The 72,089-nt window shown below is 46.2% G+C and overlaps 1 protein-coding gene across 1 annotated transcript; it reads right to left on the bottom strand.

Moving 5' to 3' along the window:
- Positions 1-16,563: 16,563 nt before the first annotated feature.
- Positions 16,564-67,195, bottom strand: RP2 (RP2 activator of ARL3 GTPase). Its single transcript, XM_069757853.1, has 5 exons — positions 66,939-67,195; positions 23,753-24,418; positions 23,136-23,250; positions 21,691-21,776; positions 16,564-17,368 (listed from the first exon to the last, which is right to left on the bottom strand). The coding sequence occupies exons 1-5, from the start codon at positions 67,062-67,064 to the stop codon at positions 17,285-17,287; spliced, it is 1,077 nt and encodes a 358-aa protein (XP_069613954.1). The 5' UTR covers positions 67,065-67,195; the 3' UTR covers positions 16,564-17,284.
- Positions 67,196-72,089: the final 4,894 nt, after the last annotated feature.

Here is a 72,089-nt window from a genome sequence, read left to right as displayed (position 1 = left end):
AAAAAGAAGCTGGAAGGGTCAAACGAAAAGACACAGGATTAAGAACCTCAGAAATCCTATATGGACCAATGAAACGAGGCTTAAACTTAGGAGAGGAAACTTTCATAGGAATATAACGAGACGACAACCAAACCAAATCCCCAACACGAAGTCGGGGACCCACACAGCGCCTGCGGTTAGCGAAACGTTCAGCCTTCTCCTGGGACAATGTCAAATTGTCCACTACATGAGTCCAAATCTGCTGCAACCTATCCACCACAGTATCCACACCAGGACAGTCTGAAGACTCAACCTGCCCTGAAGAGAAACGAGGATGGAAACCAGAATTGCAGAAAAACGGCGAAACCAAAGTAGCCGAGCTGGCCCGATTATTAAGGGCGAACTCAGCCAAAGGCAAAAAGGACACCCAATCATCCTGATCAGCAGAAACAAAACTTCTCAGATATGTTTCCAAGGTCTGATTGGTTTGTTCAGTTTGACCATTTGTCTGAGGATGGAAAGCCGAGGAAAAAGACAAATCAATGCCCATCCTAGCACAAAAGGCTCGCCAAAACCTCGAAACAAACTGGGAACCTCTGTCAGAAACGATGTTCTCCGGAATGCCATGTAAACGAACCACATGTTGGAAAAACAATGGCACCAAATCAGAGGAGGAAGGCAATTTAGACAAGGGCACCAAATGGACCATCTTAGAGAAGCGATCACAAACCACCCAAATGACCGACATCTTTTGAGAGACGGGGAGATCCGAAATAAAATCCATAGAGATATGTGTCCAGGGCCTCTTCGGGACCGGCAAGGGCAAAAGCAACCCACTGGCACGAGAACAGCAGGGCTTAGCCCGAGCACAAATCCCACAGGACTGCACAAACGAACGCACATCCCGCGACAGAGACGGCCACCAAAAGGATCTAGCCACCAAATCTCTGGTACCAAAGATTCCAGGATGACCAGCCAACACCGAACAATGAACCTCAGAGATAACTCTACTCGTCCATTTATCAGGGACAAACAGTTTCTCCGCTGGGCAACGGTCAGGTCTATTAGCCTGAAATTTTTGCAGCACCCGCCGCAAATCAGGGGAGATGGCAGACAAAATTACCCCCTCTTTAAGAATACCCGCCGGCTCAGGCAAACCCGGAGAGTCGGGCACAAAACTCCTAGAAAAGGGCATCCGCCTTCACATTCTTAGAGCCCGGAAGGTACGAAACCACAAAGTCAAAACGGGAGAAAAACAGCGACCAACGAGCCTGTCTAGGATTCAACCGTTTGGCAGACTCGAGATAAGTCAAGTTCTTGTGATCAGTCAAGACCACCACGCGATGCTTAGCTCCTTCAAGCCAATGACGCCACTCCTCGAATGCCCACTTCATGGCCAGCAACTCTCGATTGCCAACATCATAGTTACGCTCAGCAGGTGAAAACTTCCTGGAAAAGAAGGCACATGGTTTCATCACCGAGCCATCAGAACTTCTTTGCGACAAAACAGCCCCTGCTCCAATCTCAGAAGCATCAACCTCGACCTGGAACGGGAGCGAAACATCTGGCTGGCACAACACAGGGGCAGAAGAAAAACAACGCTTCAACTCCTGAAAAGATTCCACAGCAGCAGAAGACCAATTGACCACATCAGCACCCTTCTTAGTTAAATCAGTCAACGGTTTACCAATACTAGAAAAATTATTGATGAAGCGACGATAAAAATTAGCAAAGCCAAGGAACTTTTGCAGACTCTTCAGAGATGTTGGCTGAGTCCACTCATAAATGGCGTGAACTTTAACAGGGTCCGAGATAGTAGAAGGGGAAAAAATGAAACACAAAAATTAAACCTTCTGAACACCAAAGAGACACTTTGACCCCTTCACAAACAAAGAATTAGCACGCAGGACCTGGAACACCATTCTAACCTGCTTCACGTGAGACTCCCAATCATCCGAGAAGACCAAAATATCATCCAAGTATACAATCAGGAATTTATCCAGGTACTCTCGGAAGATGTCATGCATAAAGGACTGAAATACTGATGAAGCATTGGAAAGCCCGAATGGCATAACCAGGTACTCAAAATGGCCCTCGGGCGTATTAAATGCTGCTTTCCATTCATCGCCCTGTTTAATACGCACAAGATTATACGCACCACGAAGATCTATCTTGGTGAACCAACTAGCCCCCTTAATCCGAGCAAACAAATCAGACAGCAGCGGCAAGGGGTACTGAAATTTGACTGTGATTTTATTTAGAAGGCGGTAATCAATACAAGGTCTCAGCGAACCATCCTTTTTGGCCACAAAAAAGAACCCTGCTCCCAATGGTGACGACGACGGGCGAATATGACCCTTCTCCAAGGATTCCTTTACGTAACTCCACATAGCGGCGTGCTCAGGCACAGAAATTAAACAGTCGACCTTTAGGGAACTTACTACCAGGAATCAAATTGATAGCACAATCGCAATCCCTATGCGGAGGTAGGGCACTGGACTTGGGCTCATCAAATACATCCCGGTAATCCGACAAGAACTCTGGGACCTCAGAAGGGGTGGATGACGAAACAGACAGAAATGGAACATCACCATGCACCCCCTGACAACCCCAGCTAGACACAGACATAGATTTCCAATCCAATACTGGGTTATGGACTTGTAGCCATGGCAACCCCAACACGACCACATCATGCAGATTATGCAACACCAAAAAGCGAATATCCTCCTGGTGCGCAGGAGCCATGCACATGGTCAGCTGGGTCCAGTACTGAGGCTTATTCTTGGCCAAAGGCGTAGCATCAATTCCTCTCAGTGGAATAGGATACTGCAAGGGCTCCAAGAAAAACCCACAGCGCCTAGCAAACTCCAAGTCCATCAAATTCAGGGCAGCGCCTGAATCCACAAATGCCATGACAGAATAGGACGACAAAGAGCAGATCAAAGTAACGGACAAAAGAAATTTCGACTGTACCGTACCAATGGTGGCAGACCTAGCGAACCGCTTAGTGCGCTTAGGACAATCGGAAATAGCATGAGTGGAATCACCACAGTAAAAACACAGCCCATTCCGACGTCTGTGTTCTTGCCGTTCAGCTCTGGTCAAAGTCCTATCACATTGCATAGGCTCAGGTTTATGTTCAGATAATACCGCCAAATGGTGCACAGTTTGACGCTCACGTAAGCGTCGATCGATCTGAATGGCCAAAGACATAGACTCATTCAGACCAGCAGGCATAGGAAATCCCACCATAACATCCTTAAGGGCTTCAAAGAGACCCTTTCTGAAAATTGCTGCCAGCGCACATTCATTCCATTGAGTGAGCACAGACCACTTCCTAAACTTCTGACAATATATCTCTACCTCATGCTGACCCTGACACAGAGCCAGCAAATTTTTGGGTTTGAGTTGGCGACTCTAGGTTCAGCACCTGTTCACACTGAGTCTATGTTAGAATGTGCAGGTCAGGTTTTTGAAATGTATTCTCTAGCCTTCTGATCGTGCACTCCGCCTCCTAGCTTCAGGTGTTTTAATTACAGCAGGTCCAATACCCCTCCACAGAGAGAGAGAATTTTAGTCTAAGAAGAGGTTTCACATGTACCCATTCAGATGGAGACGTTTATTCTCAGCGAGGTAAGGCAAGCGTAGGACCTGGTATAAGAGAGATGCCGTAAAGAGGCTACCAGGTACACATAAAATTGGCCATTTTTATGCGCTAAAAGCTCATTTTTCATATTTCTAGTGCAGTAATGCAGTTCAAATTTCGTGTTTTCAAGTTTGCATGTTTTAGCGCTGCAGTGTGCTGCCTTATTTACTTAACTATATACGAGTTGGCGACTCTAGGTTCAGCACTGTCAGGAATCCCCTGACCGCTGGCCCCAATTGTCACGATTCGGGGTGACTTTAGGCCAACAGACAACTATCACATGTGCAGGGGGGCTTATCTTAGTTATCCCTCCACTGCTAGCAATGTGATGAGAAAACACACACAAGGCTATTGACCTCTTAGTTTACAGCAGGGGCTTATGCTAGGTATCCCACTGCTTTCAATATACCACAAACTGCAGAGATTTATGTATATCCCACTTACAGTTCCACTTAACACTTGCAGCTCTCTGGCGCCCCCCTTACTCTCAGGTCAGATTAGGTACTGCACCCTGGGTAATTAGTCGCCAGAAAGGCTGCCTGCTATGTACTGGCTATTAGGCACGCTGCAGCGACGCGATAACTACTCCCACTCAGGCAGGAACAATAATTATCAATGCCGCAGTCGCTACAGCATCACTCAACAGTCTGCACACGGTATCGCCGCCACCAGCTTCGATTAAACGGGTCCGAAGCTAACCCAACACAACAGTAACAGTAGCGTATTTCCCTTCAGAAAACTTAGGGTACGGTTTAGAACAGGAGAACGAACTAATATTAAATATTATATCCCATAAAAAATTAGGCAGTGCTTTATCAAAAATATTTTTAAAGATATTATAAATGAGACAATTGCAAATATGTACACGGGTAATTATAACATAAAGGGAATAAAGGAGAAAAGATAACACTCACATGTTCACCGCATGGCAGGCCCCCAGGCTAGGGCAGTTTTCCATACGTCCCAGCTCATGGGATGTACTCAGCTCTTCCAGGAAAAAAAGGACAAGAAAAAGCTGGGGATGTGTGCAGACAGTTATAGCTTAAGCCGGTAACATCCCAGAAAGGGGTTGGATCACCTCGTCCCTCCTACCTCTTCAGTTAACTCATTTTTTCTAATCTATATCTAATTTCGATAACTCCGCTACAAAACATGTTATAGTCCTAACAAATCCATCATTCATCTCGGATTAACGTGAGCATTCTAATGAGATCAAATATGTCCTATCTGGGATACATATTTACAGAGAAATCCCTACTTCTTTACCAGATGGAGTTAGAAGCCCGTGTTTTGCGGGATGGGTAGATACACCGAGTGAGAATAAGAATATATATTTTTGTATTTCTAGCTTAAATCGTTTGCCTAATATCTAACAAAAACTAAACAAAGAATCTTTCATGGATCCTCAAAGTTTCTACTTCACTTATAGCTGAACAAGATCTTACACAGGAAATGCCGGTCGTAAATACTTTTGGCTCTCCTAACCCCCACACTCTCTGAGAAGGAAAGCCAGGAATTTGCAGCTACAAACTGTTGCAGTATCACTCCAAGAAGGGGGGCTTAGCCCACGCAGGCTAGCAAGAGAACTACTTATGATATTTCATACTATATCGTGACACCTCCCCCTTTTGGTGTGCGCTAGGGAGGCAGTACCCCACGGTATGCCTCCATGGGCACCTCAGTAGGTTCACCCTGGCGGGAGAGTCCATCTGCATTCCCATGCTCTTTGCCCGTTTTGTGTTCAATGGTGAAGTCAAACTGCTGAAGGGCAAGGCTCCAGCGTAGCAACCTGCCGTTGGTTCCACACATGGCGTTTAGCCTGCGCAGAGGGTCGTGGTCGGTCACCACAGTGAAGGGGCGACCGTACAAGTAGGGCTGCAAGCGCTGCAGGGCCCAGACTATGGCCAGGCACTCCTTCTCGATGGTGGAGTAGGCCACTTCCCTCGGCAAAAGCTTCCGGCTCAGGTATAACACGGGGTGCTCTTGGTCCTCCGAGTCAACCTGGCTGAGCACAGCACCAAGGCCAAACTCGCTGGCGTCGGTCTGCACCAAGAACGGTCGACTGCTTTCAACACAGGGGCATTGCACAGTGCGGTTTTCAACGCCTGGAAGGCCCCTTCACAGCCATCTGTCCAGTTGACGATGTGGGGTAGCTTCTTCCTGGTGAGGTCCGTCAAAGGTTTTGCCAGGCTACTATAGTGCTGTACGAAGCGCCTATAGTACCCTGCAGTGCCCAAGAAGGACATCACCTGTTTCTTGGTCACGGGAGTGGGCCAGTTCACTATCACTCCCACTTTGTCAGGCTCTGGCTTTAGGGTGCCTCCGCCTACCCGGTGTCCCAGGTAGTGAACCTCACTCATGCCCATCTGGCACTTTCCCGGCTTGATAGTCAGTCCTGCTTTGTGAATTCGCCTGAGCACCTCCTTGAGATGCTGCAGGTGTTCCTTCCAGGAGGGACTGAAGATGGCAATGTCATCCAAGTACGCCACGGCGTACTTCTCCTGTCCCTGAAGCAGGAGGTTGACCATCCGCTGGAAAGTGGCAGGGGCATACTTCATGCCGAAGGGCATGACCGTGGACTCGTACAGTCCAAAGGGTGTGATAAAGGCGGACTTCTCCTGTGCCTCGGGGCTCAGGGGAATCTGCCAGTATCCTCTACTCAGATCCATTTTTAGAACAAAAATCACAACAAATCTAGCAAAGTAACCAGACTGAGAGGGGCAAAGGCCCTGCTCTCTCCGTACGTACATGGATGAAACCAAAATAATCATAAGTGTACTACTCCTAAAGCATGTAACAAACTAGAGAACATGGAGTACAAAAAGCACCAACTGATTGTAAAAGTAAAACAATCATTTTATTAATACATTAAAAACATACAAAAGCAGCCCAATCTGAGGGCAAAATACCATAAAGAGGAAAAATAATATACATATATCTAGGGAACCTACTAATACAGCAGACTCTATGGACCAATACTACAATATATGTACGGGTGGGTACAGTTAATCCTGAGTATAGTGAGAAGGGGGGAGAGATACACTCTATATAGGTCTAACATCCAGACTCCATGTGTAACTATATACGGATGCTACCTTAATTACAAAGTCCCCATATTCACCACACCTCTAGATCGGATGCCATCACTCACCCATAATAACAAGTGTCCTAGGTCCTCCTGCTGACCCTTTGACGCGCGTTTCGCACGAGTGCTTCTTCAAGAAGGGGAGTAGCGTGTGTTGTGTCCCCTGAGTTTATATAGCACTACCATAAATTGCCAGAAGCTGCGGCGCATGCGCCCTGAGGAGCGCAAAGCGGAAGTGTCCATCCAAATCTGTGACCGTCAATACGGTGTGCGCCTGCGGCGAAATCTCGCCGGATGACGTCACAGAGCAGGCGCACATCGCATCAGGAGAAGACCACTGGGATGAATCAGCAATGCGCTGATCAAGATGCGCATGCGCACTATGGCATACCTAACTGTAAGGAACCCGGCATCGGCCATGTTTGTGAGGTGAGGAGTGCTACGTACCACGGATGTAGGGAAGAAAGGGGAAGTGGTGAATAAGTAACGCCCACAGAGAGGGGCGGATTCAGCCCACTTACGTTGTTGAACGGGGATGCACAGGTCTAAATGTACTCCCCGCACACCGGCATAATGAATGGATACTAAATTACTCACAACCGCGCCTGCGCACCATGGCATCCATAATGTTGGAGACCATGGTAGCAGCCATGTTTGGGGGTGCAAATATGCTAAAAGATAAAAAGCAAACGTGGGCATAAAAAATAAATAATGTTGTGTAAGTGAAATCCCTCACTAACAGAAAACGTGCGCTATCAGCTAGATGCTGTGAAAAAGACGTCCACAGGTCTATCACAAAACTCCCTACTCAGCAGGTGATATTCTTGGTGTATTAGGTGAAATTCAGTAGGAATCTTAATATATACTGAATATGCTTTAATGTTAACTAAAACCCTATCATAAAGTGAGAGGGGAAAATTCACCTTAGTGTTATAAATAGGTCCATATACTAATTATGGACGTAATAAGGAACAATGTTGCCACATAATAACTATCTGTATACATGAAGTGACATAGTGCATGACATAATACTTAAAAACATGAGATAATAATCATGGATATTTTGTCCATACAATCGTGATATGCCAATAGGTTGGAATGGTCCCGATGCGACTCACAACGTAGATCATCTTCCGAACTGCGCGACAGGTCAACGCTGAGATATAGACACAAGTACAGCGTCGCCGTCAACGTAGATCCCAAACGGCACAGATTCAACGAGGAGCATGCGCATAGCGCCAAAGGCAATAAGGTAAGTGAACACTAAAAATTAAAAACAAAACATGACACAACATTAATAAAACGCAAATTTAAAAAATAAGGTGGAAAGATATCAGAACGAGATATATATTTATTTATATATATAGTAAGATATCTGCTGAACAGCGAACATAGGCAAAGGTGGATACAGGTACCTACTTTATCACAATCAAAGGAAAAGGTGGTATAAATCACAGGAAGGAAGCAAAGGATAACTTCTCGTTAAGGCCCTTCGGAGCCATGGTGTCCAAGGTGGCAATCCACCGACACTCATGTTGTGCTAAAATTCGATTTAAATTTCCACCCCGAATACCCACATGAATGCGGTCTATGCCCCGCACCTTAAGTCCGCTGGGGTCAGATCTATGGAAGGATCTAAAATGTTTAGGAAGTGTCAGATCCATTTTTGTTAGGTAATCTGCGCCAGCTAACTTCTCAAGCAGCTCCTCGATGCGCGGCATTGGGTGAGCATCCGAGGCTGTGATGGCGTTGAGCCCCCTGTAGTCCACGCAGAACCGGGTGGTCCGGTCCTTCTTTGGCACGAGAACTACAGGTGATGCCCACGCGCTCTTTGACCATCGAATCACCCCCAGCTGTAACATCTCATCGATCTCTTGGCACATAGTCTGCTGCACCTGGTCAGATATTCGATAGGGTGTTCGCCGTAGTGGGGCGTGATTCCCGGTGTCCACCTCATGGACTGCTAACTGAGTCCTCCCAGGTCGGTTGGAGAACACGACCCGGAAGGGTTCCAGTGTGGTTTGCAACTGCAACCGCTGGGATTCAGTTAACGAGGCCCTTACCTCCACGTCCTCGATGGACCCATTGGCCTTGGCTTGGGCCAGCATGTCCAGGAGGGTGTCTTCCTCCCCGTCTTCGGGCAAGCTGCAGACCGGTAGGACGAAAGGTTCACGTTCGTGATGAGCCTCCATCATGTTGACGTGAAAGGCCTTTCGCCTACCCCGAGTGTGGTCAAGCGTGACCACGTAAGTGAGCGGGTTGAGCTGTTGGTGGACGACGTACGGGCCCTCCCAGGCTGCCTGAAGCTTATCCGTTGGTACGGGGACCAGCACCCACACCTTTTGACCCACGTGGTAGGTCCGCTCCCGGGCGTTCTGGTCGTACCAGTGCTTCTGATCAGCCTGAGCCTGCGTCATGTTGTCATGCACCAACTGCGTCAAGGTCTGCATCTTGTCACGGAAGCGCATGACATACTCCACTATGGACACTTCAGAAGGGTTCGGCTCCTCTTCCCAGGATTCTCTTACCAACCCAAGGGGTCCCCGGACTCGCCTGCCGTACAGGAGCTCGAAGGGGGAGAACCCCGTCGAGGCCTGCGGAATCTCTCGGTAAGCGAACAGCAGGCGTGGGAGGTACCGCTCCCAGTCGCGCCCTTGAGTCTCAACCAGCATGCGTAGCATCTGTTTGAGGGTACCATTGAAGCGTTCACACAAGCCATTGGTCTGTGGGTGATACGCACTCGATACCAGGTGCTTCACCTGCATTCTCTTACAGAGAGCCTCCATTTGGCGAGACATAAATTGGGTCCCTTGATCAGTAAGCATTTCCCTGGGAAATCCTACACGTGAAGATAGCCAACAGGGCATCCGCCACCTTATCTGCCCTAGTTGACGACAGAGCTACTGCCTCTGGGTACCAGGTAGCGTAGTCTACCACAGTAAGGATGTATTGCTTTCCAGAGCTGCTGGGGACGGCCAGCAGGCCCACAATGTCCACCGCGATCCTCTGGAAAGGCTCCTCTATCACTGGCAACGGGATCAGGGGAGCCTTAAGAGCAGGCCCCGCCTTCCCCACCCTTTGACAGGTGACACAGGAGCGGCAGTAGTTTGACACATCTGTCCCCATCTTAGGCCAATAGAAGTGTTGAGACAGCCGGGCCTTAGTTTTGCTGATCCCCAAGTGTCCAGCTAGCGGGATCTCATGGGCAATCCGCAACAACTCACCCCGGAATTGCTGTGGGACGACCAGCTGTCTTTCCCTCAACCACTCCTTTTGTGATTCTCCGGGTACTGTCTCCCGGTACAACCTTCCTCGTTCCCAGAACACTTTCTCCTTATCAGCCTCGGAGAAGGGCGTCCCGGCAAGTTGTCTCAAACTCTCTAGGCTCGCATCTGTGTGCAGAGCGACCTGAAACTCCTGGCTAGGGGAAGCCAGAAGCGATGTCAGGGTCCCTTCCCCACGGGAACCCTCTTGGACCTGCTCTGGGTCCACCTCTGGTTCAGTCACAGTGATGACTGAGGAGACAGTTATCTGCGTTCCGGGCACTCTGACTGCGGGTGACAGCAGCTACGTAGGCTGTCTCCCCGGGGTTTTCTACAGACCCATCAGCCGGCGCTGCTATGGGCTCTACCTCCCAATCCACCTCCAACACTCCAGGGGCAGTGCTACTTATTGGCCAGTTACCTTCCTCGGTGGCACTGGTCACTCTCATGGCGTCCCCTTTTTCACGGTTCCCATGCTGCTCCCCGTTTCCTGTAGCACTGACACTTGCCCCTGTTAGGGGTTCCTCAGCCGTCTCACTCCGCAGAGCGACGTGGCTGAGCACACCTGTACCTATGGACACATTAACCTTCACAGAAAAATCATCATCAGGTTCAGCTGGCACAGGTACATTTTCACCATCAATCCTAGGACAAAAATGGTTAACAGATGCATCATTACAAGATAAAGCATGGTCAGGTAACACATGCGATTTCCCATCATCATCATCATCAGGGTTAACTTTACCCTTATTAGTAGATTGGGGAGGGGTGTCAGGGACGTAGTATGCAACCAACCTCCCCAAATCAGTCCCCAACAAAACATCAGTGGGCAAATTATCAGACAGCCCCACTTCATTCACCCCGCTCCCGGCACCCCAATCAATAAAAACCAGGGCCATCGGTAAGGGACAGCTGATGCCCCCAATCCCAGTGACAGTTAGGGTTTTCCCCGGAATGATTTCTTCAGGGGCCGCCAGTTCGGGTCGGATGAGGGTTCGTTCAGCCCCGGTGTCCTTGAGGCCTGTACGTTGTCACACACCCTCCCAACCACACCACCCACCAAAAGAACTGCTGCATTAGGCCCTGGGGCCTTGGCTGGGGGGCTCTTCTGCTTGGTTGGGCAAGGGGGACTGATATGACCAGTCTAATGGCAGGTGAAACACTTGCGAGGTTCGGTGGTAGGTCTGGCGCTATTGGCTACGGGGACAGGACCTCTGGTGTGCTGGCTGGCAGGAGTACTGGCGTTGGTTGCAGGCTTACCCCCTCTCCAGCTGGTGGTGACTGGCTTCCGCACTTCCGATCTACGGTTGGCCTCATAGGCATCGGCAATCTGCGCTGCTTTCGTCACGTCTTTGGGTTCTCTGTCCATCACGAACTGTCGCACCTCAGCTGGGCAAAGATGAAAGAACTGGTCTTTGATCATCAGGTCTCGCAGCTGTGCAAAGGTGGTCACTGACAGTCCTTGGGTCCACTGGTCAAAGTGGGTCCCCAGTCCATGCACCACATCACTGTAACTGTCGTGTGGGCCACGTTGGAGGGTCCGGAACTTTCTACGGTACACCTCGGGTGTAAGGTGGTACTTGGCTATCAGAGCCTGCTTAATGGCCTCAGTCACCATCTTGTTCTTGAGGGAGGGCAGCAAACGCCTCCAGAGCTTTACCTCTCAGCCCTGGTGTCAGGTATCGGGCCCATTCATTTGTAGGCAGCAGGTACTGTCTGCAGGCTTTCTCAAAGGCCCGCAGAAAAGTGTCCAAGTCCGCGTCCTTCTCCATAACAGGAAAGTGATCGGGCCGGGGCTTAGGTATCTGAGCGCTGCTGGGCTCACGGCTGGACTGGGACGACCCCTGCATTTGCAGCCGGGCCATCTGCAGCTGGTACTCCCGCTCTGCTTGCCGCTCGGCTCGGGCCTCTCGCTCGGCTCGCTCCTGGTATTGCTGGATCAGCTGCAGACGTCTCTCTAGGTCATCTGCGGAGCATTGTTGCAGAGCCAGCTGCAGGAGGAGGTCTGCGCCCCCCTGGTTGCCAGTAGGGCCCGTATTCTGTGGTTGGACCTCTGCTGCAGCACCCTGTTCGCTTGTGCTGGCTTCTGCGGCCTCTGTGGCCTGGCTTGGTCTGCTTCAAATTGCACCAGTTCAGCGACCATTTGAGTCTTGGTCTTACCCTGGGGGTTCAGGCCATGGCACGTGCATATCCCAGCAAGAAAGTCCTTCTTCTGGTGGTTGTATCAGGCTTCCCCTTTCGCAGCCATGGTTGCCAAATAAAAGATAGGATAGAAAAACGAAGAGAAAGGGAGGGGATAATTACCCGTACACAATTGTCTCAAGACTAATAAAACACTGAGCTCGTTCTCCAAACTTATTTGCGCAGAGTCCTCGCAAGAACTTTCTGCAAGTTTTTAGTGAGAGGAATGATTACTCAAACCAAATCACTAAAGCTCTAAGATATCCCACCGCCTTGCCACCAAATGTCAGGAATCCCCTGACCGCTGGCCCCAATTGTCACGATTCGGGGTGACTTTAGGCCAACAGACAACTATCACATGTGCAGGGGGGCTTATCTTAGTTATCCCTCCACTGCTAGCAATGTGATGAGAAAACACACACAAGGCTATTGACCTCTTAGTTTACAGCAGGGGCTTATGCTAGGTATCCCACTGCTTTCAATATACCACAAACTGCAGGGATTTATGTATATCCCACTTACAGTTCCACTTAACACTTGCAGCTCTGGCGCCCCCCTTACTCTCAGGTCAGATTAGGTACTGCACCCTGGGTAATTAGTCGCCAGAAAGGCTGCCTGCTATGTACTGGCTATTGAGCACGCTGCAGCGACGCGATAACTACTCCCACTCAGGCAGGAACAATAATTATCAATGCCGCAGTCGCTACAGCATCACTCAACAGTCTGCACACGGTATCGCCGCCACCAGCTTCGATTAAACGGGTCCGAAGCTAACCCAACACAACAGTAACAGTAGCGTATTTCCCTTCAGAAGACTTAGGGTACGGTTTAGAACAGGAGAACGAACTAATATTAAATATTATATCCCATAAAAAATTAGGCAGTGCTTTATCAAAAATATTTTATGAAGATATTACAAATGAGACAATTGCAAATATGTACACGGGTAATTCTAACATAAAGGGAATAAAGGAGAAAAGATAACACTCACATGTTCACCGCATGGCAGGCATCCAGGCTAGGGCAGTTTTCCATACGTCCCAGCTCATGGGATGTACTCAGCTCTTCCAGGGAAAAAAAGGACAAGAAAAAGCTGGGGATGTGTGCAGACAGTTGTTGCTTAAACCGGTAACATCCCAGAAAGGGGTTGGATCACCTCGTCCCTCCTACCTCTTCAGTTAACTCATTTTTTCTAATCTATATCTAATTTCGATAACTCCGCTACAAAACATGTTATAGTCCTAACAAATCCATCATTCATCTCGGATTAACGTGAGCATTCTAATGAGATCAAATATGTCCTATCTGGGATACATATTTACAGAGAAATCCCTACTTCTTTACCAGATGGAGTTAGAAGCCCGTGTTTTGCGGGATGGGTAGATACACCGAGTGAGAATAAGAATATATATTTTCGTATTTCTAGCTTAAATCGTTTGCCTAATATCTAACAAAAACTAAACAAAGAATCTTTCATGGATCCCCAAAGTTTCTACTTCACTTATAGCTGAACAAGAGCTTACACAGGAAATGCCGGTCGTAAATACTTTTGGCTCTCCTAACCCCCACACTCTCTGAGAAGGAAAGCCAGGAATTTGCAGCTACAAACTGTTGCAGTATCACTCCAAGAAGGGGGGCTTAGCCCACGCAGGCTAGCAAGAGAACTACTTATGATATTTCATACCATATCGTGACAAGCACCTGTTCACACTGAGTCTATGTTTGGATGTTCAGGTCAGGTTTTTGAAATGTATTCTCTAGCCTTCTGATCGTGCACTCCGCCTCCTAGCTTCAGGTGTTTTAATTACAGCAGGTCCAATACCCCTCCACAGAGAGAGAGAATTTTAGTCTAAGAAGAGGTTTCACATGTACCCATTCAGATGGAGACGTTTATTCTCAGCGAGGTAAGGCAAGCGTAGGACCTGGTATAAGAGAGATGCCGTAAAGAGGCTACCAGGTACACATAAAATTGGCCATTTTTATGCGCTAAAAGCTCTCATTTTTCATATTTCTAGTGCAGTAATGCAGTTCAAATTTCGTGTTTTCAAGTTTGCATGTTTTAGCGCTGCAGTGTCCTGCCTTATTTACTTAACTATCACCAGAAGATTCTAGACTGGTGGGCTCCACGTAGTCTATGTAGTATGTACATTTGACTAGCCACCTGCTGTGAGGAAGAATGGCTATTCTTTCACTAGTGGTATTGACAAAGCTTAATTACATTATAGCTTAGGGCTGCAAGTATTGGGGGAAGGAGACATATTGTTACAGGTGAACTCCCAGCACAAGAAAATACATAAATTACAGCTAATAGAAACCAGAGAACAGTTACATACATCAAATGGCATATTATTCAAATACAGGACAGGGCAAAAGTACATATCATGACACGGTTGAACCCAGAAGTACTCCCATTCACCTCGGCGCCAGCCTAGTAATGGGGCACGCCTCTACCCCGGCCCAGCCTCCGGCCAGGAGCAGACACCGGGGAGCCCTCAACGGGAAGGACGCCACCCATGCAGCGCCAGTGAGTAATGCGGCCGCACACACCGCCAGCTGCTCCCGCCGTGGGCCTCGGTCTCCGGACCGGCACCCCCAGAGAGCGATCCCTCTGGGTCGACGTCACAGGATCCCCGCAGGAAACCAAAACGGAGGAGAGAGGTGCCGCCCCCATCTTTTATCTCCTATGCAGGTTTCCTGTTCCTGGGGGCTGGGACCATCTCTCACATTAGGTGCCGTCATGGGGAAGGGAAAAAAAAAAAAAATGAAAAATCGTAATAAGAAATTCATGTAAGTGGCTTTAAGAGAACCTGACAGCTGACACATGCTGCCCGATCAAGCTGCTGGGGACCAAGTCGCAAAGGAAACTATTTGGACAGCTACTGCAGGTCTATGGTGGCTGGGGACCAAAAGTCGAAAAGGAGACTATTTGGAGAAGTACTGCAGGTCTATGGTGGCTTCTTCCTGCCCGTTGCCAGTGACTGACAGGTTTCTCCTTATACATGGATGCAGAAAGAGGGAGCAGGTAGGGAGAAGCCACCGGGAACCAGAAAATACATTCACCACATCAGAACAAAGGCCAAAAAATAAATATAGTGCACAAGTTTATACATCAATGATGATAATTAGTGATGAGCGAATATACTCGTTACTCGTGATTTCCTGAGTATGCTCGGGTGTCCTCCGAGTATTTTTTAGTGCTCGGAGTTTTAGTTTTCCTCACTTCAGCTGAATGATTTACATCTCTTAGCCAGCTTGATTACATGTGGGGATTCCCTAGCAACCAGGCAACCCCCACATCTACTTATGCTGGCTAACAGATGTAAATCATTCAGCTGCTGCGATGAAAACTAAATCTCCAAGCACTAAAAAATAATCAGAGGTCACCCGAGCGTGCTCGGGAAATCTCGAGTAACGAGTATATTCGCTCATCACTAATGACAATGAGGACCAGGCAGCATCTGTGTACATTTCTGAGGGGAAAAAGCAACTAGACTACAGTGAGAATGCAATGTTTATTTTAAATGCATGCATATGTCTGATTTTGATATAAAAGCATGAATTATCCAGTTTTAAACTATTAAAAAAATACAAACAGAATTAAAATATAAACAGTTATCAAACACTGACATTTACAGGTTCTAATAACAATGCCTATAAAAAAAATGTATACAGCAAGGCTGTACTTTAAATTACTTTAGAAGCCTCTTACCACTTGTGTTGTGGATGCAGCAGAGTCCCACCAGTGTGAATGAGGCTTAATGGAGTCTTTGGAATGCAGTGCAGCATTGAACATCATAAACAGCTCGTGTGCCCACAAATGTGCTGGCTGCTGGTAAACTCGAGGTGGGGGGCTCATAGAATTATAGATCAGCTTCAGGCTTTCTTCAATACTCACTCCACCTTGCTTGGAATGGACATGGACTCTTTTTTTGTCAAACCTAATCTCAAGTGTTTGTGTATACATAAAATATAGACTGCTGGCAAACATCTGCTACAACATTGTCACCCTTCATCCTCCCCAAAAATGATTGCATGATTTAATGGGGGATGTATGAAACCACTTTCTTCCAGTTGTTCTTGGGTTGCGTCTGGTATTGTAGCTCTACTCATTTGACATGAATGGGTATAAACTGCAATACCATGTACGTCCTGTAGACAGGTGTGGTGCTGCATCTGACAGCCACATTTTTCTAGTGTTGTGCAACCCCATTGGCAAGGAAAGCAGATGTTCAGCATATATATATATATATATATATATATATATATATATATATATATATATATATATATATATATATATATATATATACACACATATACATATATATATATATATATATATATATATATATATATATATATATATATATATATATATATATATATATATATATATATATATATATATATATATATACACATCACTGCCATTTTACAGAAATGTGCATGACTGAGTAGTATTTACTGTTATTCACATGTAAAACAAACAATTTGATAGTTTTGCCTACAAAACCTTTTGCTTTCACAGTATAAAATCAATTTAAGTGCATTTTACAAACAGTATTAAAATGTATTGCATTTGTGTAAAATTAATAAATATTACATATAGTATACATTACATATAATTCTGCCATCGTCCCCACTTTGATCAGATACAAGCATTTGGAATGCACATTTATCATTTTGATCGAAATTAGTTCTGAATAGAAAAGATTCCATTCATTTCCTGTTCAATATAACTCCGAGATGATACAAGCTTAGCTTTGTGGAAATTCACTATACTATACTATTAATGGCAGCTCTTCACTTGTGCATACATTCATTACTGGATGATTAGCAACTATGTGAAAAGAAAATCCAATTCTCGGTTTCCCAGATGAAAAGGACTTCTATTTTCTCAATAACAGCTGTTGTGTAAAATGTATTTTTTCTTGGATTTTATTTTTTTACTGATACACTTAGAAAACTATGATTCATACTGTGGTGGAAAGAATCCTATACCGCCATAAATCAAGCATCTCTTCATCTATACACTGCTTAAATCACGGTGTACATATAATTTAGTTTTAGATGAATGGAGAGTCACAGTAATCCATTTTGGTCAACATTAGCAACAATGAAAGCCGAACTCTACACTCCCATCTGCATATCAGCAAAGTTGTAGAAGTTGTCCACGTCACGAGAAGAGGTGGTCTTGCTCTCCGAAACAAATATCTATTTGGTGCAAGTGGAGATAAAATATGCATGTGTTAATTTCGAAGATTGACAACAAAAAAAAACACAACTTCGTGATTTATGACTAACATTATAAATCTCAGATTAAAATGAAGCTGGAGTTAAAGGTTTGTATTGCATGATGCCTGACCCCTAGTAACCTCCTGTCCATTTTCCTTCAAATGCACAAAACGTAGGTGTACACCTTTTAAGTCATACATTTAACCCCTTTGATGTTGGCTCCGGCGGTTAGTGCACATCTTTTCCGGCGGCATATGTCAGCTGTTTTGAACAGCTGACATGTGTCACTTACAGCCACGGGAGGAATCGCAATCCACCTACGCCAAAACACCCCCCCCTCCCCCACAGAAGAAGGCTAGCGCCGAAACACGCGTAGGTACCTGCCAGCACATTTTTAGGTGAATAATGCCCCTTTCATTACCGTATTTGGATTTTTTGGATTCTGCTAAGCACTCTTTCCTGAACATATAGCTGTGCATGCACTGTAGCACTTACTTCTCATTAGCACCTTGCGATACCATTATCACTGTTTTGTGCGCAGTACATTCATTTTGCTTCTTTGATACTCTTTTTGGCACCTTGATATTTTTTCTTTTTGCATTACTTGATTTTTTTTAGATTCATTCTGGTGGTATTCAATATATTTAAAAAATTTTACAGTGCTTTGCTGGGGTATGCATTATCTGTGAGCCATACATATATTTATTTTTGTTATTTATTTTTTTATTTTATTTTTGGGCATGTTTATAATATCTCTTAATATTATGCACTTTTTGATAAAATGCGCGCCATTATTCGATTCAGCTGTTACTACTACTTATTATTTTTTTTTAACCTTAAGAAAAATAAGAATATAATTCATAAAGTTTTATTTATTGCAAAATTTCCTTTATACGATCTTAATTTATTTTTGTGTTTTACGTTTATTTTTTATACAATATGTTCCACCTTTGATAATGATCCACCCATGGCTGTTGACACGTTAAATGCCGCTGTCAAACACTGACAGCGGCATGTAACACGCGTTTCAGGCAAGTGTGCTGAAAATCCCACCCATCAGCACCCGAGTCACATGGCCGCGGGTCGCTGATGGGTTGGCATGACAACCAGAGTTCTCCAGCAGACCTCTATGGTTGTCACTGCCAGATTGCTATGAGCGCCACCCGGTGGTCGGCACTCCTAGCAAGTCAGCAGTTCTGCTACATACAGGTGATCTAATGGCAGCTTCTAGTCTCCCAATGAGAATATTGAAGCATACCAAAAATAAAATAAAAAAATATTTAAAAAAATATTATATGTTGCTACAACATTGCATTAAAACGCAGTAACATGCGATCAAAAGATCGTATCTGCCACAAAAATGGTATCTTTAAAAATGTCAGCTTGGCACGCTAAAAAATAAGCCCTCACCCAACCTAAGATGACATAAAATGCAGATGCTACGGGTATCGGAAAATTGTGCAATTTATAATTTTTTTAAACAAAACTTTGGATTTTTTTTTTATCACAAATAAAAAAGCACCTAGACATGTTAGGTGTCTATGAACTCATAATGACCCGGAGAATCATAATGGCAGGTCAGTTTCAGCATTTAGTTAACATAGTAAAAAAGACAAACAAAAAACAATTGTGGAATTGCACTTTGTTTTGCAATTTCACTGAATTTTGAAATTTTCTTCCCATTTTCCAGTACACGATTTGTTAAAACCAATGGTGTCGTTTAAAAGTATAACTCGTCCTGCAAAAAACGATCCCTCACATGGCCATGTGGAGCTAAAAACGAAAACGCAAAAACGAAAATACCCCCGGTCATGAAGGGGTTAAAGAAGGATTTCCTAAGAAACCTTTATCGTCTGTCTCAGTAAACCCTATGAATACTTGATAGCTTCTCAGTTTACCGGTATTCCTTGCAACTGTAGTAAGAAATTACAGTATTGTTGGGATCCCCCTATAATCGATACAATGGGAGCCCTCAGATAAGTGTATATTTAAGATTTCTTTTCACCTATTAGAAGTCTGCCTCACAGAATCGGGATCACTTATTACACAAAATTATACCCACCTAATACTTTTATGCCCAAAAAAGACAAAAATATTCTAAGACTGATACCTTTTTTGGCTAGCCAGAAAAATTATATTTACAAGCTTTAGAGCACAGAGGCCTGCCAATCTAATTTTTCTGGTTCGCCAGTAAAGGTATTAAGGTACCGTCACACTAGACGATATCGCTAGCGATCCGTGACGTTGCAGCGTCCTCGCTAGCGATATCGTCCAGTGTGACAGGCAGCAGCGATCAGGCCCCTGCTGGGAGATCGCTGGTCGGGGAAGAAAGTCCAGAACTTTATTTCGTCGCTGGACTCCCCGTAGACATCGCTGAATCGGCGTGTGTGACACCGATTCAGCGATGTCTTTGCTGGTAACCAGGGTAAACATCGGGTAACTAAGCGCAGGGCCGCGCTTAGTAACCCGATGTTTACCTTGGTTACCATCCTAAAAGTAAAAAAACAAACACTACATACTTACCTACAGCCGTCTGTCCTCCAGCGCTGTGCTCTGCTCTCCTCCTGCTCTGGCTGTGAGCGTCGGTCAGCCGGAAAGCAGAGCGGTGACGTCACCGCTCTGCTTTCTGGCTGCCCGGAGCTCACAGCCAGACCAGAGAAGCAGAGCGCCGAGGACAGACAGCGGTAGGTAAGTATGTAGCGTTTGTTTTTTTACTTTTTAGGATGGTAACCAGGGTAAACATCGGGTTACTAAGCGCGGCCCTGCGCTTAGTAACCCGATGTTTACCCTGGTTACCGGGGACCTCGGGATCGTTGGTCGCTGGAGAGCTGTCTGTGTGACAGCTCTCCAGCGACCAAACAGCGACGCTGCAGCGATCCGGATCGTTGTCGGTATCGCTGCAGCGTCGCTATGTGTGACGGTACCTTTAGTCTTACAATACTTTTGTCTTTTTGTGCATAAAAACATTTACAAAGATTTTTCTGTCCAAGGCTAAGTGCACATTAGCGTTCGGGGGCTTTGCGGAGGGCTGCGTACATCCTCCGTTAAGCCCCGCTGACTTCTGCATGCGTCCTGCGTACCTTTTTGCGTTCCCGTGCGTTCAGCGGAAGCATCAAAACAACGCATCCACATACATCCACATGTCCTGCATACCCAATGTTAAAGATAGGTACGCAGGACGCATGCGGAAGTATACGGGGCTTAACAGAGGACGTAAGCAGCCCTCCGCAAAGCCCCTGAACGCCAATGTGAACCCGGCCCAAAACGGAACCACAATATCATTTTTTATTGTACATCACAAGTATACACTGTAATGTCTATAGGTAGTCAATGTAATGAACCAACAGGAAACAGCTCATGTGACTCTGAACTGAATCATTCTGCAGTGTCACAGAGCAGCCGAATGACACGGCCATGGAGGAAGTTGTGGGGACCGCCCCAGTGGTAGAGGCAGCAAAATTGGCTGTTATAGCCTCAAACAAAATGCGTAATATCTCTGCCAATGCAGGTCAGTTTAAAAAAAAAAATAAAGTAATGATCAGAAGAAAGGGGCAAATTTAACATACAAAAATCAAGCACTTTTGTACTGATGACAGTCCTCTTTAAAAGCGGCAATTTTTAAAATCCACACCTCATGTCAATTACCATGCAGACAGTGTCCACAACCTGTAGAGGAAGTTGCTGAAATCTCATCAATGTAGCGGGCACAGCAGCAAATGCAAACCATGTGAACTCACCCAAACAATGACCAAAATGTAAAGCTTTTCATCAGCAGAGAGTAATAAAAAGCGGACAACCCGTAATGAGTTTTAATCACTGAAGAATAGTGCAAGCTGGTAATCCTGTGTAGGAGTCTGGGTACCTAGTGGCCCAAAGTTTAGGATGTAGCGGAGGTATATGTGGACTGAAATTTATGCTCCATTTGCAACCAGAGTGGAAAAAGATTACCTACAATCACATGCACCAGGTCCGGTGCGCTGACATTTTGTGCGACATGCTTAATATTTCGTGGAGGAATGCTGGATTGACAGCGCTAATACACATGACGTTTAAAAAGAAAAAAAAAAAATGTTTACCAGGGTGAACCCCACCTCAGCTGTTCATGGCTGACACTGGAGCAATAGAACACGTCTTTCGGTAACTCCCATTGAAGTTGCAGGTACTCAGGAAAGTACTGTACATCGGGCTACATTGTTTCTATAACCCCCAGGTAGTTCATTGCACTTGGCTGCGTCCATAGCCCACTTCTTGTGGCTGCCTCTTGGACACTGTTATTCCAGTCTCAGTTATGAAGAACTCACCTTAGTACCACTGAAGATGCCAGCAGAAGCTTCCTGGCAGGTCTGCACTGCTCCTTCTCCATTAAACTCCAGAGCAACAACTGACCCTTGATGAAGAAAAAGTAAAGAAATACGGTACATTAATTTTGGAGGATGGTTATGTATCAATATATTACATACCTCCAATCTTATTGCAAACAGGATAATTTAGCTAGAAGATTGCATTAGCATTTTGGGCTTATTAAATTATGTGCATACAGCGGTGATTTTCGGGGGAACAAAACCACAACTAAAGTACACAGCAATGTATGTGATTGGCATTTAATAAAAACCTACAAGCATTAGTATGGATTGAGAAAAAGCATCTAACACGTGAAAACATTCCTTCAGATTTCTGGCCGCTCAGGGGTCTTATGCCAAGAATCATTTTAAAACCTTCTCGGCCAGATTATGTCTGTAGTACTAATACAATGATGGAAAAGAGAAGTCAAATTATGAATTCATCAATTAGAGCATCCAAGACTGGAGATTGGACCACTGGATGTTTCAAGGAAAGCCATCTCAGATTTGTATCCGGCACACAATACAGCCATACTGATTGAAGTCTGCCACTATTAAGGGAGGTCTGTCAGCACTCTCCCACCCTACTTGTTTTCCATCTATCCCAACCCCCTTTAAAGCCAGAGCTGTCAATCAAGGAAGAAGGGCAAAGATATGGATGCAAGATGATTAAGTGTTAAGGTGCCCTGAATGGTTTGACTACACCAAGGGTGTCAAGTGCGTGTGTTTGGCTTGCACAGTCATTTCGCACCGACAGACTTCCATTAACCTATACCTCGATTTGAAGTTATTTTTATCTTATAGCTGTGCCAACAATTCATTAACAGTTGGGATCTGACCTCAGGTACCAGCATCAATCCAGAGATTAATAAGAGGCCACCGTGCTGCTTTAACAAGGCAGCAGTTTAATTCTCCAGATTGATAGGGGGTCAGAGTTATATAATGATGACATACCCTCGTAATATGCCATTTCTTTAGAACAGGGGTGGGGAACCTCAGGCCCCAGGGCCATTTACGGCCCTCGATGACCTTTTATCAGGCCCCGGGCAGATTCTCAGGGACCGCATTCTAGGGCAGGGAGCTGTATTTTGATTGCCACAAGCTCATTAATTTATTCTTGCTCTGTTAGCACACACATGCATGGTTCACTACTGAACATTGAAGGGCATGCAATGAAAGATTACGTCCTGACACCAGTGCCAGAGTCAGGATGTACTTTGTGGGCGGAGTTTGTGCGGCCCCCAAAGGATGGTATAAATATCCAAATGGCCCAAACTCCGGGCCCCGAAGGATGGTATAAATATCCAAATGGCCCTTGGCAGAAAAAAAGATTCCTCACCCCTTCTTTAGAAGATGGAAAGAACCCTTTAATTTAAAAACAAAAAAATAAATAACACATGCAATACCTTGCTCCAACAAGGGTAACAACTCTGTGGCTCGTTCTTTAAAAACTCTGTTTGCATCTTCAGATTTCATTGCAACCTCTTTAGTCTGAACAAGCGATAACCCCTTTCCGATCATCTGTAAATTATGGCATAATGGTTAGAAACACATACAGAAGTTACATTAGGCTTTACTTGACTATAAAAAGCACGCCCGTTAAGTTTTTCATTCATTGAATGTGCGTATGTACATGTAGTATGAGTGTGTTAATGCACGCATCGTTGCTCTCCAGTATCCGGCGCCATTCTGCTCCTCTTCTCAGTGACGTCACAGCTCGGCAGACTCTCCGGGTCACGCTGTGCTCTGTGTGACCTGGAAGGGACTTTTACAATGTACACTTATGGAGCGTCAGAACAAGGCTCCATCAGCATTCATCGCCGGCTAGTTGGAATTGCGTTGACGTCACCGTGAAGAGGAAACATCAGCAACACTCATACTACATTACATGCACATACACATTTTAATGAATGAAAAATCTTAATGGGAGTGCTTCTTAACCATAAATGAGAGACCAAGATCCTTATCATAATACTACAAACAACAGCAGGAGTCATTGTAGGATGCATTGTTAGCCAATTACCTCATCGATCATCTTTCTGGCATTTGCTATTGTATAATCTCCAGCAAAGAAAACCACCAAACAGGACTCATCACTTTTTTTCTGTCTCTGCCCCCAAGTAACCGGAACGATGCTCCTGTTAACATCCATAGAAACGCGTACAGCTTTTAGTTCATCAATGTCTGGTAAAGGAACCAAATCTTGGATTCTACAATCACTGGGAAGAAGACTCCAATTTGTCTCTCCGGACACTGGGGTGAAGTCATGGATGCTGCTCCATGTGTTGTTGAAGATACTCAGACCAGCATCCTTAAACTGTGCACCTAGTTCTGGGTAATAGAACTGGAAACATCCAAATTTCATGCCGGTGGAGGATTCTATGATGGGTTGTGTAGAACAGCATAGAAATATGTCCATTTTCCTGCAGTCCCTAGTGCGAAACTGCTGGCACGCCACAATACATTTACAGTCCTTACAGTCACGGAAGAACACGCTGCCTTTAACAGGTCCCAAGAAGATGCGGCAGTTTGTACAGTCATCAATGGTGATGGTAGCAGAGTGGTCAAAAATATAGATGTTACAGTTCTCACATTCCTGTATGACAAATTGTTGGCCTGCAACTTTATCTGGCAACTTTCCTATGGTTTCATCTTTCAGGCCATGAAACATGTAGTCTTTTGGGTCCACCTGTAAATAGATATTTATATTTAGTTAATCATTAATTTTTTTTGTACCTAGAAGAATGTGCAGAAGACCCAAATCCGGTAGATCTAAGCACAGAGTTTTTTTAATGTTCATTTGCTTTCTGCATGTAATAGTCTCCATTAAAAACTTTCTACCACTTCCCTTCTGCAGAGTGTCTAAAGGTACCTTCACACTGAACAACATTACAACAATAACGATAGCGATCCGTGACGTTGCAGCGTCCTGGATAGCAATATCGTTGTGTTTGACACGCAGCAGCGATCAGGATCCTGCTGTGACATCGCTGGTCGGAGCTAGAAGGCCAGAACTTTATTTCGTTGCTGGATCACCCGCTGACATCGCTGAATCGGCATGTGTGACGCCGATCCAGCAATGTGTTCACTGGTAACCAGGGTAAGTATCGGGTTACTAAGCGCAGGGCCGCGCTTAGTAACCCGATGTTTACCCTGGTTACCATTGTAAATGTAAAAAAAAAAAAAACACTACATACTTACATTCCGGTGCCTGTCACGTCCCCCGGCGTCCGCTTCCCTGCACTCCTCCAGCATCCTGTGTCAGCGCCGGCCGGCCGTAAAGCAGAGCACAGCGGTGACGTCACCGCTCTGCTTTAGGGCCGGCGCTTACACAGGATGCAGGAGGAGTGCAGGGAAGCAGATGCCGGGGGACGTGACAGGCACCGGAAAGTAAGTATGTAGTGCTTTTTTTTTTTTTACATTTACAATGGTAACCAGGGTAAACATCGGGTTACTAAGCACGGCCCTGCGCTTAGTAACCCGATGTTTACCCTGGCTACCCGGGGACTTCAGCATCGTTGGTCGCTGGAGAGAGCTGTCTGTGTGACAGCTCTCCAGCGACCACAAAAGGACTTTCCAACGATCACGGCCAGGTCGTATCGCTGGTCGTGATAGTTGGAAAGTTGCTGAGTGTGACGGTACCTTAAGACAGGGATGTTAAACAAATACACAGAGGGCCAAAATTAAAAGTCAGGGGTCTACCTTGATATTATATATATATATATATATATATATATATATATATATATATATATATATATATATATATATATATATATACACACACACACACACATATATATATATATATACACACACATATATATATATACACACACACATATATACATATATATATATGTGTGTATATATATATATATATATATATACACACATATATATATATGTATATATGTGTGTGTGTATATATATATATGTGTGTGTATATATATATGTGTGTGTGTGTGTGTGTGTGTGTGTGTGTGTGTGTGTGTGTGTGTGTGTGTGTGTGTGTGTGTGTGTGTGTGTGTATATATATATATATATATATATATATATATATACACACATATATACATATATACACACACATACACACACACACACATATATATATATATCTACAATTGAAATTTTTCCTTATCAAATATGACAAACTTTTTCATACTGAAACAAAACTTAAAGAAGTTGTCCCAGTAAAAAAAAAAATACTACATTTTAATTAATAGATCTTAGAATAAAATATTGGACTAATGCAATGGTAAGTAAAAGCAGTAAAAAGCATATCACCCAATGGCCTAGTTAGCGACCAGAGGTATGTTTGTTTTTGCATTTTCATTTTTTGCTCCTTTTCTTCCCAGAGCCGTAACTTTTTAATTTTTTGTCAAAATGACAATGTGAAGGCTTGTTTTTTGCGGAACGAGTTGTACTTTTGAACGACACCCATTGATTTTAACATATTGTGTACTGGAAAACGGGAAAACAATTATAAGTGAGGTGAAATTGCAAAAACAGTGCAATTCCACACTTTTTTTTTTTTTTTTTTTACTAGGTTCACTAAATGCTAAAATTGACCTGCCACTTGCTATGTGCGCTGACCACCGGGCGACGCTCATAGTAATCCGGCAGTAACAATCATAGAGGTCTGCTGGAGACCTCTGGTTGTCATGCCAACCCATCGGTGACCCGTGATAGGGGTCACCAATGGGCGGTATTTGTGGCGCGCTTGCCGGAACCGCGAGTTAAATGATTGACAGCGGCATTTAACAGGTCAACAGCCACGGGTGGATCACGATTCCATCCGCGGCTGTTGCAGGCACATGTCATCTTACAGATCAACTTATGTGCCATGGGGGGAGTCCGACATAAGCGTACAATTACGCCTGATGTCGTAAAGGGGTTAGTTATGCAATAAAGGATAAAAAAAAAAAACACCTTGCATGATACAGATAATAAGGTACGATTCAAACAAAAGTGCCACCAAACACAGTATGAAGTACCCATAGTGATTTCCTCCACAAGCACAGTATGATGACCCTACTGTACCCCCCCCAATTCATCCTAACAAAGAATGGTGAGCCCATCACAGTACGATTCTCCAACTGAAATTCACACACAGCCCTCCATACAGTATAATGGCCAGAAAAGTGATCCAATGGATGATAGGTGTCACTATGAGTGGGTGCTCAGAAGTCACATAAATGAAATAGAATATTAACATCGGCACTCCAATTAGCAAGTAAATGAAAGTTTATGTATAAACATGAAACACAATCACAGACATTCAAATTAAGCCAACGTTTCGGCCCGTATGTGGCCTTTATCAAGATAAGTCTGAAGGTGTTGTTATAAGGCTTCAGGGTATGTGGATGCTGTGAGAGGACTCCATGTTAATTTGAATGTCTGTGATTCAAGTTTATACATAGACTTTCATTTACTTGCAACTTGGAGTCTTGGAGTGCTGAAGTTTATATTATATTTCATAAAAGTGATCCATACAGTTTAACGTGCTCCACATTAAAAACACAAATACTCACAGCCGCACATTCTCCCGTTGCTCCGGTCTCTCCATGGTGTCTTCAGATCCCCTGGATATTTTGGTACAGCGGGCTCCATCCTCCATCACTACTTTCCACTGTATCAGCAACTAGGATGCCAATATAGTTGAAAGTGGGATACCTGCTGTAGGACGCGCCCGGCGTTGCGGGCCATATATACCCAAGGAATCCTCCCAGCATCGGAGGGCCAAATATACACACCCTGCGGCTCAAATTTGGCCCAAGGACCACAGTTTAACATATGTGGTCCAAGTCGGTTATCTAGCAAATTGGAGTTTCTCCCCCTTCTCTGGTGGTTAGAGAATGCAGTAGACAACGGTTGTGGGGGGCTTTTACAGACTGAGGTAGAGCAGAGCAAAGGCTGTACGAAATGGAAAGAAGGAAGTTTATGATAGGAGTTGTTAGGACACATGCATTAATGAAGACAGTAGCGCCCTGGATAATCACAGACCTAACATCAGCCTATATTAATGGGAGGCACACCCCACAAGGGAAAAATCTGAAACATGGATAAGACTGCAATATAGGAGGTCTGTAAATGAATGAACATTGCAGACAAACGTATTAGCAAAACGGTAACCACTAACATAAGAAAATGCATTTCTTACCCACATTTTAAAGATGTCCTCCATATCTTTTACATTAAAAGGGGACTAAAATAAACACTATGCAATATATTGTAAAGCGTGCACACTAATAAAAATATGCTGTAATAGTAACACACTGTACGGTGGTCCTGGGGAAGCCCTTTAAATGAAAAAGTCTTCAATAGAAGTGTGTTGCCTCCTTCCAGTAATTCAGCTGAAGGTATAGGCGCAATTACCACCTTCACCAACAACAATAAGCAGGGGTGGGGGGATATCAGTCTTGGTAAAAGACAGACTGCCATCACACTGAAATGACAGGAGGGATGGGGGGAGACTATGAGCAGATGTGCCGTCATTAGCGAGTGATTTCTTATTGACAGCCACACAAGTCAGTACAGCTGTATCATCGCCTCCATGCTGATATTGCTACTTCTGAACCAGAGCTAAACAGAGAAGGCAGCAGGAATGAAGCATGTCTGTACTGTGTGTGTAGGGGACAAGGTTGTAGCTGCTCTCTTCCCACTAATTCAGAGAACTGAAAGTTAGAGCTAGAGACTGAAGAGGAGAAAACTGGGGAAAGGTTGCAGGTCATATAATGGCCAAAAGGGCATTATACTTCATCTACACAAATGATGGCTTATTCTGGAAAGTCTCCTGAGATGCTGAAATGACAAGTACCCCTAATGTTTTGCGCATTCAGTGCTTAGCTCAAAACAATGTTCTTTAGTCACTGTACTCAACTAAAAAATAGGGCTTTTCAGCCAATGACATTCATTGCTAAACAGGGCAGATTAAAAAACAAACAAAAACAAAACAAACAAGGAATTATACTTCCCTTTAATGATCCCATTCCTGCGTTTATCCAGTCCTACACTCCTGCTCAAACTGGGATTGATATAAAACATCCAGTCTGCCAATCTTTGGAAGTACTGTTCAGTCTCTGCCATCGATTGGTTGAGTGTTCATGTCTGGTGTGTCAAGTAGGGGACCAGCAAGTAGAGACCGGTGTAATCGTTAGAAGGGGACCTGCCGGTGAATCAGTCATGGCGGGCTAGTACACCAGAGGCAATTGAAATAAATACAGTGAGGTGGGGAAAATAAAGTTAAGATGGACGCATTGAAAATATATTACAAGAGTTGAGCAAAAAGATTCACAGGACCCTTGTCCAGTAGTCATGTCGGTAGTCAGTTACTGCTGGACCAGAGGACTGCAAACTTCCTACCAGCGACATCCATGGAGCCTCGTTCGATTAGTAGGCTAGTGAATGACGTGGCAGCGGCCTTCAATTCAGAAAAGGGCCCTGGATGTTGTACATTGAATAATTTTTGTCACACATTTTGTTTAGCTGCAGTTTTCTGAGGCCAAACCCATAAATTGAAGGAATTGGAAATACACAAAGGTTTATACTTCTGCTTCTTGGTGGATTGGGATTAGCACAAAAGACTTGATTAAATACTGCACCAAACATTGCAGGAAAATACATTATTGAAGACAAGAAAACCATAGCTTGTTTGCAGTTTCTTACTTTAGATTTGTAGTTTTTTTTTTTAAATGCTTTCTCAAGGATGCAATTTGCCAGTAAGCATGTAAATCAGGAAGGAAATTTTCATGCTTTAATAAGTCTTACTTAATAAGCCTCATTCAGAAACAAGACAATATACAAACAGTATAAACTTAAGGTTTCACTGTGAGAATGCTCCTATTGATCTCGTTTGGCTGCTATCCTCCATACATACACTCAGTTGTCCCAGTAGCTTTATCCTGTGCCGCGCGTAGCTGTAACCTCCCAGACTGACTTACACAAAGACAACATTCACCAGCTCAATGACTAGACGAAGAACATTCCTGGAGATTTCGTTACGGAGAATTATCAAAAATATCCGTCGAGCAAAAACATTTCTGTTCACATTATACAAAATGTTTTACGTGCAAAGTCATGAGAAAAAAAAAAACACTTAAGTACACTATTTCAGATCTATGGTTTTTATATATCAGTAAAAAGAAAAAAAAATTCTATATTTATACCTCAGGTGAACATCAACACATGAAACATTAGTGTCATTATTTAATAAAGCGAGGCCAAAAAGCAGAAGAAGTCTGAAAAATTACTGACCCCATGAATTGTTTGTAGATCCAACTTAAGGAGAAATAACTTTCTGTAAATCATTTTACATCTTACATACCGTACTGTATATACTCGAGTATAAGCCGACCCCCCTAATTTTGCCACAAAAAACTGGGAAAACTTAATGACTCGAGTATAAGCCTAGGGTGGAAAATGCAGCAGCTACCGCTAAATTTCAAAAGTAAAAATAGATACCAATAAAAGTAAAATTAATTGAGACATCAGTAGGTTAAGTGCTTTTGAATATCCATATTGAATCAGGAGCCCCATATAATGCTCCATAAAGTTTGATGGGCCCCATTAGATGCTCCATATTAAAATATGCCCCATATAATCCTGCATAAAGGGTAATAAGGGCCCCATAAGATGCTGCATAGAGATTTGCCCCATATACAGGTCCTTCTCAAAAAATTAGCATATAGTGTTAAATTTCATTATTTACCATAATGTAATGATTACAATTAAACTTTCATATATTATAGATTCATTATCCACCAACTGAAATTTGTCAGGTCTTTTATTGTTTTAATACTGATGATTTTGGCATACAACTCCTGATAACCCAAAAAACCTGTCTCAATAAATTAGCATATCAAGAAAAGGTTCTCTAAACGACCTATTACCCTAATCTTCTGAATCAACTAATTAACTCTAAACACATGCAAAAGATACCTGAGGCTTTTATAAACTCCCTGCCTGGTTCATTACTCAAAACCCCCATCATGGGTAAGACTAGCGACCTGACAGATGTCAAGAAGACCATCATTGACACCCTCAAGCAAGAGGGTAAGACCCAGAAAGAAATTTCTCAACAAATAGGCTGTTCCCAGAGTGCTGTATCAAGGCACCTCAATGGTAAGTCTGTTGGAAGGAAACAATGTGGCAGAAAACGCTGTACAACGAGAAGAGGAGACCGGACCCTGAGGAAGATTGTGGAGAAGGACCGATTCCAGACCTTGGGGAACCTGAGGAAGCAGTGGACTGAGTCTGGTGTGGAAACATCCAGAGCCACCGTGCACAGGCGTGTGCAGGAAATGGGCTACAGGTGCCGCATTCCCCAGGTAAAGCCACTTTTGAACCATAAACAGCGGCAGAGGCGCCTGACCTGGGCTACAGAGAAGCAGCACTGGACTGTTGCTAAGTGGTCCCAAGTACTTTTTTCTGATGAAAGCAAATTTTGCATGTCATTCGGAAATCAAGGTGCCAGAGTCTGGAGGAAGACTGGGGAGAAGGAAATGCCAAAATGCCTGAAGTCCAGTGTCAAGTACCCACAGTCAGTGATGGTGTGGGGTGCCATGTCAGCTGCTGGTGTTGGTCCACTGTGTTTCATCAAGGGCAGGGTCAATGCAGCTAGCTATCAGGAGATTTTGGAGCACTTCATGCTTCCATCGGCTGAAATGCTTTATGGAGATGAAGATTTCATTTTTCAGCACGACCTGGCACCTGCTCACAGTGCCAAAACCACTGGTAAATGGTTTACTGACCATGGTATTACTGTGCTCAATTGGCCTGCCAACTCTCCTGACCTGAACCCCATAGAGAATCTGTGGGATATTGTGAACAGAAAGTTGAGAGACGCAAGACCCAACACTCTGGATGAGCTTAAGGCCGCTATTGAAGCATCCTGGGCCTCCATAACATCTCAGCAGTGTCACAGGCTGATTGCCTCCATGCCACGCCGCATTGAAGCCGTCATTTCTGCCAAAGGATTCCCGACCAAGTATTGAGTGCATAACTGAACATTATTATTTGATGGTTTTTTTGTTTGTTATTAAAAAACACTTTTATTTGATTGGATGGGTGAAATATGCTAATTTATTGAGACAGGTTTTTTGGGTTATCAGGAGTTGTATGCCAAAATCATCAGTATTAAAACAATAAAAGACCTGACAAATTTCAGTTGGTGGATAATGAATCAATAATATATGAAAGTTTAATTGTAATCATTACATTATGGTAAATAATGAAATTTAACACTATATGCTAATTTTTTGAGAAGGACCTGTAGTGCCGCACAAGCGTTATGGCCCCATACAGATGCTCCGCACAGCCACTTGCCCCATTTGCTTTTGCTGACAAAAAAAAAAAAAAAATCACATACTCACCTCTCTTCGCTCAGGACCCCGGCACTTTTACCTGCTCCTCGTGCTGCTCAGTCTTCGGCACTAACGTTCAGCAGAGGGCGCGCACTGACTACGTCACCGCGCCCTCTGACCTGAGCGTCACTGCCAGAGGACGATGAAGATGGGAGCCGCACTGGAACGAGAGGTAAATATCGCGCAGCGCTGCGCTCCCCCCTCCCCGTATACTTACCTGCTTCTTCCCCAGCGCTGCATCTTCTTCCTGTATTGAGCGGTCAGCGTTACCGCTCATACAGTAATGAATATGCGGCTCCACCTCTATGCGAGATGGAGCCGCATATTCATTTCTGTAATGAGCGGTACCATGTGACCGCTCAGTACAGGAGGAAGCTGCAGTGCTGGAAGAAGCAGGGACTTCAAGGGACCGCGCTGGGAGCAGGTAAGTATAATTACACAGCCCCCGCTCCCCCTCCCCTGCCTACCCCTGGGTATGACTCGAATATAAGCCGAGAGGGGGACTTTTAGCCCCAAAAAATGGGCTGAAAATCTCGGCTTATACTCGAGTATATACGGTAATTCTATATTCATTTATTTCTACACTTTACCAGCTTGCCAACGTTCTTGGAGGTCTGTGGATATTCATTTATGCACAGCTCTGTTAAGGTCCTGACCCAGCATTTCAGTTGGGTTGTGCCCTGGACTGGACCATTGCACCAACTATTCTTTTCCACTATTCGGATGTACACAGTTGTGGCCAAAAGTATTGACACCCCTGCAATTCTGTCAGATAATACTCAGTTTCTTCCTGAAAATGATTGCAAACACAAATTCTTTGATATTATTATCTTCATTTAATTTGTCTTCAATGAAAAAACACAAAAGAGAATGAAGCAAAAAGCAAAACATTGATCATTTCACACAAAACTCCAAAAATGGGCCAGACAAAAGTATTGGCACCCTCAGCCTAATACTTGGTTGCACAACCGTTAGCCAAAATAACTGCGACCAACCGCTTCCGGTAACCATCAATGAGTTTCTTACAATGCTCTGCTGGAATTTTAGACCATTCTTTCTTTGGCAAACTGCTCCAGGTCATTATCCTGCTGGAAGACCCATGACCTCTGAGGGAGACCCAGCTTTCTCACACTGGGCCCTACATTATGCTGCAAAATTTGTTGGTAGTCTACAGACTTCATAATGCCATGCACACGGTCAAGCAGTCCAGTGCCAGAGGCAGCAAAGCAACCCCAAAACATCAGGGAACCTCCGCCATGTTTGACTATAGGGACCGTGTTCTATTCTTTGAATGCCTCTTTTTTTTTTTTCTCCTGTAAACTCTATGTTGATGCCTTTGCCCAAAAAGCTCTACTTTTGTCTCATCTGACCAGAGAACATTCTTCCAAAACGTTTTAGGCTTTTTCAGGTAAGTCTTGGCAAACTCCAGCCTGGCATTTTTATGTCTCGGGGTAAGAAGTGGGGTCTTCCTGGGTCTCCTACCATACAGTCCCTTCTCATTCAGACGCCGACAGATAGTACGGGTTGACACTGTTGTACCCTCGGACTGCAGGGCAGCTTGAACTTGTTTGGATGTTAAGCAAAAAAGTAGAGATCGGAAGGCACTAGGGTAGTTTGTCAGCGTAAATTACCTTCTTGCACGCTGGATTCAATTCAGGACATTAAGCGGCACAGGCTTAAGAATTAGCAATTAACGGGAGGTGCTCAACATGAAGCTGAATACAACTGTGGATTCATAGAAGAACAAATGAAAGTGGCACTCACCCAGGTATTGCTGAATAGAGATGTCCTTTATTCAGAAGAACAGATGGACATACATAAGACGGAGCAGCGGCTGGTAGCAGTTAGGGTGCGGGAGGGAGGTGAAGGACGACGGCCGTTTCGCGCTTGCGCGCTGCTACGGGTCCAGGTGAGGGAATCAAAAACGTCATATCCTTTATAAAGGGCTTAGTGACTAAATGTGGACAGGTGCATGTTAAAAACAATTAAGATATCCCTGCTGACAAACGTTAATAAGCACATAGGATGAAATAGACATTATTAACTTAGACATTTCTTTTCAGACTTAAACTTATAACATTCTAAAGTATAATTTCATAGAAAGATGGTCATATCTAGTTTATCATTTAATCCTAATGGCCCCTGCGCGTTGGTTTTGATAATCCATCTGGCTTCGCGCTGCAGTAACAGCTTATTGCGGTCGCCTCCGTTAGATGGATTGCTGACTATTTCTAGTCCTGCAAAGCGCAGCACATTAGGATTGACATTATGCATGTCTTTTATATGTTGAATGAACCGAGGGCAACCTTTGCCCGAAGTTATAGAGTTATAATGTTCCCTGAATCGGTGGAACATAGGACGTATGGTTTTGCCGATATAAAAGAACTGGCAAGGGCAGGTGATTATATAGACAACATACTGAGATTTGCATGTAATCAATTGTTTGACTGTATGGTAAATGGGACCTATATGGATCAATTTATCTAGTAGTCTCAGGTGACAGAATTTGCAATTACTGCACTTGTAATTTCCACTCGGTTGCGATTTACTTAGCCAGTTGCTGTTATTCGTGACGGGAAGACGATTTTTAACAAGGAGGTCTCCTAGATTTTTAGTACTTTTATATGCGAAGATAGGATGAGATATTACTGTAGGGGCCAAATCCCTATCGTTCTTTAATACATGCCAATTTAATATCTCATCCTATCTTCGCATATAAACGTACTAAAAATCTAGGAGACCTCTTTGTTAAAAATCGTCTTCCCGTCACGAATAACAGCAACTGGCTAAGTAAATCGCAAACGAGTGGAAATTACAAGTGCGGTAATTGCAAATTCTGTCACCTGAGACTACTAGATAAATTGATCCATATAGGTCCCATTTACCATACAGTCAAACAATTGATTACATGCAAATCTCAGTATGTTGTCTATATAATCACCTGCCCTTGCCAGTTCTTTTATATCGGCAAAACCATACGTCCTATGTTCCACCGATTCAGGGAACATTATAACTCTATAACTTCGGGCAAAGGTTGCCCTCGGTTCATTCAACATATAAAAGACATGCATAATGTCAATCCTAATGTGCTGCGCTTTGCAGGACTAGAAATAGTCAGCAATCCATCTAACGGAGGCGATCGCAATAAGCTGTTACTGCAGCGCGAAGCCAGATGGATTATCAAAACCAACGCGCAGGGGCCATTAGGATTAAATGATAAACTAGATATGACCATCTTTCTATGAAATTATACTTTAGAATGTTATAATTTTAAGTCTGAAAAGAAATGTCTAAGTGAATAATGTCTATTTCATCCTATGTGCTCATTAACGTTTGTCAGCAGGGATATCTTAATTGTTTTTAACATGCACCTGTCCACATTTAGTCACTAAGCCCTTTATAAAGGATATGACGTTTTTGATTCCTTCACCTGGACCCGTAGAAGCGCGCAAGCGCGAAACGGCCGTCGTCCTTCACCTCCCTCCCGCACCCTAACTGCTACCAGCCGCTGCTCCGTCTTATGTATGTCCATCTGTTCTTCTGAATAAAGGACATCTCTATTCAGCAATACCTGGGTGAGTGCCACTTTCATTTGTTCTTCTATGAATCCACAGTTGTATTCAGCTTCATGTTGAGCACCTCCCGTTAATTGCTAATTCTTAAGCCTGTGCCGCTTAATGTCCTGAATTGAATCCAGCGTGCAAGAAGGTAATTTACGCTGACAAACTACCCTAGTGCCTTCCAATCTCTACTTTTTTGCTTTGCATGAACTATCGACTTCTATCGGAATTGAGCACAGGTGCAGCGCCTATTAGGCTTTGATTAAATATATGTTCAACTATAATGGACACTAGTCACGAAGAAAACATGGATTCGGACCAAGGCACATCGGTTGAGCAGAGTGTATTGGCTGGTAGAGAGGGTGCGGAGGAGTTCTTTATGGATTGTAACCATAAAGACGAATTGTCGTTAATAAGCACTAAGACACTGGAAACAAAAATATACTCTCTGGCTGAGAGAGAAATTAGACTCTATTGGACTATAAAATCCCTGAAGTCTTATGTGGACTACGGACGGGTTCCAAGAGGTCTCCGAGTGTATAAAGAAATTTCCCAATTTTCTGGAGATGAATCGTTTCAGAAAGCATGGGAAGAAATCCACTTACAATGCTCACGGAACCTTTTGGCATTAGTCATTACCCAAAATGAAAAGGAATACGAAGTTCTCTACGATCAACTAAATGATGCCAAGAAACAACTGAGCTCTAGAGTGACAGATACGCAGTTTAAAGCATTTTTGAAAAAACTTGATAAAAAACTGGTCCTAATTCAGATAGACACTAAACAGAAAAAAAAGGACAAATTTCTGCGTGATAAAAACGATTTTACTACAGGCCAAATCTTTTCCTGGAATAAAAATAAAAGAAAGAACTTTCAAAAAAACTATCAATCGAGGAAATTTAACAAACGTAAGACACAGAAAGATGGCTGGGTAACGGACTCTGATTCCAGTGGTATGGACGAGCCAAGTGAGAATATCAGTGTCATAACACCCGTCCCACAAACGGAAATCCCTTTAGGAAAAGGACCAGACGAGGCAGACAGAAGAACAAACGGTCAGAAAAAACGGAAACAAGTCACTTGGAGAAAGTAACAACAGATAAAAACGAGCTACAGATAATTAATTTATCTAGTAGGGTTCTCACTACCGAACAAAAAAATGTGTTATCTCTGGGACTGAACTTCTGCATTCCTGAGGAATTTAATTTTACAGAGTTCAAAATTGATTTATTTAAAGCAACAAGAAAACTACACTTAAAAAAAATTTTTTCTCACGATAAAAATATAAAAAATCCTTGTATTACTGGTTCAACAGAAAGCCCTGTCACAATCGGAACTGTAGGCTTTATATCATACCCTCCTACAGATCTAAAGGATATTGAAAATGCACAGCTTTTAGCAAATCTAGATAAATCTAGTGCTATATTACAAGACGAAACTACAGATGAATATACCGTTTCTAATTTTGAACCGTTTAAAGGTGGCCTGCAATCTACGTTCATGCCTCCTATATCTCCCGGAAATACCATTGATTTATTTCAAGACTTAGTTTTGAAAGACAGAGGCCTTATTATATCCACACCCACGAAAAAACTTAACACGTGGGGAAGAAAAAGCAATACGGGATATACAGCAATGGAACGATACCATCATAAGGAGAGCAGACAAAGGTGGCAACATTGTTATTTTAGATAAAAAATATTACATCGAGGAAGCTATGTCTCAGCTTAATGATAAGAATACGTACACTCCACTTGAAAATAATCCCACTAATAAGTATAGGGAAAAACTAAGAACATTATTAAATAAATATGTTGCAAAAGGCGTGTTACTAAAAAATAAAGCTGAAAAATTATTACCGGAATATCCTATTATACCTAACTGGTATAGCTTACCAAAAATACATAAAAATGCCACCAGATCTCCCGGGCGCCCTATAATATCCGGGATCGGTTCACTAACAGAACCCTTATCTAAGTTTCTTGATTGGCTACTCAAACCCCTCCTACAAAAAATTCCATCTTTTATAAAAGATTCAGGGGACTTTCTTCTAGCTTTACAAACTGTGGACTGGCAACCGACTTTTTCGTTAGTTTCTATCGACATCGTGAGTTTATATACACGAATCCCCCAAGATAAAGGTATCGAAGCTATTCGGACAATTTTACTTAACACCGACAAGGACCAGGATTTCATTGACTTCATCATCGAAAGCTTAGAATTTGTACTTTCACATAACGCCTTTAAATTTCTCGATAAATGGTTCATTCAACACACAGGTACCGCGATGGGTACGCCCGTCGCGTGCGTATTCGCGAATTTGTTTCTTGCGGCTTTTGAGGAAAAATATGTAACTGCCTCCACTAACCCATACCTAAAGCATATCCGTACATACCTACGATTTGCCGATGATGTGTTCATCGTATGGGACGGTTCAAGAAATGATTTTGATAATTTTGTCTTATATCTGAATACCACAAACAATGAAACTATGCAGTTCACCGCATGCTTTGGGGGTGATTCGCTTGACTTTTTAGATGTAAAATTAGACATCATTGAGGGGTGAATTAACACAAGCGTGCATAAAAAACCTACAGCAATAAATAATTTGTTGCATTATAATAGCGCCCACCCCTTTCATACTAAACATGGTATACCCTATAGCCAAATGGTCCGCTATAGAAAAATAAATAACAATAATGAATCGTTCAATGAACAAATAACGAAATTAAAGACAGATAACCTAAAAAGAAACTACCCCCCTGAAATTCTAACAAAAGCAGAGAACAGAGTAAAAAAATTGACACAACAGAGTCTATAAAAAAAAAAATAAAAAAAAAACAAAAACAAAAACAAAAACAAAAAAAAAAAAAAAAAAAAAAAATCGCAAGAAATCTACAGATCCCATTAAAGGAGAAAAGGAGAATAACAGAAGGCTTGTCTTCACGTTTGCACATAGTCCTATGGACAAAGAAATTTATGCAGCCATTAACAAAAATTGGCATGTATTAAAGAACGATAGGGATTTGGCCCCTACAGTAATATCTCATCCTATCTTCGCATATAAACGTACTAAAAATCTAGGAGACCTCCTTGTTAAAAATCGTCTTCCCGTCACGAATAACAGCAACTGGCTAAGTAAATCGCAACCGAGTGGAAATTACAAGTGCAGTAATTGCAAATTCTGTCACCTGAGACTACTAGATAAATTGATCCATATAGGTCCCATTTACCATACAGTCAAACAATTGATTACATGCAAATCTCAGTATGTTGTCTATATAATCACCTGCCCTTGCCAGTTCTTTTGTATCGGCAAAACCATACGTCCTATGTTCCACCGATTCAGGGAACATTATAACTCTATAACTTCGGGCAAAGGTTGCCCTCGGTTCATTCAACATATAAAAGACATGCATAATGCCAATCCTAATGTGCTGCGCTTTGCAGGACTAGAAATAGTCAGCAATCCATCTAACGGAGGCGATCGCAATAAGCTGTTACTGCAGCGCGAAGCCAGATGGATTATCAAAACCAACGCGCAGGGGCCATTAGGATTAAATGATAAACTAGATATGACCATCTTTCTATGAAATTATACTTTAGAATGTTATAAGTTTAAGTCTGAAAAGAAATGTCTAAGTGAATAATGTCTATTTCATCCTATGTGCTTATTAACGTTTGTCAGCAGGGATATCTTAATTGTTTTTAACATGCACCTGTCCACATTTAGTCACTAAGCCCTTTATAAAGGATATGACGTTTTTGATTCCCTCACCTGGACCCGTAGCAGCGCGCAAGCGCGAAACGGCCGTCGTCCTTCACCTCCCTCCCGCACCCTAACTGCTACCAGCCGCTGCTCCATCTTATGTATGTCCATCTGTTCTTCTGAATAAAGGACATCTCTATTCAGCAATACCTGGGTGAGTGCCACTTTCATTTGTTCTTCTATGAATCCACAGTTGTTTGGATGCTAGTCGAGGTTCTTTATCCAACATCCGCACAATCTTGCGTTGAAATCTCTTGTCAATTTTTCTTTTCTGTCCACATCTAGGGAGGTTAGCCACAGTGCCATGGGCTTTAAACTTCTTGATGACACTGTGCACGGTAGACACAGGAACATTCAGGTCTTTGGAGATGGACTTGTAGCCTTGAGATTGCTCATGCTTCCTCACAATTTGGTTTCTCAAGTCCTCAGACAGTTCTTTGGTCTTCTTTCTTTTCTCCATGCTCAATGTGGTACACACAAGGACACAGGACAGAGGTTGAGTCAACTTTAATCCATGTCAACTGGCTGCAAGTGTGATTTAGTTATTGCCAACACCTGTTAGGTGTCACAGGTAAGTTACAGGTGCTGCTAATTACACAAATTAGAGAAGCATCACATGATTTTTCGAACAGTGCCAATACTTTTGTCCACCCCCTTTTTTTATGTTTGGTGTGGAATTATATCCAATTTGGCTTTAGGACAATTCTTTTTGTGTTTTTTTCATTTAAGACAAATTAAATGAAGAAAGTAATAACAAAGAATTTGTGTTTGCAATAATTTTCAGGAAGAAACTGAGTATTATCAGACAGAATTGCAGGGGTGTCAATACTTTTGGCCACAACTTTAGATTTATGCTTGAGATCATTGTCCTATCGCATGACACAATTTCACCTGAGTGTTAAGGCCCCGTCACACATAGCGACGCTGCAGCGATACCGACAACGATCCGGATCGCTGCAGCGTCGCTGTTTGGTCGCTGGAGAGCTGTCACACAGACAGCTCTCCAGCGACCAACGATCCCGAGGTCCCCGGTAACCAGGGTAAACATCGGGTAACTAAGCGCAGGGCCGCGCTTAGTAACCCGATGTTTACCCTGGTTACCATCGTTAAAGTAAAAAAACAAAACAAACGCTACATACTTACCTATCGCTCTGTCCTCGGTGCTCTGCTTCTCTGGTCTGGCTGTGAGCGGCAGGCAGCCGGAAAGCAGAGAGGTGATGTCACCGCTCTGCTTTCCGGCTGACCGGCGCTCACAGCCAGACCAGAGAAGCAGAGCGCCGAGGACAGACAGTGATAGGTAAGTATGTAGCGTTTGTTTTTTTACTTTTAGGATGGTAACCAGGGTGAACATCGGGTTACTAAGCGCGGCCCTGCGCTTAGTTACCCGATGTTTACCCTGGTTACCAGCGAAGACATCGCTGAATCGGCGTCACACACGCCGATTCAGCGATGTCAGCGGGACCTCAACGATCAAAAAATGGCCCAGGCCATTCCGACACGACCAGCGATCTCACAGCAGGGGCCTGATCGCTGGTACGTGTCACACATAGCGAGATCGCTACTGAGGTCGCTGTTGCGTCACAAAACTTGTGACTCAGCAGCGATCTCGCTAGCGATCTCGCTATGTGTGACGGGGCCTTTATCCTTTGGATAAACGTCCTCACAATACTTTTGTATACAGAGGAGTTGTGGACTACTCAATTACTACAAGATGCCCAAGTACTAGGACTTCAAATGAAACCCAAATCTTCACCTACCCACTCCCCCCCAATTTTTTGCCTCAATCTCTCTGTGTGCAACGATGGACTTCAAATTGTTGTGAAATAGCCTTATAAAGCTTCCCACATTGATGGACAGCAGCATTTGCTTCTCGAAGATCATTGCTGATGCCTTTCCCGCTTGGAATTATGCAAAACACATTCCGGAATGCTCCAGACCAGCAAAATACCCAAACTTCTGCTTTTACAGAGGTGATCATACCTGCTGAAGACCAATTAATCAAGGTGCATTTAATTTGCAGCATCTGTCTGATAAGTATTCTCTTCATTCCCTCGGAAGCGGTAAGCATGTATTTGATTTTTTTGTTTTGTTTTAAACACTGGTGAATAAAGAATGACATGGTGTAAGTTATCATGTATTGTTTACAGACTGCATTTACAAAATTTTAAAGACCTTAAAAGGCAACGACCCAGTGACGTATTCCGTGGCCGGGTTCCGTTTTTTTAAACTGAGCATGCTCCAATTTTTTTTTTATCCAATTATCTGGATATGCTAGTCGGATCCGTCGAAAAAACAGATCCGTCACATCAGTTTTTCATAATTTGCGCCGGATCCGTTTTTTCCAACATTCGCCGAATTGCGCCTGATGCAAAAAACCTGATGTGTGAAAGTAGCCTAATTAGTGGTGACGTCACTGAGCCTGCACCCGCTCACAGCCTGACCTGAGGTAACCTCTACACCGTGGGAAAATGCCAGGGAAGAGGATACCGCAGGTAATGTATCTATTCTATCTGTTCTATTAATCTATCCATTCTATCTACAGGAAGTTGTTTTTTTTTTTTTTATCTGTGTGCACTCAACTTTATTGACATGCACAAAGAGAAAAAATGGAAAAAAAAGTTTTTGGCGCAGCTTCTTTCCTGCCAAGATGATCCGGTTTTGCTGAAGAAAAAAAACGCAGCAAAAACACCCTGTGTGAACTTAACCTTAAAGGGAACCTGTCACCAGGCTTGGCTGATACGAGTTACGGCTACCACCTTTCAGGTCTTATATTCAGCATTCTATAATGCTGTAGATAAGCCCTCGGTCCAACCTGTAAGAGAATATATTTTATTATACTCACCTGCGGGGCGGTCCGGTCTGATGCTTGTCGCTCTTCTTGGTGCAGCGCCTCCCATCTTCTTGCGATGCCGCCCTCCTTCTTGCTTCACGTAGATGACACGACACTGCATCATCCACAAAGGGTCTCTGAAAATCGCGCTCTGAGCAGGTGTACTTATCTGCCCCTGTTGAGGGCAGAGCAAAGAACTGCAGTGTGCAGGTGCCAGGAAAGGTCAGAGAGGCCCAGCATCTGCGCACTGCAGTACTTTGCTGCGACATCCATCGGACCGGACCACCCCCCAGGTGAGTATAATAAAAGTTATATTTCTTCTCTTGCAGGTCAGATCGGGGGCTTATATACAGCATTATAGAATTTTGTACATAAGCCCTGAAAGGCGATGGCCGTAACTCGTACCGGCCAAACCTGATGACAGGTTCCCTTTAACTTGGTGGGTAGTTGTCCCAAGGAAGCGCAGAGCCTGTGGAGTGGTGCAAAGGGAATAATCATTATGGACACAGGGTTCATAATCTAGTTCTCCCTGACTTGTGCCAGCCAAGAGTTAGAGGTGTATCATTATACACACTAAGGAGAAGACGCAGCAGTGCTACTTGTTATATATCTTCATATTGCACAGATACGTGCATTTGTAGAAAATTAAAAAAAAAATTACGGGCAAAATAAAGATATAAAAAAATAATGAGGCTAGTTTGAATGCGTTGGGGGACCTGACAGGTTGGTATGTGCTATAGCACTCGCTGAATCTTTCTTATCTGCTGTACATGGTACTGCAGTAGCTACTAAAAGAACGGTGCAAGCAAACGAATCAGCCTGAAATGCAATGCAAATATGCGGCCCGAGTCGAGTAGAAGCCTGTGTAGGAAATAGCTGCATAGCATATAGGAGTTCCCCCATTATAATTTACAATATATTTAGTGGGATTATTAACAAAAAGGCAGAAATGTGGAGTGGGGGATAGACAGCATCAACAAAACTACAAAAGCTGTGATCAGCGAAAAATCCTGGTCATTACCAAAGCCCCCACACCTCAGGCCTCTTTCTTATACACACTTAGTCATGTGGGCACACCTTGATCCAAAGTCTCGGAGTGAACTTCTGCTTTTCTCAAAGGAGAAATTACGCAAAGCTTAGTCACCGAACATATTACAGTTTATAGAAAAATAACGTTTACAGGGGATTTCCACAACTTTCCAAACTGACCAGAGGGAGCGGATCGTCATAAAATAAAGATACGGGTTACTTACCACACCAGCAGTCTAATGGGCCACACAAGGACCAGATATCCCGTTCATTCATCTCCTGACCCTACAGCTAATTAGTGGCCTCAACAGTTATGAGACTGAGTAAACGGGCGGTCAGTACTTCCAAGGGCTCCTTATGCTATAAGATTTATAGTGGGAATATGGTGGATTACTTGTACTGTACGCCAATGTGATCTCCTCCCTAGGCTTGTGATTTATCAAGTGGGCTCATGTGAGGTCTTCTTCAGGCTGTTAGGACTCCCTATGGGTAATTGGACACTTGAAGGTCTGTTTATTTGGTGCAATCCTTTAGTAGTCTTACATTTACTTTGACAAAATGAGCAGTCTTTCAAGAGAAGGTATTTTTTTTTATAAATCATGTTTTGTGATATACACACACACACATATAGAAATCTAGCGATTTCCATATTGTATCAAACACAAAATGTGTAACACATGGAGCACAAATCCCCTCGGCAGGAGCACTGCCCAGGAGCTGGACCCCAAATCTTCCTTTAGCCTCACCGAGGTTATGTCAGCTTCCAAACTCCTTAGGCAGAGTTTTCAGGGTTAAATCCTCATCAAAAACTTGAGGGAGTTTCTGCTCCAAAAACTCAGGTAAATGACTTGTGTACATAACCCTAAACAGTTGTCAAGCTTAGTAAACCCATTTTCAAGTTCCCCCATTAGAAAATTCAAAGTAAATGGGAAGCGTTTTATAAACCACACAGCCCTTTTAATCTTGGCCGGAGCAGAGTGGTCACAACTAGGGTTGAGAGAAACGGATAGGACAAATTCAGAAATCGCCGACTTTTGCCAAAGTCGTGAAACCCGACCCGATCCCAGTGTGGGATCGGCCAGGAGGTCAGCGATCTGCGCGCCAAAGTCGCGTTTCGTATGACGCTTTCAGTGCCATTTCTCAGCCAATGAAGGAGCACGCAGAGTGTGGGCAGTGTGATGACATAGGTCTCGGTCCCCACCATCTTAGAGAAGGGCATGGCAGTGATTGGCTTGCTGCGGCGTCACAGAGGCTATAAAGGGGCGTGTATGCCGACCGCCATCTTACTTCTGCCGATCTAAGAATAGGGAGAGGTTGCTGCAGCTTCATCAGAAGAAGGGATATAGCTAGGGAGGGAAGATTAACCCCCAAACTGCTTGTGCTGTAGCGATTTCCACTGTCCATCACCACCATTTGTTTGCAGGGACAGTGGAGGCTATATTTGTGTGCATCAGCTCTGTAGCTTATTAGGCTGCCTTATAAGGCTCCCTGATAGCTGCATTGCTGTTTTAATGCTGCTGTGCAAACCAACTGCTTTTTTAAAAGCAAATATCCTGTTGCTCCTTTCTGCACAGCTATCTTGTTTATTTGTCCACACTTTTGTGTGCAGCAGTACTTTTTATTGCTGCCATACTTTTCCTGAGATCATTGTAGGGAGATTGAAATTGTTCTACAGTCCTTGTATTTTTTTAATATATCTTCCAGCCACTTAAATGGTGTTGTTTTGTACACTGTGCCTTAGTTTTGGTTCAGTCTCCCCCACCCCCCCAAAAAGGCGAGATTCAAATTCTCACAAAGTGGATATACTTCAGTCCTGTTAGTTTGTCGTATATCAGCCAGCCACTTTCTGCCACTTAGTTTGCGTTGTTCTATACACTGGACCTGAGTTTTGGTTCAGTAATGCAATGACTGAAAAGGTATTCCATAGTAGGAAGAGTAGTGTGGCAATTTTTTAACCAAGATCCGAATGATCAGTCAAAAGTTATCTGTAAGAAATGCTCCAAGACCTTTAGCAGAGGGAAGAATCTTCAAAATTTAAACACAACGTGCATGCTTAGACATTTAACAAGTAGGCACTTGCAAGCCTGGACTAACTACCAAACGTCCCGTACCGTTGTTGTACCTGCTCAGAATGAAGGTAGTCAGCAACGCTACATTGCTTCACTCACTGTAAGCCCACCGGTTAGGACACCACCAGCAGCAAATGTGGAGGTATCGTCGCAAGGCCAAAGCAGTCAGGGAATCACAGGGTTTTGGGTAGGAAACACTGTATGTAGGCCAACATCAAGAATACCATCATCAACCCTCTCAATCCACCATGTCCACCACCCCCACCGCTAGTTCCACCATATGCAGCTCTCCAGTTCAGCTCACCCTACAAGAGACTCTGGATAGGAAAAGTACTCATCCGCATACACAGGGTTTGAACAGCCACATTGCTAGACTAATCTCGTTAGAGATGATGCCCTACCGGTTGGTTGAAAGCGAAACTTTCAAAGACCTGATGGCCTACGCAGTACCACGCTGTGACCTACCCAGTCGACACTTCTTTGCGAGAAAAGCCATCATAGTAACATAGTAACATAGTTAGTAAGGCCGAAAAAAGACATTTGTCCATCCAGTTCTGCCTATATTCCATCATAATAAATCCCCAGATCTACGTCCTTCTACAGAACCTAATAATTGTATGATACAATATTGTTCTGCTCCAGGAAGACATCCAGGCCTCTCTTGAACCCCTCGACTGAGTTCGCCATCACCACCTCCTCAGGCAAGCAATTCCAGATTCTCACTGCCCTAACAGTAAAGAATCCTCTTCTATGTTGGTGGAAAAACCTTCTCTCCTCCAGACGCAAAGAATGCCCCCTTGTGCCCGTCACCTTCCTTGGTATAAACAGATCCTCAGCGAGATATTTGTATTGTCCCCTTATATACTTATACATGGTTATTAGATCGCCCCTCAGTCGTCTTTTTTCTAGACTAAATAATCCTAATTTCGCTAATCTATCTGGGTATTGTAGTTCTCCCATCCCCTTTATTAATTTTGTTGCCCTCCTTTGTACTCTCTCTAGTTCCATTATATCCTTCCTGAGCACCGGTGCCCAAAACTGGACACAGTACTCCATGTGCGGTCTAACTAGGGATTTGTACAGAGGCAGTATACATCCCATCCCATCCCAGCCCTCCACCAGCATGTCAAAGACCGCATTGTCCATGCACTGAGGCAATCAGTCAGTATAAAGGTGCACCTCACAACAGATGCATGGACTAGTAGGCATGGCCAGGGACGTTACGTGTCCATCATGGCGCACTGGGTTAATGTGGTGGATGCAGGGTCCACAGGGGACAGCCATAGTGGGACAGTTCTGCCTAGCCCACGGTCTAGGAAACAGTTGGCTGTAGGTGTTCGCCAACCCTCCTCCTCCTCATCCAGAAGCAAAAGCTCGTCCACAGAGAGCATTCGCACGACCACTCCATCCGCAGCTGCCAGTGTTGCACAAGAGGTGTCCAATTATCGAACAGCTAGTGGTAAGCGTCAGCAGGCTGTGCTACAAATGAAGTGTTTGTGCGACAACAGACACACTGCGGAAGTACTGGCCGAGTACTTGCAGCAACAAACTCAGTCATGGCTGGGCAGTGTACATCTTGAGGCAGGCAAGGTAGTCAGTGATAACGGAAGGAATTTTATGGCTGCCATAGCCCTTTCAGAACTGAAACACATACCTTGCCTGGCTCACACCTTGAACCTGGTGGTGCAGTGCTTCCTCAAAACGTATCCAGAGTTACCAGCCCTGCTCCTGAAGGTGCAAAGAAGGTGCAAAGACTTTGCTCGCACGTCCGCCGGTACACTTCAGCCGTATGCTGAACCATCAGCGATCGCTGAATCTTCCCCAGCACCGCCTAATAATGGATGTTGCAACAAGGTGGAACTCCACACTGCACATGGTTCAGAGGCTGTGCGAACAGAGGCGTGCTGTTATTAATTTGTGGGAGGGGAGACATACACGGGCAGGCAGTTGGATGGCAGACATGGAGTTGTCTGGTGTGCAGTGGTCGAAGCTCCAAGACCTCTGTCAAGTCCTTCAGTGTTTTGAGGAATGCACACGGCTGGTAAGTGCAGACGACGCCATCATAAGCATGAGCATCCCACTAATGCGTCTGCTGTTGCAAAGTTTGACGCACATTAAAGGAGCTGGCGTCGGCAGCCGAGGAGGAGGGAAGCCTTGATGACAGTCAGCCATTGTCTGCTGAGGGAACTCTCCTGGACGAGGTGGCGGACGAAGAGGAGGAGGATGATGATGGGGATGAATATTTATGGGAGGAGGATGCTTCTCAGGGAGCAATATAAACTGTTGGCGTTGCAAGGTCAGGTACAGGGTTTTTGCGGGACACAAGTGATGTTGATTTGCAAGAAAGTGCTCCTCAACCCAGCACATGCAGTGAATTGACACCTGGAACATTGGCCCACATGGCTGAGTATGTCTTGCGTATCCTAAAAAGGGACCCCCGCATTATGAAAATGATGACCGATGACGATTACTGGTTGGCCTGCCTCCTGGATCCACGATATAAAGGAAAATTATAAAATATCATGCCACATGAGAACCTTGAGCAAATATTGGCTACCAAACAAGCAACTGTTGTAGACCGTTTGGTTCAGGCATTCCCAGCACACAGTGGCGGTGATGGTTCTCACACGAGCCGTACAGGGCAACATGGCAGAGGTGTTAGAGGTACACAAATCCGAAGTGGCGTCGGACAGAGGGGTTTTATGACCAGGTTGTGGAGTGATTTCGCAATGACCGCTGACACGACAGGTACTGCCGCATCGATTCAAAGTGACAGGAGACAGCATTTGTCCAGTATGGTTACGAACTACTTTTCGTCCCTTATCGATGTTCTCCCTCACAGGTCATTCCCCTTTGATTACTGGGCATCTAAAATAGACACCTGGCCTGAATTGGCAGAATATGCATTACAGGAGCTCGCTTGCTCTGCTTCTAGTGTGCTATCAGAAAGAGTCTTCAGTGCTGCTGGTTCAATACTGACCGAAAAAAGGACACGTCTGGCTACCCAGAATGTTGATGATCTAACCTTCATTAAAATGAACCAATCATGGATTTCAAATTATTTTGCCCCACCTTCCCCTGCTGACACGTAGCTTGCCTGAAAAAGGTCTTGCTTTTGGCCTCCTCTTACTGACTTCTCAAATTCCTCCATTTGCAGCTGCTGAATGTCCACCATAGGCCATTTTTATACCTCCCTAAATGGGCTGACTCCCCCCACAGGGCCGTGGTCTCCACCTGGCGCAAGCACCCGTGCGAGTGCCGTTTGCTTGGACAGGTGGGTGCGCCCACTCTTGGGCGACGGCACTGGCACAGGGTACCTCATAGTACAATGAAGTGTCTCTTGACGGTGATGGTGCACAACCAACGTCCGACACACCGTCGTAATATGAGGGGCCCTGTGCCAGTACCGCCTCCCACGAGAGAGTGTTCCCCCCCCCCAGCTCGAACAATGCTCTATCACTAGCAATACTTACCTCTCCCTGCTCCACCACTGTCTAGTCTGTGCTATTAAATCCTTCAATGGCACTGCCAATGCAAATTTGTTGAAATGATAGATGATAGTTAAAATATACAAGGGCCCTGGCCTCCATTTAGACCAGTTAATACTTTGCGCCTACTACCACTGTCTGCTACTCAGCAGAGGAGCCCACCCCTGTACCTAGCTAGGCCACCTGTTTATTTATGAACTATTTTTTGGCAGACCTTTAGCCCACTATATTATTTGGGCCTACTAACTGTGTCTGTGTCTGCCACTCATTACAGTTGTCCTCCGCTGAACAAAGCTATGCCGCCTGGTTAGACCTGTTAGCAGTTTTGAACTGCATTTAGCCTACTTTTTTATTTTGGGCCTCCAAACTGTCTGCGCCACTCATTACAGTTGTCCTCCGCTGAACAAAGCTATGCTGCCTGGTTAGACCTGTTAGCAGTTTTGAACTGCATTTAGCCTACTTTATTATTTGGGCCTATAGCGGTGTTTCCTCCTCATCCTGCCCATTGCCCAGCCACTGCTAGATGAGTCTGCTGGTACTTTGACCCAGACCACTACTTTCCACTTGCACTCTACACAGCCTGAATCTGACCCTGCTGAAAGTCGGGTTCCCCTTCCCGCATACTATACCACCTTACACGGGGACAAAGAGGAAGGTGCAGATGAAAGTGCAGGTTCTTTTATCAGGTGGGGGGGCTTACTCGTTGGCGACGTCACGGGCACAGGGCGCCTCATAGTACGCGAAAGTGTCTCTGGCAGTGGGAGGCGCCACCCGCCGTCAAACACACCGCTGTAATATGAGGGGCCCTGTGCCAGTGCCAACGAGTGGGCCCACCCCTGCTTGCTCAGGATCACAGCACTTGCAAAGTTGAAATACTTACCTCTCTCTGCTCCACCGCAGTGACGTATTCCGCGTTTCCTGGGCCCACGAAAATCTTGAGCCAGCCCTACCCCCCCCCCCCCCCACAACTATAGCCAAATGACCCCCTGTTTTCAATGCCTAACTATTATTATAAAGTAAATTAAGATGGACAAGCTTAAGAAATAAGAATTGATGTTTTTGGCATTAAAATGGGCACTGTAGGTGTTTTCCTGTCCTCCACTCGCTGCCGACTTTGATTCCCCATTGACTTGCATTGGGTTCCGTGTTTCGGTCGGCACCCCGACTTTTCGCAATAATCGGCCGATTTCGTCCGATTTTGATAAAGTCGGGTTTCGCGAAACACAACTCGATCCGAAAAAAGGAAAAGTCGCTCAACCCTAGTCACAACTACGGTATTGTGCACTGAAGGACCTGTCCTGTATTAGACAATCTATTGGGCACTGTGTAATGCCTAATGTGCCCAGTAGGGGTGCTGAAACTGAACACGGAGGCCTGAAGAGTACACTGGAGTAAAATGTTTGGGTGACTCTTAAAGGGTTTATCCATGACTTTTTATTTTTTACTAAGGGCCAAAAAACTAACAGGGAGGTAATTACTACCTACCTGCCTGTTTTGCCGGGCGCCAATCTCTGCCGGCAATAGCGGGTGCAGACCACTCCTGCTAGCGAAACAGTGGCTTCCGCTGATGTCACATCATCAGAGCTGCGGCTTCTCTTCCACTCTACTCTGTTGGCAGCGCATATCTGCCAATGTCATTCTGATAGCCGGACCCCCTCTGCCTTACTGCGGAGAGCCAGCTGTCAATCAGCATGATGTCCGCCGTCACACCTCATCAACAACAGCCCTGGAAGAGAAGAGCAGCTCTATTGACATTGAGTAGCTGAACTTCCAGCAGGGGCAGTCGCTGACCGCCGCTCTGTGCCGGGCAGAAAAGGCAGGTTAGTTAGCAACTACCTGCCTGTTCATTTGTACACTAATTGGTGGAGGATAGGAGTAGTAGTCTGTACTGCTGTGCTATATTCAAGCAATCTAGAAGAGATGAGGGATTAGATCATGCAGTTTATGCTCAATGCATTTCAAAATTGAACCAACTTCTTCATCAGGACAATGTGGTCTACACGGTCGGATTTCCCTAAATGAGAGCACGGCAGTAGTTATCACACCTTGCTTCCTCAGTTGTGGGTTACACAAACCCAAAAGGTGACCAATTCCTCTACCTTACCTAGACCAATTTTTCCATTAGATAAGACCCTATGGCGCTTGGTGTCTCCCTCTCTTTCTGTTAATTTCTAGGCACAAAGTTAAAAAAAAAATGGTCCTGGATAAAACCTTTAATGAATTGGGCACATCTTTCAGCTGCCATACGCTACAACAAGAAAAGCACTCCACTCAATATATAATTCCAATGTAATTTACCCATTTGTGGTGTAAATGATGAACTGGTCGGCCCTGCTCTGCCAGGCCACCTCCCCATTAGGATCCAACCACTTCTGAAGTGGATGGTGGGCTGATGAATTGGGGCCTACCGCTACAGTCACACAGATGTCTTGGTCAGGGTGCCATCTGTCTGCACAGTGGAACGCACACTGACAACGTTGGTCAATCTGCTGCTGCGTACAAGGGAATTTCTACAAGGGTCTTCGGTCTGAGTGGGAAAGAAAGAAATGGGAGAGTACAAGTCCTGTCAATGAGGCGGACTGGATAGAGCTGGGGTAACATAGTAACATAATTATTAAGGTTGAAGGAAGACTTAAAATCCATCGAGTTCAACCCATAGCCTAACCTAACATGCCCTAACATGTTGATCCAGAGGAAGGCAAAAAAAACCCATATGGCAAATAGTAAGCTCCACTTTGGGGAAAAAAATTCCTTCCCAACTCCACATACGGCAATCAGACTAGTTCCCTGGATCAACGCCCTATCAAGGAATCTAGTATATATACCCTGCAACATTATACTTTTCAAGAAAGGTATCCAATCCCCTCTTAAATTTAAAGGGAACCTGTCACCCCGTTTTTTCAGATTGAGATAAAAATACTGTTAAATAGGGCCTGCGCTGTGCGTTACAATAGTGTATGTAGTGTACCCTGATTCCCCACCTATGCTGCGAAATACATTACCAAAGTCGCCGTTTTCGCCTGTAAAGTCGCCGTTTTCGCCTGTCAATCAGGCTGGTCAGGTGGGCGTGGTGACATCGCTCTTTTCTTCCCCAGCTTTCCGTTGGTGGCGTAGTGGTGTGCGCATGTCCAAGTTCCGAATTCCCTGCGCGCACGTGAAGAAACAGCGCGCGATCTGCGCTGTTATCCCTGTCATCGGTGGGGGCGGCCATCTTCCTGGGGCCGCGCGTGCGCAGATGGAGTGCTCTGCTGCACGGGGCTTCAGGAAAATGGCCGCGGGATGCCGTGCGTGCACAGAAGAGATCGCGGCGGCCATTTTCCCAAAGCCGAGGTGCAAACTCGGCTTTGGGAAAATGGCCGCCGCGATCTCTTCTGCGCACGCGCGGCATCCCGCGGCCATTTTCCTGAAGCCCCATGCAGCAGAGCACTCCATCTGCGCACGCGCAGCCCCAGGAAGATGGCCGCCCCCACCGATAACAGGGATAACAGCGCAGATCGCGCGCTGTTTCTTCACGTGCGCGCAGGGAATTCGGAACTTGGACATGCGCACACCACTACGCCACCAACGGAAAGCTGGGGAAGAAAAGAGCGATGTCACCACGCCCACCTGACCAGCCTGATTGACAGGCGAAAACGGCGACTTTGGTAATGTATTTTGCAGCATAGGTGGGGAATCAGGGTACACTACATACACTATTGTAACGCACAGCGCAGGCCCTATTTAACAGTATTTTTATCTCAATCTGAAAAAACGGGGTGACAGGTTCCCTTTAAGTAATGAATCACTCATTACAACATCATATGGCAGAGAGTTCCATAGTCTCACTGCTCTTACAGTAAAGAACCCGCGTCTTATTATGCCTAAACCTTCTTTCCTCCAGATGTAGAGGATGCCCCCTTGTCCCCGTCTTAGGTCTATGATTAAAAAGATCATCAGAAAGGTCTTTGTACTGTCCCCTCATACATTTATACATTAAAATAAGATCACCCCTTAGTCTTCGTTTTTCCAAACTAAATAGCCCTAAGTGTAATAACCTATCTTGGTATTGCAGACCCCCCAGTCCTCTAATAACCTTGGTCGCTCTTCTTTGCACCTGCTCTAGTTCAGCTATGTCTTTCCTATACACCGGAGACCAGAACTGTGTACATTATTCCAAGTGTGGTCGAACGTGTGACTTGTATAGAGGTAAAATTATGTTCTCCTCATGTGCATCTATGCCTCTTTTAATGCATCCCATTATTTTATTTGCCTTTGTAGCAGCTGCCTGACACTGGCCACTGAATATGAGTTTGTCATCCACCCATACTCCCAGGTCTTTTTCATTGACGGTTTTGCCCAGAGATTTAGAATTAAGCGCATAGTTATACATCTCATTACTTCTACCCAAGTGCATGACCTTACATTTATCCCCATTAAAGCTCATTGGCCATTTATCAGCTCAAGCTTCTAGTTTACATAAATCATCCTGTAATATAAAATTGTCCTCCTCTGTATTGATTACCCTGCAGTTTAGTGTCAAATGCAAATATTGAAATTCTGCTCTGAATGCCCCCTACAAGGTCATTAATAAATATGTTAAAAAGAAGAGGGCCCAATACTGACCCCTGTGGTACACCACTGCTAACCGCGACCCAGTCCGAGTGTGCTCCATTAATAACCACCCTTTGTTTCCTATCCCTGAGCCAGCTCTTAACCCACTTACACATATTTTCCCCTATCCCCATAAAGGTACCTTCACACTGAACGATATCGCTAGCGATCCGTGACGTTGCAACGTCCTGGCTAGCGATATCGTTGAGTTTGACACGCAGCAGCGATCAGGATCCTGCTGTGCCATCGTTGGTCGGAGCAGAAAGTCCAGAACTTTATTTCGTCGCTGGACTCCCGCAGACATCGCTGAATTTGCGTGTGACGCCGATTCAGCGATGTCTTCACTGGTAACCAGGGTAAACATCGGGTTACTAAGCGCAGGGCCGCGCTTAGTAACTCGATGTTTAGCCTGGTTACCAGCGTAAACGTTAAAAAAAACACTACATACTTACATTCCGGTGTCTGTCACCCGGCGCTGTGCTTCTCTGCACTGTCTAAGCGCCGGCCAGAAAGCACAGCGGTGACGTCACCGCTGTGCTCTGCTTTCCGGCCGGCGCTTACACAGTGCAGAGAAGCACAGCGCCGGGGGACAGACACCGGAATGTAAGTATGTAGTGTTTTTTGTTTTTTTTTTATGTTTACGCTGGTAACCAGGGTAAACATCGGGTTACTAAGCGCAGCCCTGCGCTTAGTAACCCGATGTTTACCCTGGTTACCAGGGGACTTCGCATAGTTGGTCGCTGGAGAGCTGTCTGTGACAGCTCTCCAGCGACCACACAGCGACGCTGCAGCGATCGGGATTGTTGTCTAGATCGCTGCAGCGTCGCTAAATGTGACGGTACCTTTATTCTCATTTTATGTATCAACCTTTTGTGTGGAACCGTATCAAAAGCTTTTGAAAAGTCCATATACACTACATCCACTGGTTTCCCTTGGTCCAGTCCGGAACTTACCTCTTCATAGAAGCTGATCAGATTAGTCTGACATGAACGGTCCCTAGTAAACCCGTGCTGATACTGGGTCATGAGGTTATTCCTCTTCAGATACTCCAGTATAGCATCCCTTAGAATGCCCTCCAGGATTTTACCCACAGTAAAGGTTAAGCTTACTGGCCTATAATTACCGAGTTCAGTTTCTGTCCCCTTTTTGAATATTGGCACCACATTTGCTATACACCAGTCCTGTGGTACAGACCCTGTTATTATGGAGTCTTTATAGATTAAAAATAATGGTCTATCAATGACTGTACTTAATTCCTGCAGTACTCGGGGGTGTATCCCATCCGGGCCTGGAGATGTGTCAATTTTAATGATTTTTAGGCGCCGACGTACTTCCTGCTGGGTTAAGTAGGTGACATTTAATGGGGAATTTTTATCACTAGTCATTTTGTCAGCCATGGGATTTTCTTCTGTAAATACTGATGAAAAAAAGTCATTTAGCATATTGGCTTTTTCCTCATCCACCATTTCACCCAGACTATTTTTAACCCCTTCATGACCCAGCCTATTTTGACCTTAAAGACCTTGCCGTTTTTTGCAATTCTGACAGTGTCCCTTTATGAGGTAACTCAGGAACGCTTCAACGGATCCTAGCGGTTCTGAGATTGTTTTTTCGTGACATATTGGGCTTCATGTTAGTGGTAAATTTAGGTCAATAAATTCTGCGTTTATTTGTGATAAAAACGGAAATTTGGCGAAAATTTTGAAAATTTCGCAATTTTCACATTTTGAATTTTTATTCTGTTAAACCAGAGAGATATGTGACACAAAATAGTTAATAGATAACATTTCCCACATGTTTACTTTACATCAGCACAATTTTGGAAACAAAATTTTTTTTTGTTAGGAAGTTATAAGGGTTAAAATTTGACCAGCGATTTGTCATTTTTACAACGAAATTTACAAAACCATTTTTTTTAGGGACCACCTCACATTTGAAGTCAGTTTGAGGGGTCTATATGGCTGAAAATACCCAAAAGTGACACCATTCTAAAAACTGCACCCCTCAAGGTACTCAAAACCACATTCAAGAAGTTTATTAACCCTTCAGGTGCTTCACAGCAGCAGAAGCAACATGGAAGGAAAAAATGAACATTTAACTTTTTAGTCACAAAAATTATCTTTTAGCAACAATTTTTTTATTTTCCCAATGGTAAAAGGAGAAACTGAACCACGAAAGTTGTTGTCCAATTTGTCCTGAGTACGCTGATACCTCATATGTGGGGGTAAACCACTGTTTGGGCGCACGGCAGGGCTTGGAAGGGAAGGAGCGCCATTTGACTTTTTGAATGAAAAATTGGCTCCACTCTTTAGCGGACACCATGTCACGTTTGGAGAGCCCCCGTGTGCCTAAAAATTGGAGCTCCCCCACAAGTGACCCCATTTTGGAAACTAGACGCCCCAAGGAACTTATCTAGATGCATAGTGAGCACTTTGAACCCCCAGGTGCTTCACAAATTAATCCGTAAAAATGAAAAAGTACTTTTTTTTTCACAAAAAAATTCTTTTAGCCTCAATTTTTTCATTTTCACATGGGCAACAGGATAAAATGGATCCTAAAATGTGTTGGGCAATTTCTCCTGAGTACACCAATACCTCACATGTGGGGGTAAACCACTGTTTGGGCACATGGTAAGGCTCGGAAGGGAAGGAGCGCCATTTGACTTTTTGAATGGAAAATTAGCTCCAATTGTTAGCGGACACCATGTCGCGTTTGGAGAGCCCCTGTGTGCCTAAACATTGGAGCTCCCCCACAAGTGACCCCATTTTGGAAACTAGACCCCCCAAGGAACTTATCTAGATGCATATTGAGCACTTTAAACCCCCAGGTGCTTCACAGAAGTTTATAACGCAGAGCCATGAAAATAAAAAATAATTTTTCTTTCCTCAAAAATGATTTTTTAGCCTGGAATTTCCTATTTTGTCAAGGATAATAGGAGAAATTGGACCCCAAATATTGTTGTCCTGTTTGTCCTGAGTACGCAGATACCCCATATGTGGGGGTAAACCACTGTTTGGGCGCACGGCAGGGCTCGGAAGGGATGGCACGCCATTTGGCTTTTTAAATGGAAAATTAGCTCCAATCATTAGCGGACACCATGTCACGTTTGGAGAGCCCCTGTGTGCCTAAACATTGGAGATCCCCTAGAAATGACACCATTTTGGAAATTAGACCCCCAAAGGAACTAATCTAGATGTGTGGTGAGGACTTTGAACCCCCAAGTGCTTCACAGAAGTTTATAACGCAGAGCCATGAAAAAAAAAAAAAAAAAATTATTTTCTCAAAAATGATCTTTTAGCCTGCAATTTTTTATTTTCCCAAGGGTAACAGGAGAAATTTGACCCCAAAAGTTGTTGTCCAGTTTCTCCTGAGTACGATGATATCCCATATGTGGGGGTAAATCACTGTTTGGGCACATGCCGGGGCTCGGAAGTGAAGTAGTGACGTTTTGAAATGCAGACTTTGATGGAATGCTCTGTGGGCGTCACGTTGCGTTTGCAGAGCCCCTGATGTGGCTTAACAGTAGAAACCCCCCACAAGTGACCGCATTTTGGAAACTAGACCCCGAAAGGAACTTATCTAGATGTGTGGTGAGCACTTTGAACCCCCAAGTGCTTCATAGAAGTTTATAATGCAGAGCCGTGAAAATAATAAATACGTTTTCTTTCCTCAAAAATAATTATTTAGCCCAGAATTTTTTATTTTCCCAAGGGTTACAGGAGAAATTGGACCCCAAAAGTTGTTGTCCAGTTTCTCCTGAGTACGCTGATACCCCATGAGTGGGGGTAAACCACTGTTTGGGCACACGTCGGGGCTCAGAAGGGAAGTAGTGACTTTTGAAATGCAGACTTTGATGGAATGGTCTGCGGGTGTCACGTTGCGTTTGCAGAGCCCCTGGTGTGCCTAAACAGTAGAAACCCCCACAAGTGACCCCATTTTAGAAATTAGACCCCCCAAGGAACTTATCTAGATATGTGGTGAGCACTTTGAACCCCCAAGTGCTTCACAGACGTTTACAACGCAGAGCCGTGAAAATAAAAAATCATTTTTCTTTCCTCAAAAATGATGTTTTAGCAAGCATTTTTTTTGATTCACAAGGGTAACAGGAGAAATTGGACCCCAGTAATTGTTGCGCAGTTTGTCCTGAGTATGCTGGTACCCCATATGTGGGGGTAAACCACTGTTTGGGCACACGTCAGGGCTCGGAAGTGAGGGAGCACCATTTGACCTTTTGAATACGAGATTGGCTGGAATCAATGGTGGCGCCATGTTGCGTTTGGAGACTCCTGATGTGCCTAAACAGTGGTAACCCCTCAATTCTACCTCCAACACTAACCCCAACACACCCCTAGCCCTAATCCCAACTGTAGCCATAACCCTAAACACAACCCTAACCGCAACACACCCCTAACCACAACCCTAACCCCAACACACCCCTAACCATAACCACAACCCTAATTCCAACCCTAACCCTAAGGCTATGTGCCCACGTTGCGGATTCATGTGAGATATTTTCGCACCATTTTTGAAAAATCCGCGGGTAAAAGGCACTGCGTTTTACCTGCGGATTTTCCGCGGATTTCCAGTGTTTTTTGTGCGGATTTCACCTGCGGATTCCTATTGAGGAACAGGTGTAAAACGCTGCGGAATCCGCACAAAGAATTGACATGCTGCGGAAAATACAACGCAGCGTTTCCGCGCGGTATTTTCCGCACCATGGGCACAGCGGATTTGGTTTTTCATATGTTTACATGGTACTGTAAACCTGATTGAACACTGCTGCGGATCCGCAGCCAAATCCGCACCGTGTGCACATAGCCTAATTCTAAGGCTATATTCACACTTAGCGGTTTTTACCGCGGAACCGCCGCGATTTTGATGCTGCGGGTCCGCAGCAGTTTCCATAGCGTTTACAGTAACATGTAAACCCTATGGAAACCGCAAACCGCTGTGCACATGCTGCGGGAAAAACCGCGCGGGAACGCAGCAGTTTACAACCCGCAGCATGTCACTTCTTTGTGCAGAATCGCTGCGATTCTGCACCCATAGAAATACATTGAACCGCTTACTTCCCGCATGGGGCTGTGCCCACGTTGCGGGAAGTAAGCGGATAATGTGCGGGTGGTACCCGGGGTGGAGGAGAGGAGACTCTCCTCCAGGCCCTGGGAACCATATTTGGGGTTAAAAAATAAAAAAATCTGGTTATACTCACCCTCTGACGTCCGGAGCTCCTGGGCGCTGCACGCGGCTGTCCGGTCAGAGTTGCTGTGCGACCAGGACCTGCGGTGACGTCGCGGTCACATGACCGTGACGTCACGAAGGGTCCTTCTCGCACAGCATCTCTGGAACCGGACCGCCGGGTGCAGCGCCGAGGGATCGGGACGTCAGAGGGTGAGTATAACCAATTTTTATTATTTTTAACATTACTATTGATGCTGCATATTGCTGCATATGCAGCATCAATAGTATAGGCGGAAACCCGCAGCGGAAAACGCGGAACAAACCGCGATAAATCTGCAGGGAGAACCGCAGTTGTTTTGCCCTGCAGATTTATCAAATCCGCTGCGGGAAAACCCGCAGAGGGACGCCGCAAGGTGTGAACATAGCCTAAAGGTATGTGCACACGCTGCGGAAAACGCTGCGGATCCGCAGGAGTTTCCCATGAGTTTACAGTTCAATGTAAACCTACGGGAAACAAAAATCGCTGTGCCCATGCTGCGGAAAAACTGCACGGAAACGCAGCGGTTTACATTCCGCAGCATGTCACTTCTTTGTGCGGATTCCGCAGCGGTTTTACAACTGCTCAAATAGAAAATCGCAGTTGTAAAACCGCAGTGAAATGCGCAGAAAAACCGCGGTAAATCCGCCATAAATCCGCAGCGGTTTAGCACTGCGGATTTATCAAATCCGCAGCGGAAAAATCCGCAGAGGACCAGAATACGTGTGCACATACCGAAACCCTAACCCTAGCCCTAACCCTACCCCTATTCTAACATTAGTGGAAAAAAAAAAATTTCTTTATTTTTTTATTGTCCCTACCTATGGGGGTGACAAAGGGGGGGGGGGGGGGTCATTTATTATTTTTTTTATTTTGATCACTGAGATATAATCTATCTCAGTGATCAAAATGCACTTTGGAACGAATCTGCCGGCCGGCAGATTCGGCGGGCGCACTGCGCATGCGCCCGCCATTTTGGAAGATGGCGGCGCCCAGGGAGAAGACGGACGGGACCCCGGCTGGATCGGTAAGTATGATGGGGTGGGGGGGGGACCACGGGGGGGGGGGGGAATCGGAGCGCGGGGGGGGGGAATCGGAGCGCGGGGGGGGGGGAATCGGAGCGCGGGAGGGGTGGAACGGAGCACGGGGGGCGTGGAACGGAGCACGGGGGGCGTGGAACGGAGCACGGGGGGCGTGGAACGGAGCACGGGGGGCGTGGAACGGAGCACGGGGGGCGTGGAACGGAGCACGGGGGGCGTGGAACGGAGCACGGGGGGCGTGGAACGGAGCACGGGGGGCGTGGAACGGAGCACGGGGGGCGTGGAACGGAGCACGGGGGGCGTGGAACGGAGCACGGGGGGCGTGGAACGGAGCACGGGGGGCGTGGAACGGAGCACGGGGGGCGTGGAACGGAGCACGGGGGGCGTGGAACGGAGCACGGGGGGCGTGGAACGGAGCACGGGGGGCGTGGAACGGAGCACGGGGGGCGTGGAACGGAGCACGGGGGGCGTGGAACGGAGCACGGGGGGCGTGGAACGGAGCACGGGGGGCGTGGAACGGAGCACGGGGGGCGTGGAACGGAGCACGGGGGGCGTGGAACGGAGCACGGGGGGCGTGGAACGGAGCACGGGGGGCGTGGAACGGAGCACGGGGGGCGTGGAACGGAGCACGGGGGGCGTGGAACGGAGCACGGGGGGCGTGGAACGGAGCACGGGGGGCGTGGAACGGAGCACGGGGGGCGTGGAACGGAGCACGGGGGGCGTGGAACGGAGCACGGGGGCGTGGAACGGAGCACGGGGGGCGTGGAACGGAGCACGGGGGGCGTGGAACGGAGCACGGGGGGCGTGGAACGGAGCACGGGGGGCGTGGAACGGAGCACGGGGGGCGTGGAACGGAGCACGGGGGGCGTGGAACGGAGCACGGGGGGCGTGGAACGGAGCACGGGGGGCGTGGAACGGAGCACGGGGGGCGTGGAACGGAGCACGGGGGGCGTGGAACGGAGCACGGGGGGCGTGGAACGGAGCACGGGGGGCGTGGAACGGAGCACGGGGGGCGTGGAACGGAGCACGGGGGGCGTGGAACGGAGCACGGGGGGCGTGGAACGGAGCACGGGGGGCGTGGAACGGAGCACGGGGGGCGTGGAACGGAGCACGGGGGGCGTGGAACGGAGCACGGGGGGCGTGGAACGGAGCACGGGGGCGTGGAACGGAGCACGGGGGGCGTGGAACGGAGCACGGGGGGCGTGGAACGGAGCACGGGGGGCGTGGAACGGAGCACGGGGGGCGTGGAACGGAGCACGGGGGCGTGGAACGGAGCACGGGGGCGTGGAACGGAGCACGGGGGGCGTGGAACGGAGCACGGGGGGGCGTGGAACGGAGCACGGGGGGGCGTGGAACGGAGCACGGGGGGGCGTGGAACGGAGCACGGGGGGGCGTGGAACGGAGCACGGGGGGGCGTGGAACGGAGCACGGGGGGGCGTGGAACGGAGCACGGGGGGGCGTGGAACGGAGCACGGGGGGGCGTGGAACGGAGCACGGGGGGCGTGGAACGGAGCACGGGGGGCGTGGAACGGAGCACGGGGGGCGTGGAACGGAGCACGGGGGGCGTGGAACGGAGCACGGGGGGCGTGGAACGGAGCACGGGGGGCGTGGAACGGAGCACGGGGGGCGTGGAACGGAGCACGGGGGGCGTGGAACGGAGCACGGGGGGCGTGGAACGGAGCACGGGGGGCGTGGAACGGAGCACGGGGGGCGTGGAACGGAGCACGGGGGGCGTGGAACGGAGCACGGGGGGCGTGGAACGGAGCACGGGGGGCGTGGAACGGAGCACGGGGGGCGTGGAACGGAGCACGGGGGGCGTGGAACGGAGCACGGGGGGCGTGGAACGGAGCACGGGGGGCGTGGAACGGAGCACGGGGGGCGTGGAACGGAGCACGGGGGGGCGTGGAACGGAGCACGGGGGGCGTGGAACGGAGCACGGGGGGCGTGGAACGGAGCACGGGGGGCGTGGAACGGAGCACGGGGGGCGTGGAACGGAGCACGGGGGGCGTGGAACGGAGCACGGGGGGCGTGGAACGGAGCACGGGGGGCGTGGAACGGAGCACGGGGGGCGTGGAACGGAGCACGGGGGGCGTGGAACGGAGCACGGGGGGCGTGGAACGGAGCACGGGGGGCGTGGAACGGAGCACGGGGGGCGTGGAACGGAGCACGGGGGGCGTGGAACGGAGCACGGGGGGCGTGGAACGGAGCACGGGGGGCGTGGAACGGAGCACGGGGGGCGTGGAACGGAGCACGGGGGGCGTGGAACGGAGCACGGGGGGCGTGGAACGGAGCACGGGGGGCGTGGAACGGAGCACGGGGGGCGTGGAACGGAGCACGGGGGGCGTGGAACGGAGCACGGGGGGCGTGGAACGGAGCACGGGGGCGTGGAACGGAGCACGGGGGGCGTGGAACGGAGCACGGGGGGGCGTGGAACGGAGCACGGGGGGCGTGGAACGGAGCACGGGGGGCGTGGAACGGAGCACGGGGGGCGTGGAACGGAGCACGGGGGGGCTGAAATGGAGCACGGGGGGGTGGAACGGAGCACGGGGGGGTGATTGGAGCACGGGGGGAGCGGACAAGAGCACGGGGGGGAGCGGAGCACTGGACGGAGGGGAGCCGGAGCAGTGTACCGGCCAGATCGGAGGGCTGGGGGGGCGCACTAGTATTTCCAGCCATGGCCGATGATATTTCAGCATCGGCCATGGCTGGATTGTAATATTTCACCCGTTATAATAGGTGAAATATTACAAATCGCTCTGATTGGCAGTTTCACTTTCAACAGCCAATCAGAGCGATCGTAGCCACGAGGGGGTGAAGCCACCCCCCCTGGGCTAAACTACCACTCCCCCTGTCCCTGCAGATCGGGTGAAATGGGAGTTAACCCTTTCACCCGATCTGCAGGGACGCGATCTTTCCATGACGCCGCATAGGCGTCATGGGTCGGAATGGCACCGACTTTCATGACGCCTACGTGGCGTCATGGGTCGGGAAGGGGTTAAGGGGGCCAACACTATCATTTTTTAGTTTCTTACTATTTACGTAGTTAAAGAATATTTTGGGATTATTTTTACTCTCCCTGGCAATGAGTCTCTGTCTTAATCTTTGCTGCCTTAATTTGCTTTTTACAGAATTTATTTAATTTTCTATATTTATTGCCTCATCACTACCTACTTCCTTTAATTCTCTAAATGCTTTCTTTTTGACACTTATTGCGCCCCTTACAGCTCTATTTAGCCATATTGGTTTCTTCCTATTTCTAGTATGTTTATTCCCATACGGTATATACTGTGCACAGGTCCTATCCAGGATACTAATAAATGTCTCCCATTTTCTTTGTGTATTTTTGTGTCTCAGGATATCGTCCCAGTTAATTGCACCAAGATCCTCTCTCATCTGTTGGAAATTTGCCCCCCTGAAGTTTAGTGTCCTTGTAACCCCTCTACTATACATCTTATTAAAGGATACATGAAAACTTATTATTTTGTGATCACTATTCCCCAAGTGACCCCCAACCCTTATATTTGATATGCTGTCTGGCCTGTTGGTTAATATTAGGTCTAGCAGTGCCCCCCTTCTTGTTGGGTCCTGAACCAGTTGTGAAAGGTAATTGTCTCTCATAGTTGTCAAAAACCGATTACCTTTGCTGGAACTGCAGGTTTCTGTTCCCCAATCTATTTCAGGGTAGTTGAAGTCCCCCATAATAATGACTTCCCCTTGAGTCGCAGCTTCATCCATTTGCTTTACGAGGATATTCTCCATTGCTTCCATTATTTTTGGAGATTTATAACAAACCCCTATCAGATATTCTCCATTGCTTCCATTATTTTTGGAGATTTATAACAAACCCCTATCAGTAATTTATTATTTTTTCCCCCTCCTATCATCTCCACCCACAGGGACTCTACATTTTCATTAGATTCACCTATAATATCACGCCGGATGGGTTTTAAGGATGATTTTACATATAGACACACCCCTCCCCCTCGCTTATCTGTACGGTCATTTCTGAACAGGCTATAGCCCTGCAAGTTAACAGCCCAGTCATGGCTCTCATCCAGCCACATTTCAGATATCCCCACCATGTCATAATTATGCTCCAACAACATTAATTCTAATTCGTCCATTTTGTTGGCGAGGCTTCTGGCATTAGTATACATGCACTTGATGTTCCTCTCTGTACTTCTATTCTTTCTTAAATTATTAACTGTTCTATCCCCACCCCCCATGCCACCGCCACCCCCATCTTCCTTATTTGTGCCCAGGTTTCTATCTGCACTATCTTACCCTCCTATAAAATGAATACCTTTCCCCCAATCCCTAGTTTAAACACTCCTCCAACCTTCTAGCCATTTTCTCCCCCATCACAGCTGCACCTTCCCCATTGAGGTGCAGCCTGTCCCTAGCGTAGAGCCTGTAGCCAACTGAGAAGTCGGCCCAGTTCTGCAGGAACCCAAACCCCTCCTTCCTACACCAATTCTTGAGCCACTCATTAACCTCCCCAATCTCCCGTTGCCTCTCTGGCGTAGCACGTGGTGCAGGCAGTATTTCAGAAAATACCATGTTGGAGGTTCTTGCTTTCACTGATCCTGTACAGACCAGTACGCCTCACAGTGTAGTTTCCCTGCAGACTTCAGGTGACAGCGGGGCTAGGCAGGGGGCACATAATGCTTATCACACTAAGGGGCTATTCCCATACCACACATTTACGACACCTTATAGATGTAGGAGAGATGCAGCCCCCCATCCATGGTATTCGGACCCGTCTCGTACTCCATTGCTTGCCGCTGTCAGGGAAGAAGTGGCCAGGATTGCTATTCATGTGTGAGGGTTCTGACCACCTCTCCACGGACAGCGTCACCTGATACCGGGGGTCCCAATGGTGGGGTCTCCATTACCTATACATGTCTGGAGGATCCTGTGCAAATGACAAACACCCCTCTAATGCTCTGGTACTGGAGTATTAGTGGCCATGAGAGCTAATAGCCCAGCACCGTCCCACCCATGGGGCACAATAATAATAATAATAATAATAATCTTTATTTATATAGCGCCAACATATACCGCAGCGATTTACAGTTTAACAGTTTCAAACACAAAAAGTAACAACGTTAACAATACAATAATAAAAGCGAAATAAAACGACCCTGCTCGTGAGAGCTTACAATCTACAATGAGGTGGGGGAGATACAAAGTACAGGTGTGTATTTACAATGATGTATGTACAATGATGGTCCAGCCATCTTCAGGGGGTGGGGGGTAGATGGAGAAAGTGAATGGGCTACACACACAAACATAAAATGACTTTGATTACTGAATGTGATAGGCCGCTCTGAACAAATGTGTTTTGAGCGGGCGCCTAAAACTATGCAAATTGTGGATGGTCCTAATATCTTGGGGTAGAGCATTCCAGAGGATTGGCGCAGCACGGGAGAAGTCTTGGAGTCGGGAGTGGGAGGTACGGATTAGTGCAGAGGTTAATTGAAAGTCATTTGCAGAGTGCAGCGGTCGGGCTAGGCCGATAGACCGAAATGAGGGAGGAGATGTATGGGGGTGCCGCACTGTGGAGAGCTTTGTGGGTGAGAACAAGTACTTTGAATTGTATCCTGTAATGAATGGGCAGCCAGTGTAACGACTGGCGAAGAGCGGACGAGTCCGAGTAACAATTAGCCAGATGGACGACCCTGGCTGCTGCATTAAGGATAGACTGGAGAGGGGATAGTCGAGTAAGGGGGAGGCCAATTAGTAGAACATTACAGTAGTCCAGGCGGGAGTGGATCAGGGCGACAGTGAGGGTTTTTGTTGTTTCAATGGTGAGAAAAGGGCGGATTCTAGAGCTGTTCTTTAGGTGTAAGCGGCACGAGCGGGCCAGAGATTGTAAATGGGAGGTGAAGGAGAGATCGGAGTCAAATCTAACACCCAGACAGCGCGCCTGCTGCCGGGGTGTTATTATGGTGCCACCCATGGAGAGGGAAATGTCAGATTTAGGGAGTTTAGTAGATGGCGGGAGCAGAAGAAGTTCAGTTTTGGAGATGTTGAGTTTCAGATACAAGACAAACGCCCCTCTAATGCTCTGGTACTGGAGTATTAGTGGCCATGAGAGCTAACAGCCCAGCACGTCCCACCCATAGGCACATGATAAACGCCCCTCTAATGCTCTGGTACTGGGGTATTAGTGGCCATGAGAGCTAACAGCCCAGCACGTCCCACCCATAGGCACATGACAAACGCCCCTCTAATGCTCTGGTACTGGGGTATTAGTGGCCATGAGAGCTAACAGCCCAGCACCGTCCCACCCATGGGCACATGACAAACGCCCCTCTAATGCTCTGGTACTGGGGTATTAGTGGCCATGAGAGCTAATAGCCCAGCACCGTCCCACCCATGGGCACATGACAAACGCCCCTCTAATGCTCTGGTACTGGGGTATTAGTGGCCATGAGAGCTAATAGCCCAGCACCGTCCCACCCATGGGCACATGACAAACGCCCCTCTAATGCTCTGGTACTGGGGTATTAGTGGCCATGAGAGCTAATAGCCCAGCACCGTCCCACCCATGGGCACATGACAAACGCCCCTCTAATGCTCTGGTACTGGGGTATTAGTGGCCATGAGAGCTAATAGCCCAGCACCGTCGCACCCATGGGCACATGACAAACGCCCCTCTAATGCTCTGGTACTGGGGTATTAGTGGCCATGAGAGCTAATAGCCCAGCACCGTCCCACCCATGGGCACATGACAAACGCCCCTCTAATGCTCTGGTACTGGGGTATTAGTGGCCATGAGAGCTAATAGCCCAGCACCGTCCCACCCATGGGCACATGACAAACGCCCCTCTAATGCTCTGGTACTGGGGTATTAGTGGCCATGAGAGCTAACAGCCCAGCACGTCCCACCCATGGGCACATGACAAACGCCCCTCTAATGCTCTGGTACTGGGGTATTAGTGGCCATGAGAGCTAACAGCCCAGCACGTCCCACCCATGGGCACATGACAAATGCCCCTCTAATGCTCTGGTACTGGGGTATTAGTGGCCATGAGAGCTAATAGCCCAGCACCGTCCCACCCATGGGCACATGACAAACGCCCCTCTAATGCTCTGGTACTGGGGTATTAGTGGCCATGAGAGCTAATAGCCCAGCACCGTCCCACCCATGGGCACATGATAAACGCCCCTCTAATGCTCTGGTACTGGGGTGTTAGTGTCCCCGGACCGGGCTGACAGACCCTCCCCTGGAGGCAGCGCTCACCTTCTCCCTCTTGTCCCAGCTGTACTGCTTGCTCTCCCCACCATCCACCTGCTGCAGCTCCTCTCCTCCCGCAGACTCCTTGCAGCTTTCCTTCCTCTTTGCTTGTTTGGAGAAACAGCACCCCATCTCCGAGCCCCGGGGAGGCGGTGACTGTGGGGCGTCGGCGGATTCGGGGGATCACTCTCCGCTTGCAGCTAGTGCTCAGTACTGTGCCCACCACACGGACGAGCAGCGCGACCTCGTCAGATTGTAAGCGGGAGCGCGCACGTCCCACGCCTAGAGCGCTGCCCGGCAACACGGCCGCGCGCACTGATTGGCCGAGCGTCACTTCCTGCTGTCACCACTGTTTTTTGTTTGTTTTTTATTTTTTTACTAACAGCTTTATTAACAATAGTAACAGCGGGACAAGAAGCTGCTCGGTCGTCTCATGTAGTCAGAGAGCAAGCACCATCCTCCTGATTCGTCCTACAGGCGGCCTGGGTTGAACTAGATGGACTCAGAGTCTTCCTTCAACCTTAAAGGGAACCTGTCACCCCGTTTTTTGAGATTGAGCTATAAATACTGTTAAATAGGGCCTGCGCTGTGTGTTCCTATAGTGTATGTAGTGTACCCCGATTCCCTATGTATGCTGAGAAATAACTTACCAAAGTCGCCGTTTTCGCCTGTCAATCAGGCTGGTCAGGTCGGGAGGGCGTGGTGACATCGCTGGTTCTTCCTCAGCTTTACGTTGGTGGCGTAGTGGTGTAGTGGTGAAGACACAGCGCGCGATCTGCGCTGTAATCCCTTGCATCGGTGGGGGCGGCCATCTTCCTGGGGCCGCGCGTGCGCAGATCGAGTGCTCTGCTGCACGGGGCTTCAGGAAAATGGCCGCGGGATGCCGCGCGTGCGCATTAGAGATCGCGGCGGCCATTTTCCCAAAGCCGAGTTTGCATCTCGGCTTTGGGAAAATGGCCGCCGCGATCTCTAATGCGCACGCGCGGCATCCCGCGGCCATTTTCCTGAAGCCCCGTGCAGCAGAGCACTCGATCTGCGCACGCGCGGCCCCAGGAAGATGGCCGCCCCCACCGATGCAAGGGATTACAGCGCAGATCGCGCGCTGTGTCTTCACCACTACACCACTACGCCACCAACGTAAAGCTGAGGAAGAACCACCGATGTCACCACGCCCTCCCGACCTGACCAGCCTGATTGACAGGCGAAAACGGCGACTTTGGTAAGTTATTTCTCAGCATACATAGGGAATCGGGGTACACTACATACACTATAGGAACACACAGCGCAGGCCCTATTTAACAGTATTTATAGCTCAATCTCAAAAAACGGGGTGACAGGTTCCCTTTAATAACTATGTTACTCCCAGCCAGTCTGCTGTGCAGTCTTTATGGCTCGGTCACACTGGCGTATAACAGCCGAGTGCTAGCCGATGTTTTATCATGAGAAAACAATGGCAGCATGCTCGGGTGCATCCGATAATCAGGTCACGCACATCAATGCAGACAGATCTGTGGGTGCCTGGGAAACATTGGACTGCACTCGGATGTCATCCAAGTGCAGTCCGACAGACAATGGAGAAGATGGATAAATTAAGTTCTCCATCTTCTCCGCACCTCTGTGATCACACTCAGGTGAGACTTGGATTAATCTCTGCCAGAGTTTGAGCTGAGTGTCATTAGTATAATCAGCCCAGTCCTCTTGCGGGAGAGAATAGCAGCCCTTAATAGTATCTCCATATCTTATAGGGATGAGAAAGTTGTTGATAGATCACAACCAGCACCAGTCACCAGAATGCGGGCTTTCTATTGTCTCCCGTTCTGTCTGGCTGCAGCACCATGGCCAGGTAGAAGTAGGGGTGACGGAGATAGCTAAGCGCATAATTCTCAGTACAATTACGGCGATGCCAAATATGCACAGGGTTTTTAAGTAGGAAAAAAAATGAGAGAAAAAAACCCATAACATTTGCTCATGTTGCCGTTTTCCAAGAGCTGTAGAGTTTGTAATTTTTGAGTAATGGAGCTGTGTGAGGACGTGATTTGTGCGCAGCAGACAGTGTTAAAGACCATAGACACCGTGATCAGCCAGTGACATCAGCTCCCAACTGGCAGGAACTAGCGGGAACCACCTGAAGAAATCTACTGGTCAGAGATGTCTGGTCAAAAGTGGAATTCCTGGAAAAATGGCGGCCAAGAAAGCAAACCTTTGGCATGGAAACAAGGTCAAGTGATTCATGTATGCACAAAAACAGGAACTGGGGTGGAGAAAGATGGCGGCAGGTGTTCTGTACTGATGAGTCAAAATGGGAAATATTTGGCTGTAGTAAAAGGCAGATTGTACCATAATCAGTGTCCCCAGGCAACAGTGGAGGATGGTGAAGGTTCCTTGCAAGTTTGCTGCATTACAACAAATGGAGTTTGGGATTTGGTCAGGATTAATGGTGTCCTCAATTAGGACATATATAGTCAGATAGTTATACATCATGTAATACCATCAGGAGGAGTCTGACTCCAAATGTATTCTGAAGCAGGACAATAACCCTAAATATACAGCCAATGTTTATCTTCAGTGTAAAGAAGAATGAGTCGTGGAAGGGATGATATGGCCCCATAGTGATCATCAGTAGCAGAACTGTGCGCTTATAGGGGTAATGTGTGCTGCTCAGTTCTTCTTAGTGATATGGGAGAATTCTAGTGGAGGAGACAGTGTTAGGCCGGTTTCACACGTCCTGATATTTCCAGTCCCAGAAAACCGGTACCGGAGATGTCCGTGTGTGTAATACTTGTGGCACACATGTGGCAACCGTGTGCCGCCGGGGAAGAAGCATTACAGTAAGCGCTGTTCCCTGGCGGCTCGTGCTGAAACCGGCTTTCATCATTCTCCCCTGCCCTGCCGGCAATCAGCACAAGCAGAGGAGAATGATGAGAGTTATATTAAAGTCCGAATGATGACAGCAGGTGGGAGCTTTTGAGACTTTTACTCCCATCATCCGACACTTCCTGCCGCTAATACCAATGACAGCAGGAATGGATGATCGGGGTATTCCTCAGCCGCCGCCTGTGATATAACAAAATAAATGAATGAAAAACCCAGTGTGGGTTCCCCCCTATTTTCTTTACCAACCAGGCAAAACTCACAACTGGGGGCTGCAACCCTCAGCTGTCAGCTTCAGCAAGGTTGGTTATCAAGAATAGAGGGGTCCCCATGCTGTTTATTAAATTTATTTAAATAAATAATTTAAAAGCATGGGGTCCCCCCATTTTTGACAACCAGCCTTGCTAAAGCTCACAGATGGGGACTGGTTTTCTCAGGCTGGTAAGGGGCCATTGATATACAGCACCCAGCCTAAAAATAGCAGCCCGCAGCTGCCCAGAAAAGGCACATCTATTAGATGCGCCAATTCTGTCACTTTGCCCGGCTCTTCCCACTTTCCCTGTAGTGGTGGCAAGTGGGGTTAATATTTGTGGGGTTGATGTCACCTTTGTATTTTCAGGTGACATCAAGCCCCAAGGTTAGTAATGGAGAGGTGCCTATAAGACACCTATCCATTACTAATCCTATAAGTATATGGTAAATAAAGACACAGCCAGAATAAAGTCCTTTAATTGAAAAAATGACACAGACACCTTTAATAATCTCAATTAAACCATACTTACGACCTCACCTAAATCCACCAAAGCCCGTCGTTCTGTCCCACACCGTAATCCATGTCTGGGGGATAATTAGTTTTCAACCTGGACGGTGCCAAGATGCAACCGTCCAGGCTGAGAACCACTGGTGAATGAGCTGCTGAGAACGCAGCATCATTCACCAGCAGTGACATTTATTTTACTTTTATTACAGGATGTCAAGGGCTTCGATGGAATTAGATGAGGTTGTAAGTACGGTTTAATTGAGATTATTAAAGGAGTCTGTGTCATTTTTTCAATTAAAGGACTTTATTCTGGCTGTGTATTTACCATATAACTATAGGATTAGTAATGGATAGGTGTCTTATAGGCGCCTCTCCATTAGTAACCTTGGGGTTTGATGTCACCTGAAAATACAAAGGCGACATCAACCCCACAAATATGAACCCCACTTGCCACCGCTACAGGGCAAGTGGGAAGAGCCGAGCGAAGCGCCAGAATTGGCACATCTAATAGATGTGCCTTTTCTTGGCAGCTGCGGGCTGCTGTTTTTAGACTGGGGTATATATCAATGGCCCCTTACCAGCCTGAGAATACCAGCCCTCAGCTGTCTGCTTTAGCAAGGCTGGTTGTCAAAAATGTGGGGGACCCCACAATTTTTTTTAATTATTTAAATAATTAAAAATAAGGCATGGGACCCCTCTATTCTTGATAACCAACCTTGCTGAAGCTGACAGCTGAGGGTTTTCCATTCATTTATTCCGTGATATCTCAGAGGAATACCCCAATCATCCCCTCCTGTCACTGTTATTAGCAGCAGCAGGTGTCGGATGATGGGAGAAAGAGTCCCAAAAGCCCCCACCTGCTGTCATCGTTCTGACTTTAATATAACTCTCATCATTCTCCTCTGCTTGCGCCGATTCCCTGGTAGAGCAGGGGAGAATTATGATAGCCGTCTTCAGCACCTACCGCCAGGGAACAGCGCTTACTATAGCGCTTCTTTCCCGGTGCCGATGCATGTCACACGGATGACATCAATTTGTGTGCACGTGTGTGGGACGTTTTGCCACCCGTGCTGATGGTAAAAAACAGACATGTCTACATGTGGGGCACACGGACACACGGTCCATGGAAAAAAAACACATATGCACAGACCCATTCATTTGAATGGGTCTACGTGTGAAAACTGTCTTCACATGTATCAGATACACAGATGTGTGAAAGAGGCCTTAGACTAGAAGCTTTAGATCCTAGCCTGGATGACTGCAGTATACATTTTTCCATACAAATTACGAGATACACATTTTTCTAGATTAAAAAATTGCAAAACTAACGTCACTGAAAATCTGAAGTTCTCATTCACTTGTATAGAAAAAAACTTTCTGTAAAGGATTAAGTTTTACATGTAAGGGTATGTGCACACAGTCAGTAAATGCTGCGGGTTGAACGCTGCGTGCTTGTGTAGCGTCCAGATGTTACAGCATAGTGGAAGGGATTTCAAGAAATCCCATGCCCGCTATGTGTCCAGAGA

Source organism: Ranitomeya imitator, chromosome 3 (assembly GCF_032444005.1).
Source record: "Ranitomeya imitator isolate aRanImi1 chromosome 3, aRanImi1.pri, whole genome shotgun sequence".
Taxonomy (NCBI): Eukaryota; Metazoa; Chordata; class Amphibia; order Anura; family Dendrobatidae; genus Ranitomeya; species Ranitomeya imitator.
This window is presented reverse-complemented; position numbering and strand designations above follow the sequence as displayed.

Coding starts and splice junctions, on each gene's coding strand:
- RP2 (XM_069757853.1), bottom strand. CDS start 67,064: ATGGGGTGCTGTTTCTCCAAACAAGCAAAGAGGAAGGAAAGCTGCAAG. Junction 24,419..66,938: donor GCTGGGACAAGAGGGAGAAG/GTGAGCGCTGCC, acceptor ATCTATTTACAG/GTGGACCCAAAAGACTACAT. Junction 17,369..21,690: donor GCATCTTCAGTGGTACTAAG/GTGAGTTCTTCA, acceptor TGCACCAAATAG/ATATTTGTTTCGGAGAGCAA.